Source organism: Gopherus flavomarginatus, chromosome 8 (genome assembly GCF_025201925.1).
Source record: "Gopherus flavomarginatus isolate rGopFla2 chromosome 8, rGopFla2.mat.asm, whole genome shotgun sequence".
Taxonomy (NCBI): domain Eukaryota; kingdom Metazoa; phylum Chordata; order Testudines; family Testudinidae; genus Gopherus; species Gopherus flavomarginatus.
Window position 1 is genome coordinate 23,874,039 of NC_066624.1, and position 72,089 is coordinate 23,946,127.

Genomic DNA, 72,089 nt, shown 5'->3' on the forward strand with positions numbered 1-72,089 from the left:
ATCCTACCACGCTGCTTCCAATCCTTTAGTAACCAAAATCTAAAGGTTTTATTAATAAAAGAAAAGAAGGAGAGTTAAATGATTAATGGATCATATACATACAATGACTGCAATATTCTTATATCCTGTTTGCAGAAATGATCTTACAGACTGCTGGCTTTTAAAGTGTCTGGTAACTTCCAAAAGATTGGAAGGCCCTCAGTCCATAGTTCAATATGTTCCTTTTAGTTGTAAATCCACAGCCCAGAGAATCAGAGCAGGTAAGAGGCAAAAAGGAGTCATGCCAGGGGTCTTTTATACCCTTGGCATGTGCCTGGAAATTTTCTGTTTCAAATAAAGCTCACAGCCCAGTTTGTGGAAAGTTACTGGCACAATAGGGAGTCCAGGGTCACATGAGCATATCACATGTCCTTACATGGCTTGCTGATTCACAGGAGCGGCCATTGTCCACCATATCCCTATTAAGGCATCCACAGGAAGAGTACTGGGAAGAATGAATTTCTTCTACGGCCCATCATGAGAATTAAGTGTCTTTAAAGGGCCATGAATCACATAGTTGTCTGGCTTCAATGTAGATTTCACCTGATGGTTGTTATCCAAGGAATACAGCACATATGAATGATGCCAGTACATGGTCAATATTTATTACTTCAGATACAAAAATAATATATGCATATAAACAGGATAATCATACTTATAAAATCCTAACTTTTCTATTGACACCTTGCATGGTGTACTTTGTACAAGATTTGTTGCAATTGTCTAACAGAGGCAATCTTAATGATATAAATAGTCATATTTCAGTCATACAGCATCACACCCTTTAATTTCAATAGAACTTTAAAAGCCAAATACAGTTTAAGAGAGACAAGGTGGGTGAGGTAATGTCTTTTTTTGGACCAACTTCTGTTGGTTACAGAGACAAGCTATATCCTGGGACCGACGTGGCTACAACAACACTGCATAAATACAATTTAAAGTGTTTCATTTAAGACCAGATAATTTCAAAGGATGCATGACAACTCAAACTGGTCATTCTTTGACTATTACCTTGATTAAAATGGATTTTATTCCCTTATTTGAGATTGCAAACAGCTGTAGACCCTCAATTCTAACTTGAATGGAACATAAACAAGCACTCCAAAGTTAAGAGCATGATTAAGTGCTTTGCTGAACCAGGACCTTGGTATCTGGAAAGTATCTACCTTCGCAAACTGCAAGCCAGGGCAAGACAATATTTGAAAGAGTACCCAGTTTGGGGGGAAAATAAATATCATAAACCAGTAAGGTATCAAGAAATGTAAGATGCACTGATTTTAATAGATGAGATTTTAATTTATAAATAGTGTTGTGTGTGCTTCAGAAGGTGCCAGAGCACACATGTAATTAAATAATTTCTCCTAGAGATAGATAGCCTGGGATTAAGTTATAACTTGGTTATTATGAACCCTTCAGATTTCACCCCTGAATTTACGCATAGTTATAAAGCACCAGAATGTTAAGAGCGAAATGTAGTAGGCAGGAAAAATATAAATGGATCATTACGAATGGAGTTCTCAGATGCCCTTGAATATCACAAGCAGAGAACAGATGGGTAAAAAAAAGACTAACCAAAATATCATTGAGATGATAAACCCACAAATTGCCTTCTTTTTACCTGTTAGGTACGGAATTAATTCAATTCCTATATAAAATAACATGAATAAGGCTGGAAACCGATCTTGCTGGAGACCTGCCTACTCACAGAGATACTCTCCAGAGTCAATATGAAGAATATTAGCTGGAGATAGTGCAAGAGAAGCTTAAACTAATGGTATTCCACTACAGATTTACAAAGGACTTCGATCTATAGGGACACCAGACCAGCACATTTCATCAACACTAAAGTCACTTACGGAATCTAATTTTAAAGGAAAACACTCTGCCTGCCCTGCACTCTAGTTCTGATCTGAGCTCAGTAGCCCTAATTCTTCTCAGAGAAATCTAGCAGCCCTTCAGGGCCTTTCAGCTTCATTCTTTAATGAGTTATATTAACACTTCTCCGTGTGGGAGTGTTTATTATCTGCTGCTAACCATAAAGACAATTGACTAATTTCTACCTTGGAGTTGCATCTGTTTAGCTAGCACTGTTGCCCTAAGGAATCCAGCTGGCTGGCTGGAATGGTGCAGAATTTGTCAAAGGAAAAGAAGTCTTAGGACACTTTGGAACACGCACAATCTTTTTTATCCTTTCTCTGGACTCTGTATTTTCTAAATGAGACTGCAGGTACAATGAAAAATCCATCGCCAACAATGTCAAGCATGGACTGGCCGCAATGCTTTATAGAGTGTCTTATGGAAGAATATCACCATTTTCACTTGGGGTTTCCCAGAAGGTCACTTGCTAAGGCATTACAGCTCATCTTATCCATCCTGCCAGGAGTCAAATCCATGTTTGTAGCTTGTCAACGCTTTAATGGCACCTTCCCATATTTTGGCTATTTGTGCTGTAGAGGGAAAGGGATTGTCATCTTTCAGTTCCCTTGTGACACTGAACAGCTTTGGGGATCAAGTCTGTAGTGAAATCAGGAGTATCATATGGTACTAAATAAGAAAGGAAAGGCAATACTAATGCCAGCCATAAATTTATACCATCCTAGTAGCCTTGTAAAAAATAATGAACTGGACTATCATACAGAATACTGAAACTTAACAACACATCAAGGTAAGAAAAATGCACATGGTAGGAAGGAAAATGTGAAAAGCACCACCACTTTCAAACTGCCTCTGGAAATCCTTGTCTAGACTTTATTTTATTCAGATACCAAAATCAGTTAACAAGAGCCTTCAAAACAGGAAAATGAGTTCCTAGGAGTAGGAACCATCAGCAACTAAAATAAAAAATATCCACTAAAGATCTTAAACCAAAATGTTTAGGCCAGGTTTGAGGGTTTTTTTTCTTATTGTGTTTCCAAGTTTTCTATATAACACAAGTGCTTCACACCATCACAAAACACTAAGCTAACAGCCCAATCAATCTGACCTTGAAGTGTGTTGCCTAAATCTTTGCTGCTGGCGATTTTCAATACAATGATTATAACACAGACTCCTAGCTGGGTAACTAAATTTTTCACATCACTCTGAACTTTCCTGTTTTAGGACTCAATTCAAAGCCTAGGGAAGTCAATGGAAAGATTCCCATTGAGTTCTCTGGGCTTTCAATCAGGCTTTTAAAGAATTTCCTTTCAAATAAGCAACACAGCTGCTTACATTTCATATTAGCTAGGCTTGGAGAACCGTGGCTTTTAAATTGATCGGTGGGACAGATCAGTCCTTTGTCATCAGCATCAGGAGATATCTGATCTGGCACCTTTTGGCAGAAAGGCACCAAGATATTACTTGTTTCATGTGGCTTCATTGATTTTGGTAGAGATCAAATCTTTTGTTTGAAATGAGCACTCAGTTCTTGTTCCTCTGCTTAGCATCCCTCCCTCTCCCCCCAATAAAATTCAAATTCTAAAGGAACTCCAGTACAAGTTGGTTTGTCTGTGTTAGCCGGTGTAGCTAATCTCTCATGTTCTAATCCCTACATTTTATGATGACATAGTAATAACCATAATGAGCATTTAGCCAGCACCTTGCATTGGCAAATTGCTATGCAAACATTAACAGGAACACTTGGGCCATAACTCTAGTGAGACTGCTAGGGAAGACAAGCCCCTATTGTACATTCCTTGGCACATGGCTGTGTCTTTATTAGTCTATAAAGCACTATGCAGACATCTGGCGCTGAAACAAACAAACAAAAGAATCACTAAACTATGGTGGTTTTTTTTAGTTAAATACACAAATTGGTTCCTTTGGTGTTTAGCTGAATAATACAGCCATAGGCTGAGTAGATGTGCATAAGTAATGTAATATGACAAGCAAGAACGCTAATACAACCAGTATTAAAATCACCTCTAGCCAGTGTATATTGCACGTACAATGAGCTACATTTTGGATTTTCTTATCTCAATTTTTAAAAAAGGGAACATATGGTGCCTTGCATTTGAATCCAATTCCCTTTGGTTGGAGGTACTGCTTTATCACTAGTTTGAAGACTTCAGAATAAGATGTCCAACCAGCAGTCTCTTCCTCCTGCCTTGATTCCAGCACCTCCTTCAGAATAATGTGATTCAGATGCTTCTCTATGTTCTCTCTTTCCCTGCTGGAGAAGGTCACTTCTGCATGCCCATCTCCAGGCAAACTGGAATTGAGCTATTCACTTTAGAGGGGAGGCAGGGCCTGGTTACGGTCTGATTTCTCCACAGGGTTGATTGTATGGTTGATATTGCAAACAGTATGCAGGACATGTAATCCCCAGCTCTCAAAGCACTTTACCAAGGAAGGTGAGTATCTTCAGCACAGATGGGGAAACGGAGGCATGAAGAAGCAAAGCGACCTGCCTAAATAACCCATCCCACCAGAAAAGGTCAGTGTAATTTAAGCAGCTGGATGCCATATTGATGGGCTCTATAGAAGGCAGCGAGAAAGCGGGAGAGGCAGGCAGCTTGGCAATCGGTATAGCCTCCCTCAGTCCTTGCTCAAGGCACTCAACGTGCCCCTGGGGCTGCAATCTGCTCTGCTGGGTTTGCTGCTGTGACATCCGCACTGCTAGCTGAGCCGGGCGCTGCAGATCGGCAGTGCCACCCAGGGCGGGGGACCAGCCCAACTCTTTTGTGAATGAGAGCAGTCCTCCCCCCACCCTAGTTGCCTGCAGCTGCCTCTGATTGGCCGGGCGGCGTCGCTCGTGTGGCCAGCTGAGGGCAAGCGGGCGGTCGGCACCCCGTGTGAGTGCAACAGGCTGGTCCCCTCCAACGTGCTGCTGCAGGAGAGCGCGGAGGCTGCGGGCGGGGAGGACAGAGGGAAATCCCTGGGATGCAGCGAGCCTCTTGCAAAGTAGCGGGACCCTCCTGGCCAGGCGGCTGGTTTCTGAAGCAGCTGCGGGGTGGCTGCGTGACCTCTCGCTGCAGCAGGTGGGTAAAGAAGCGAAGTTAAATATGGAGCAAAGGGAGGACGAACGTTATATTGCTGCACTTGGCTCAGTGCAGCAGCTCTGTGAATTTAGCTTCTCGGGTAGTCAGTCGGCATTTTAATCACACACTTTAAAAATGTGGAGTGCGTGTGCCACGAGCTTGCAATCTCTGAGGGGGTTGTGTTTGTGTGTGGCTCGATTGCACTGTTTACACGGGAGCGTTGGCCTGCATTTTATTCGATTGTAACATTTTGTGAGTGTGTGTGTGACTAGACTGCAAAAGCTATCCAGGGGATTGTGTGGGTGAGAGAGAATGTCACTAGATTGCAATACTTTCCTGGGTGTGAATTTTCTATGCTCTCTGAAGAGACCCGTTGAATGGAAAGCGTTTTATACAAACAGATCACTGATCGCTCAGATCGGGGTGCGATGCTGGAATATACTTCTTTGCAGATCCCTAAATAAATTCCTAAATGGAAACAGAGAGAAATCCAGGAGACAGTGCTGTGATTGTTAGAGGATTTCTGTTGCTGCCCTTCTGTTTTGAATTCGAGACACTTTTGTGACAGTACTTCAAGAAATTGCCTTTTAAAGCTGACAGTAATTCTTGGGGATTTCTGTACAAAACTAAACAAATGTGAGTGGAGGGCAGAATGAGAAATAAGTTAAAGACAAGGTACTTTGTTCTCCTAGTTAATTAGATTTTGCCTGTAATCTGTGCATAATTTGTACTTTTAATATCTGATTTTATTAAATAGTTTATTTGCTTTTATCCTGAGTTGACAAAGCAATGGAGGAACAGGTTCAGTAATGCTTATACATTCAGAATGGGATTAACTGGCAGCTTGTGACTGTGAAGATGCTTGTTAAACAGAAAAGATGTTTTTTAAACAGCTGGACATATATTCCAAAGAAATGGTGATGCCCCATAAAAGAAAGATGTAAAAGTTTGTCTGAAGTTGTCTACTTCAGTTTTCCTCCAGTTAATATATAAATCTATAGAACTATGAGCTAATGTACAACGACCTGCCTACTATGCAAGCTCCCTTCAGACACAAAAACAGAATGTTTCAGTTATGACAGGATTACAATCTAGATTTAGCTTAAACACACACAAATAGGAATTTCCATCACAGATCAGATCTGTAGTACATCTGATCCAATATCCTGTCTCCAACAGCAGCCAGTGCTGGTTACCTCAAATGGAAGAAACTCTCTAATGGCCAGTTAGGGTGGGATTTTCCAACCTACCTAAATGACTTAGACACCTGAGTGCTACTGACTCAGTAGGGCTCACGTGCCTAATCACTTGGATGCTTTTAAAAATTCCACTCTTATAGAATAACCTGTCCTCAGGGGAAGTTTCCTCGTAATCCCCATCACTTTCAGGAGGGCTGTCAAACATATGACCTGCAGACCAGATCTGGACCACATGACCTAGCCACATTCTCCAGAAACTCAGCTTTTATGTAAAAAAAAAAATATATATTTTTTTTATGGTTGCAACGAAAACCTTCCAAATGTTAAACCAGTGTAAACTGACACAGTGATGTCTGCTTGAGTCTGCACAGAGCCTGATAAGATAGCTCTGACGGGTGTGAACCAACCCACTCCCCATTCATCTAATTTGACACATCAGCTATAAAGCCCAGTGATGATACTTCAACATCAGCATTAACTATTCCATGGCCGATCATTCTAGCAGACAGAACGGAAAAAGGGGGTGAAGGGACTAATGCCATAGAAGAGCTGGGAATTGCTACAGGAATGGAAATGCAAAGGAAGAAGTAAATGAGACTCTCAAAGAGGGGAAGAAAGAGATAAAGGAGGATGGGGAAGGAAGGGAAAGGTCAGACATGGTGGTGGCCTAAAGAGGAGCAGAGTGATGCTGAATATGACAAGGAATTGACTAAATTAAAGTTACTACAGGATTTATATCCTTTCCACACTCTTTGTAAAATCCTTACTTAATGTATATCTGGGTATTCTCATTATCCATATAGATACTCACTCCATTTAGAATCCTGCTAAGCTCTTGGCTTCAAAGATATCTTGTTACACGAGTTTCATGGGCTAATTGTGACTTTTTGTGTTAAAAAAAAAATCTCCTTTTTTGTTTGACATCTGCTGCCTTTCAATTTCATTGAATGTGCCCTGGCTCTTGTGTCATGCAAAAGCATAACTACCATGGTGTAATAACCTTAGTCCCAGATTTGGACCTTAGCGTCCAAAATATGGGGGTTAGCATGAAAACCTCCAAGCTTAGTTACCAGCTTGGACCTGGTACCTGCTGCCACCACCCAAAAAATTAGAGTGTTTTGGGGCACTCTGGTCCCTCTGAAAAAACCTTCCCTGGGGACCCCAAGACCCAAATCCCTTGAGTCTCACAACAAAGGGAAATAATCCTTTTTCCCTTCCCCCCTCCAGGTGCTCCTGGAGAGATACACAGACACCAGCTCTGTGAATCCAAACAGAGTGAATCTCCCTCTCTGTTCCCAATCCTGGAAACAAAAAGTACTTTCCTATTCCCCCAGAGGGAATGCAACATCAGGCTAGCAATCCAACACACAGATCTCCCCTTGATTTCTTCCTCCCACCAATTCCCTGGTGAGTACAGACTCAATTTCCCTGAAGTAAAGAAAAACTCCAACAGGTCTTAAAAGAAAGCTTTATATAAAAAGAAAGAAAAATAAGTACAAATATTCTCTCTGTATTAAGATGATACAACACAGGGCAATTGCTTAAAAGAATATTGAATAAACAGCCTTATTCCAAAAGAATACAAATCAAAGCACTCCAGCACTTATATTCATGCAAATACCAAAGAAAAGAAAACCATAGAACTTACTATCTGATCTCTTTGTCCTTACACTTAGAAACAGAAGACTAGAAAGTAGAACTACTTCTCCAAAGCTCAGAGAAAGCAGGCAGCCAGAAAACAAAGACCCTAGACACTCAATTCCCTCCACCCAAAGTTGAAAAAATCCGGTTTCCTGATTGGTCCTCTGGTCAGGTGCTTCAGGTGAAAGAGACATTAACCCTTAGCTATCTGTTTATGACACATGGTCAAAGGCTAATCACACCCCCAGTATTATTTCGGTGTTCAGAAAATCAGATGTTTTTTCTGTTTGATTACTCCTGCTGTACTTAGCAGCTAAAAGCTCTTGGATTTCCCTGATAGCCCACCTTTCTCTCTTGTGAACAATTTAACAGATGGGAAAGTGCATTCAATGAGCTGTTTTCAGGATTAATGCTTCCTTCAGTCTCTTGGATACTTTCTTCCAAGACCCATATTTATATCCATTTGTTTTTATAGACCATCCTTAACACTGTCCTAAAAGACTTTCCAGAAACTCAGGCAAACACGAAGGAGAAAGGGGGAAGATATCAAGGGATTAGGAGGGAGAAGGGAGATGTTTCAGACATGCAGAGAAAGCCAGGCCCCCTTTTCAGCCAGCACTGCCCACTTTTGTCACTATTGTGGGCCCGTACAGAGCCCCTACACTACGTATTGAAGTTGCAGATAAGTTATACTACTGAAGCCTGTTTCCCTGGGGAGGTTCCAGTGTAGCCCTTTGGTGAATCTGGCCCACTCTGAGGTTTCCTTGTAAGTTTCATGGTTCAGCCACTGGACTAGTCATCCTTCCTATTAAAATAATAAATGGCACTGAGAACAAGACTGAGGTTGGGCAGTGCCTTTCTAAGCAGTACCAGCTTCTCTTCCCCTCATGTTAGCTGGCTTCTTTGAATTTCCCTCTTGCTTATGGGTGGGATTTTCAGACCTCACCATTATTACAAGCCCTAATGGGAATGTTACAGCTCACACTTGTTGACAAATCCATGAGTCAAACCATTGGCAGAGACTGGGGGCCAGACTCTCCAGTCCACAGAGGCCTGTTTGTGCCATGGCCTCCAAGAGGCTGGGAAAGGACAGTGGTAATTTCCCTCATATAGGGGAACTTTCTGCTAGCATTTGCGCCGTTACTGCTTTCCCTACCAGCTACTTCTCCACTCCACACAGAAGGGGGGGTTATTCCAGGAGTGGGACAGGACAGCACAGAGCTCCACTACATACAGTGGCCGAGGGGCCAAGCAGCTGTGCATCAGAGCCCCACAAGCAACCCCCCCACCCACAACACAGTCCAACCAGGTTCTGAAAACAATACAAAGGGAAAGTTCTGGATGAGACTAAGCACAGCTCCTACCAGCTTGGTCTACGTTAGACTGTCTCTTGGCTCACCTGGCAGAGCTGCTGCCAATAAAAGACAGAGTCCTGGTTTTCTTCTTGGCTGTGATAATGTGTATGATTCACCCAAGTCGTGTCCTAATGCTTTACCATGACACCCAAAAGGAGTTCAGGGCTCTTTAACTAGCCTGCAAGGATTAAGCTTTTAGGAGCTGGGACAGCTAATACTATCCCACATATTACCTTGTTGTATTCTTTCTCTCCTCCCAGTCTTGGCTTCCTGTCTTCCATCATGTTACCTCACATGCTAGAGGGTCGTCGTCTTCTCATCTGCCATGTACCCTCATGTTCTTCTTTCATATCCCTCCTTCTAATGCACTTCTTCCAGCAATCCTTTCATTCATCAGTAATCCTCACAACCCACCTTCCCTCTGCTGTTATCCTGTGTCTTATCTAGCTTAAAGCATTTGTTTTTCAGGGCAGGGAGCATCTCCTGTTATCTCCAGCCCAGTGCTGCATGGAGTTCTGTGTAGGTACCATAAGGTGACTCACCATTAATGGTGTCTCCTCCTGGTTATCCTGGGGGTGAGCTCTGGCCAGGTATTGAACCCTTCACTGGTGGTGTCTCTCCCATCATATCCTCAGTCTAGGGACGCCTCTCACTCTAGGAACCGCAACCTCCTCTTCATGACTCTAGCTGGGTCACCATACACTACCCCTGGAAGGGAAACACATAACAAAGTCTTTCCAGGATAAACTGTCCCAGGCAATCTGCTGTCCCCTGCCTGGTTGGTGCCACGTTCCCAGTGTCTGGTAGGGAAACCCAGGCCTGTCCTCTACTCCAGGTTCCAGCTCAGGGGCCCTCTGGTCAGCAGCCAAGGTCTGCACTCCTATTCCTTGCTGCTATTCCCCCGAGCCTTCATCTACCTTAATGGCTTCCTCCCTCTCTGAGTTTGCCAGCCTACCGATTCCCTCTACTCAGGGCATGACTACATCCTACTTCCCAGCAGCCTCCTTCTGTTGCCAGCTAACTGGCTTTATACAGGCCCCACCTGTGGAGTTAATTAGCCTCCCTGGCCACCTTAACCCCTTCCAGTCCTGTGTGGGGTGTACACAACATCACAGTAGGCATAGAGTCAGCCACTGTAGAGATCCTTGCTGCATTTGGGTCCACAGTTGTAGAGCACCAAGCAAATATAAGGTGCTATTACAGTGATTTCTATTACTGGTAAAACAGTTTTGGGAGGTGGGGAGGAGGGTAAGTCAGTGCCCTGTGCTTATGCTGCATTGAAAGGATAGTGTATACAACGAGCAAGAAATATCATCCTCTGGGAACAACACAGAACTTGGGTATTGGGGTATCCCCCAGCACTGGCAGACAACAGTAGAAATACAAGACTGTGGGTTTGGTCAGTTTGGTGAAAGGGTCAGAAACAGTGGGCAATAAATTACCTTCCCTCAACCTAGCTAAGGGCAACATTTATTGGAAACAACAAAATGGATGAAAAGCTTTAGAATTCTTGCTTTCCACGGGTGTTTATTGATTGTATTTGAGATTTACAGTCTCTGTGTGGGAGCATATTTCTCCTTAACATTTTTCACTGAGTTCAGTGGGTGGTGAAAGATGCCAGATTGGCAGGCCTGACGGAATCACTTGCTTATCCTCCAAGCAGATATAGCACAGTATAAACTTCCTCCATGAACTGCTCTCACACTCTGCTTCAGAGTTGAAATGGAAGGACCCCCTGGAAGGGAGAATTGCCTATAGAGACTGGCCATGTGAATTCGCTCAAATCACCACCCATTATACCGGCATGTCTAACTTCGTATATTGTGGCTGGGGCAGTGGATCATTCCGTGAGTGTACAAATTGCTCACCCTACTGCCTCTTACTAGACAACCCAAAAAAATATAGAGCTATAGTGTGTGTGTGTGTGTGTGTGTGTGTGTGTGTGTGTGTGTGTGTGTGTGTGTGTGTGTGTGTGAGAAAGAGAGAGAGAGAGAGAATATTGCCCCACCTACAAACCTTTGAGCAGCTCCAAACAGCTTCCACTTTAAAAAAAAAAAAAAAAGAAAAATCAACTTGCCAAAGAAGTGTTTCCTTTGCAGGTTACCCTGACACAACATTGGCCATGACTAGGTGACACGGTTAAAGTACATGAGTTGGTCTTTGTACCATTAGAAAGCCAGAAACTTCCCTTGCCCAATGGTTTAAGGCTTAACCCCGGAAGCTTGTGATGTGTACAGTTCTTGAAAGTGTGCTATTCAAATGTACTAAAAGCTATTTTAGGAATTTTCCAAAGATTTCCTTTCCCACTGAGGCCTGTTGAGTTGCACTTACAATAGTGAAGGCATCTGGTTTCACAGGCAGAGGGATATGCAAAATAACATTGATGCAACTTTTAAGTAGCATGTGTGACGTGTCATTCCATATTCTTTATGAAAATATGCTTATGCTAATGAATATGACATAACTGAGATGTACTTCATGCAAGATGGCTCATGTGGGATATCATTGGAAAGGCTGTGATTTACTGTATGCGATTATCATATTGGTATTCATGTATCGTTTCTGTATCTGAAGTTAAGAGTATTGACTATGAATCTGTATTTCAACTATGCTACTTTGGGTGACCCTTTCACCAAACTGACCAAACCCACAGTCTTGTATTTCTACTGTTGTCTGCCAGTGCTGGAGGATACCCCAATACCCAAGTTCTGTGTTATATTTCAACTATGCTACTTTCGGTGATGCCCACTGCTAACACTTCAGGTACAACAACGGGAAAGCCAGACAGGACAATGGACTGTAAAAGAGCTTAGTCTTTCTGTGAACCTGTGGGTCAGCCTGTGGAGAATGGCTACAAGGGCCCCACAGAGTCAAGGGCCCCACAGAGTCTTGTTACCTAATACTAAAACATTACCTGGGATTTCTTGTCACTTTCCACTGTAAGGGAAGTGTGGGGGCAAACTAGGAAACAAAGTACTCCCGCCTTATGCAAATCCTATTTAAGGGTGGAGAGTGAGGTAATCCAAGGTCATCAGTGTCATAAACAGATAGCTAAGGGTTAATGTCTCTTTCACCTGGAAAGGGGTAACAAACAACACCTGACCAGAGGACCAATCAGGAAACAAGACTTTTTCAAATCTGGGTGGATGGAAGTTTTGGGTGTGAGTCCTTTGTTCTTGGTCTATTCTCTTTCTCGGCTCTGAGAGTGACCACAGGAATCTCCTGGCTTTCTAATCTTCTGTTTCGAAGTTGTAAGTACAAGGATAGTATGACAATAGGTTTATATTGTTTTTTTTTTGTATTTACATGTGTGTAGTTGCTGGAGTGTATTCTTTTTGGATAAGGCTGTTTATTCATTTTTCTTTTAAGCAATTGACCCTGTATATTGTCACCTGGATACAGAGACCTTTTTATGTCCTTTTTCATTCTTTTTATATAAAGCTTTCTTTTTAAGACCTGTTTGAGTGTTTTTCACTGGTTAAGGCTAAGAAATGAAGGAAGGGGGGGAAATCTCTTTGTGTTAGATTTACTAAGCCTGACTTTGCATGCCCTCTGGGTGAGGGGGGAGAGACATTAGATCTCTCGGTACTTGTGTTTCAAGGACTTGAAGCAGGGAATATCCTAGGGTCCCCAGGGCGGGGAAATCTGGGAGGAGATAGGGAGGGTGGAATCCCTTTGTTTAGATTCACGGAGCTTGAATCTGTATATCTCTCCAGGAACCCAGGGAGGGAACACCTGGAGGGGAAGAGGAAGAAGGGAAGTGGGTTATTTCCCCTTGTGATGAGACTCAAGGAATCTGGGTCTTGGGGTCCCCTGGGAAGGTTTGGGGGGACCAGAGGATATCAGGCCCTAAAATTTCCTGATTGGTGGCAGCGCTATCAGATCTAAGCTGGTAATTAAGCTTGGAGGTTTTCATGCTAACACCCATATTTCGGACACTAAGGTCCAGATCTGGGAAGAAATGTTATGACAATCAGTTATCCCCTGCTACCCTACCCAAGATAACTGCTGGAAACAACTAAGATTGAATGGGAGAAAGAACTGGGCTCAGGCTGAAAGGGCGTCTGGCCTGTGAAGAAGATTATTAGAACCACATTTAGGGTGAGAATTTATATGTAACCAGCTTCTTTAGTGTATTAAGCTTAGTTTACAAGCTCTGTTTTATTTTCTTAGTAATCTGCCTTGTTCTTTCTGCTACCTCTGTAACTACTTAAAATACACCTGTTATAGTTAATACATTTATTTCTGGTTTATAATATAACTCAGTTTATGTAATTTCTAACTGGGGGTGGGGGGGAAGAAGTTGTGTACACCCTCCTCCACATTGAGAGAAGAGGCAAATTTCATATAATTTGGGGTTTGTACTCTAAGGGAGGTGGACATCTGAGTGCTGGAGCAAATCTCTTAAGCTGAGTCTTCCCAGAGCTGATCTGCAGCTGAGCGTAGCCCTGCCTGTGTGTGTGTTAGAGGCGGTTTTAAGAGCCTGGCTCAGCAAGACTGGTTAAAGGGGCCCAGGCTGGCAGAACAGGTAGACTTAGTGGTATCTCAGCACATCAGGTGACTTCCCAAGGGGTCCAACCCATCACAGCATGGAACACTTTTTGCTCTCTAATGTGTATATATGGCATATGCATAATACATGATGGTGGGATATAGTTAAGTAATTCCCGCTAACAACATCTTTGTGCCATGCCACCCTGTTAATCAGTAGCATACAAAAAATGTATTGCTTTCTGCTAATTGCAGGTCAGTTGCCAGAAATATCTGGATGTGCTCTTAGAGGGGGGCTCAGAAGGTATTGGGAGCTAAGCTTTCGAGCCTAGAGGAATGTTCAAGTCCTTCTGCATCTACATAATAGTTTATTTGTATACGATATCAACAGGCCTCTACCTAAAAAGGTAATTTACCATCAAATATGAAAGAGTGGAAGCAGAATTCACAGCTATTGTGTGGAAGAGAAAATGGCCTATAATGTTCTTCTGATATAATTCACAGGTTCTGAATACGCTCCGGACAATTATCGTGGTTAGATGAAGATAATAGCTATTTGTGCACTTAAGGACAGTCCTGGAAATGGCTGTGCATTTCATTTCAACAGAAAAGAGTAAGATGGTCAGAAATAAAGAAATGAGGATGAACACAACAGAATCTCAGAAGGGTGAAAGAACAATAAGTACAGCTGAGAACAAGGAGAGAAGCTGAAGTGGTGGTAGGACAGTGCCAAATGCTATCCAAGATTAGCATTGACCTGAGAGTTTGTTACAGGTTTACTTCATGTAGTTTTGGATTTTTTTCCACCCTGTTTTAGTGGCTAATGCAATTTTTACCACATGAAAGAGTTATGAGAGTCTGCAGTTTCTCACAACTCCTTTCCACGCTGCACATCAGAGTTAAACAAGACCCTACTGCCTTTCTGACTGCACAGAAGAATTTATTGTGCCCTGTAGCCGCTCTCTAACTTTACATTTTAAAGGCTGGCTTTACTAATGCTGACTGCATGCCCTCTAGCCTTGTAGAGAAGCAGCGTCTCCAAAGTCAAACAATCACTAACCACACTTGCTGGAGCTGCACCTTAAACTGTGTCTGCTCTTAGCTTAACCCAGTTGGAAACCACAATGACTCGCCCCCTACATCAGTCGCTTCCCTACTTTCCCCAGGTCACAGGAGTTCTGGAGACATTTGACCATAGCTCTTCCTTGGCTAACCTCATGTCAATCTACCAGGCAGCCAACAGGACAGCCTTCAACTGGACAGACAGCCGGATTGTTGAGTGGGAGAAGTTTGCTGAGCTGGCCAAGTATGAACCAGAGTTCCAGAAGCCCACAGTGAAAGCTCTTCTAATCGTGGCATACTCAGTTATCATCATCATATCCCTGTTTGGCAACATGCTGGTCTGCCACGTGGTGATCAAGACCAAGAGGATGCACTCAGCCACCAGTCTCTTCATTGTCAATCTGGCAGTGTCCGATATCATGATCACTCTGCTCAACACTCCTTTCACTTTGGTAAGTGCCACAAGCCGCGCTGCTATGCTTGCTGAAAACAGAGCTAGGCATGGGTTTGGCCATCCAGCAGAGTGCTTCATCTGGTGGCTGCACTCACTCGATGCATGCTTCTGGGGCTAAGACTTGAATTGGGCAGAGTCATGGCCCATAGACAGCAGCTCTGCCAGGTAAGCAAAAGAGGGGTCTTTCCAAATCCAAAATTAGCTCCAACAACATCACCTCCTAGTCCTTGTCATTGAACCACTAGAGTGCAGTAGAGCTTCCATGCGATATGGAGTGAGTGCTTGTATAGACTCCGTCACTGGACTTATTTTGGATGTATTCACAAGTGGGGTGTGATTTACAGGCTCAACCCTTTAAACGGCTCTAAATGAGATGTGAAGCTCCTAGAAGTTGCTATTTGGCAAAATGTCTGGAATTTCAGTCTTAACCTTTATGAATAAGGCTAAGATTTTGTCAGGGATATTTTTAGTAAAAGTCACAGACAGGTCACAAGCAATAAAGAAAAATTCATGGAAGCCGTGGCCTGTCTGTGACTTTTGCTAAAAGTATGTGTCAAAATGGGGATCTGCGGGGCAGCTATGGGGCTGCTTGGAGCTCTGGGGGCCCCCACCACAGGTTGGGTGTTGGAGCACTAGGGTTCCCCACCACCAATGGCTGAGAGCTCTGGGGGCCCCCACTACAGCTGTGGGGTACTCCCACCGCCCACAGCTCTGGGGGCCCACAGTGCCTAGGAGCCCAGAGGTTCCCCCGCCACCTGCAAGCTCAGGGGCCCTCACTGCAGCCAGGAGCCTAGGGGTTCCCCTGCCGCAGCCAGAAACTATGGCGTACCCCCAGCACCTGCAGCGGCTTGGAGCTCCAGGGGCCACCAGAGGCAGGGGGGGTACCCCTTTGACTCCTGGCCCCTGTGGGTGGCGGGGGACCCTGCAGCTCCCGACCACCTCAGGCTGAAGTCACAGAGATCGCTGGAAGTCACGCATTCCATGACTTCCACAACCTCTGTGTCTAAGTCATAGCCTTATTTATAAACAATTACCAAGGAGTTTCAATGTCTAAAGTTGACAATAGTTTTCTTGGGCTTCAGAGGAAACCTGCCCCAAGTGACAGAGGGCACCATAAGGCTATGTATGTTCATGAGCTCTCCAGATGCAGTGTCAAGAGCGCCTCTATTTGTTTGGCTCAGGTACATGAACCACTGTGCCCTGCTGATGGTTTTGCTGATTTGTTACATTCCCTGCAGGTTCGGTTTGTGAACAGCACGTGGGTTTTTGGAAAGGCCATGTGTCATATCAGCCGCTTCGTGCAGTACTGCTCTCTTCATGTCTCCACACTCACCCTGACAGCCATAGCTCTGGACAGACATCAGGTACAGAATCCCCAGACTGGTGTAAGATTCCTTTGGCACAGCTGCTCCAAACCATTGTATCCCCGTCTAACCATGGGCAAGCAAAGTGGAGTCCAGAACTGAAATAAAATGGGGTGTCACAAGAGGGGGCATTGTCAGAGTTGAGAGGGGAGTTTACATAGCATCTGCCTGTGTTATTCTGGCCTACAGCCATTGGTATCAGCCTGTCATTTTTGTGAGCACTACATTCATTACAAAATGTAGAGAGAAAAAAATAGGAACATACAAACAATGTCCCTTCCCTGTAGAAAACTTCCATTGATATCAGGCAATTAGTGATCTTCAGACCCTGAAATTCTCCACAAATAATGTCAAAAAATAAAGAGCTCAGTTCACCTTGTGTGAAAATTCAAAATACCCAAGCCAGGTGTGCTCTGTTGCCTCAGTTACAGTGTGAGGCATTTCTTAATTTGATATATTTAGAATAAACATCCTTTCAATCTTACACAATTGTCACTGCTCAGTCATGGTTTAAGGTCTGATGTAATTTCAAGACAAACCAGAGAAAATTGACTTTGGTACCAGTTGTAGAGTTCTACTTTTCAGTTTTCTCCAAATCACTCTAATTTGTTAGGCATTTCTCTAAGTATTCAGTGATTTTCTTAAAAGCATTGGAACGTGTGAAGAAAAATATCTGTTCCAGGTAACAATGAAGGGACTTTTCTTTCCCGGGGAGATGATGGTCACTGTGAAGTCTCTACTGCAGGTTATTCTGAATCCACTAAAGCAAAGGATGTCACTAACAAGAGGAGTGCTGAGCATTTCTGTTATCTGGCTGATGGCAACCTGTTTCTCCCTGCCCCACGCAATCTATCAGAAGCTTTTCCAGTACAACTACCGGTAAGTTGCTCCTCTGCCCCCATGGCACGTTACACATTCATTTAGAAGAATCACTTCCCCCACTACTGAAATGTAGTTACTTCTTCAGGTGGGAAAAGCTGCAGCTGACAAAAAGCAGGATAGTTTAGCCCAAGAAGTGACGATCACTGTGTCCAATTGACAATGCACGGGGAGTTTTATATAGACAGAATGGCCCAGATTCTCAAAGGGACTTAGGCACCTATTGTGGATGTTAATGTTTTGTTAGGTGCCTAAATACCTTTGAGGATCTGGGCCAATGTGTATACACAAAATGGAGTTTGGTGAAGACAGCTGGTCCACTGTGAAACTTGGGGCCTTTGGAACTTTAGTGAGCACAAGTGCTCAGGGCCATGGTTTTCTGTCATCGCTAAAAGACTTAAAGGTACTGTGTGGTTTCTCTCAGCACTAGATTCACTCCTGGAAGGCTATTTTAGCTAGAATGCCACTGTTTTTCCCCATTCACCTTTTTGTTCATAAACAGGACACCCCCTGCCATCCAACAAACCCTATATTCTTGTGAGGGAAGGTGAAGGAGGCAGGAATCAAACTTTCAAAATCACAGCACACATGTCTGATACTTACAGAGGCAAAGCTATACGTGTCTAAGCCGCACATAGAGCTATCTAGGGTCACCACATTACACAACAAAGACTTCCCTTGCTGATCAACAGGAGCGCAAACCTCAGCAAACTGAGCCACAGGAGCTGATTTACTCAATGAGCGAGATCATCTCACTTCTGCATCTGTGGTTTTATTTGTTTGATAAATCTAAACAAGGGGAGCCTCTCTCAACACGTTAGGCACCTCTGACAAACACTTAAACACAATACATCAAAATAGAAGCAGCAGCACCACAACACATGGTGGTGCTTTTTAAGGTGGTCTGGTGATTCTGCAGGAAAATAAAACCTTTCTTGTTAATGCCACTTTGCTTTGGTTATTTTGCTGTGAAGAGGAGGTGAAGAGTGCTGTTTGCTTGGCAAACCTGAAGGAGATCAAGTGAAACTTCACATTCAGAGAAGATTCACAGAGTTCCACAAGAAGGTGAAGATTCTGAGCTGGAGTTTGGCATAGCAAAATCCATAAATGTTTCCCTTCATGCTCCATTTGGAGAGGGGAAGGGAGGGGAGGGAAGGAGGAGTCCAAAGATAGCTATCTTGCATCCAATTTCAAGATAGTTATCTAGTCTACCATGCGGTAGCCCAGACCCAGCAGTTGTCTCTTCTTAGTTAAGCCTTAAACTACTTCTTCTCTCTTTATATGAGATCTCTTCTGACCCCAGTGCCCACAAAGCAGCATGGATCAGTGCCAGCAAAAGACATGTAAATCAAACTCAGGGTGATACCTGCAATATAGCCAACACAGATGGGTAGAAGCTATTGAGGACTTATGGCTTTAGGATCCCGACATCAAAACATTGTATCATGGGGGCAGGATGGGGTGATGGATCCAGGGATCATTGTGCTCTGGGACAGGCCAAGATCATAGGTACTGCCTTAGTCCACTATTGACAGCAAGCTTGTGGCACCAGCTAATGAGACTCTCTTCCTAACCAGTAAAGAAAGAAGGTCTCTTTGGGATAGATGCAGCCACATATGATGCATCAAAACAAACCAGGTTTATTTTTTTCCCATGTTCTCGTTCAATACTGCTAGTCAGTAAATATCAAGGAGAATCCCACTGGAGCAAGAGAGAATTGATAGTATCACAGTGAACAATATTGTCTGCTTGAGATTTCAGTCCCAAGGAGAAGAATTTGTAGGCTATAATAATCAACATTAGAAAGATTTTCATCTTGCTTACAGATCCTTCTGACTTGTCTGTTCAAAAACCACACAAGATAGCCTTGGCTTTCTTCCTTGGCTCACAGCTACTTCCCTCCTATGAATGGACAACAAAAGAGAGAGGACCCAGTGCTAGTACATCAAAACTATTATATTAAGAATGTTGTCTACAAAACCTTTAATACAAGTGCCCATTTGTTTTCCCTTGCCTCACCTCTTAATTTCTCACTCCCTTTTGGGGAGGGAGGAATTCATATTTAAGATGATATATAAAATTAATGTGTAGTATATTGTATTCTCTTTCTTACTTGAGCTTGCATTTTATTTGCTTGGGCAGTATCTTACTGATGTATACAATGTCCTCACTGGTTAGACCACGCAAACAGAATGCTGGATTACCTCAGTGGTTGCACTGCTTTGCAGCTATGTTTAATGTATAAACGTGTTGTTTATGAATGAACAAATGCTGCTCAGACTGTTACATTTGCCCCTGTCTCTGCTCATCCATTGACACATTAGACAGCTCAGCGAGGGGAAACATTGCCTTGGGTTGGGACTGGAGTTTTTGATAGTGTAAAGAACTGGTTAGGGAGTATGTGCATCATCGCCCTCTGGATGGCATTGAATGGAATCAGAACTGCACCACTGCGCCGCTGACATATACTGCTAACAAGTTCTGGAGATTCTTAAGTGGTAGTAGGCTAGGTTTTTGGAGCAGGATACAAGTTCTGTCAACAGCAAGTTCTAAGTGGCCATAGTGTGCAGCACTGTGGGAACCACTGAGTTCCTTGATGGCCATAGATTTATTAAAATACTGTGGTATGCCTGGTTTTGCTCTCACAACAGTTCTTTCACAAAGGGTCTACAACCTTTTACTATGCATTCTTGCATCCTTCTAGAAATCCCTGGATATAAGTACCTGAATGATAATACCCGGAGAACTGTGAACTATGGGGATAGTCATCCATCTTAGAGTTCTCGTGATGGCATAACCCCACCTCACACTCCTTTACAATACAATTTGAACCTCTCGATTCCTTCAAGTAATGTTCCCCACCCTTGCTTTCACTAGCAGATTCGGATATTTATCAGGGGAGAGATCACGTTGGGTGCTTGCTCTATGCGCTGACTGCCTGATAAGCCTGGCTATTTATAGTGCTAATTCTGGATGTGCATAACTGTGTATGTGCCAACTGCTGGTGAGTGGATTTGGTGGTATCTGTAAGAAAGGTAGGTCAGAGCACAGATACGGGTCATATGATCAGGATCTAACTGATCACCAAATATGGGACTGTGAAGGAATTCTTCCCTGGATCAAATTGGCAGTGACCTTGAGGGGGCAGGGAGGAAGTTGCCTTCCTCTGAAGTGTGGCATGCAGTTTGCTTCCCAGGATCATCTCTGCCTGTGGCACATAATAATTTAGGCTCCTAAGGGCTGTAATACCTCAGTCTAATTTCATTTGTTAGGTTTAGTGTTTGGCTGCTAGGTGGTATTGGTGATATGCAGGAGGTTAGACTAGATCAGCGGTTCTCAAACGGTGGGTTGGGACCCAAAGTGGGTCGCGACCCCATTTTAATGATATTAATGGATAATGCCCTGTCATATTCTGAACAAGCCTTACAGAACTGAGAAACTTTACTGAATTAAGTGAAACCTTACTGAATTAAAGTTAGCACCTCTGGAGTTCGTTGTATTACAAATGCAAATATTTATGTGCTGTTGTGAGATTGTATGGAACTTCTTTAGCGGAAGAACAAGATTAATGCAATCTCTGGAAAGTATGAGAAAGCTCAAAGATCTTTTTGGAACAATGTGTTGGAAATGGATCTCCTTAGGAAATACACTGAGGTAAGAGGAATGCAAATTCTTCTCCTCCGAAGCCAACCTTTTGAAGATATGCCCTGAGGAGGGAGAGATCCTTTGTATACTTACTAGCTGCCTGTGGAAACTCAAGTTCTAAGACTTCTGAACTGTATAAAAAGGAAACTGAATGTGTTCTGAGTGACTTGTTGTGAGCTGAAGCTCTGTTGAACTTGTAACAACAAGGACGCCCCTAGGGTGGCGTATTAAAAGATGCGCTTGCCAGAGCCCAAGAAAAAGTTAAGATGAACTCTAGTAAGATTATTAGGCCCTTTTATTTATTTTAATATGTTTTCTCTATAATGCTTTGTACTGTAAGAATAAAATAGGCTTGCTTAGAAAGAACTGTATGGTAACATGTCTGTAGCAATTACAGTATTATCCATCTCTGAAGAGAAAGCAAGCAGGTGTCCTAAGGTAACCTGTCCATGCTGGGAATGACAGAGTGAAGGCAATGGAACTGTCCAGCCTGGGAAAACCCCAGTAAGAATGGAGAGACATGCTTGTTTCCACTCAAGAGAAACAACACCTGAGGAACTGGAAGCAGAGAGTGGATGCCCTGGCAGGACCACTGAGGGGGAATCCAAGTGCAGTCATAGGCACTGACTTTGTGGGCGTTGTGGCGCTGGAGCATCCATGGGGAAAAATGGTAGGTGCTGAGCACTCACCAGCAGCCCTCCATCAGCACCTCCCCCTCCCCCCGGCACCTTCTGCCCGCTGGTGGGCTGCACCATTCAGCGCCTCCTGCTCCATCCCCATGCCTTCCGCTTACCAAAATCAGCTGCTTTGGGGTGGGGAGGAGTGAGAATGCGGCATGCTTGGGGGAGGGGGCAGAACGGGGCAGGAAGAGGTGGGTAGGAAAGGGCAGGACAAGGCAGGGGTGGGGCTTTGGAGGGAGAGATGGAGTGGGGGAAGGCATGGAGCAGAGCTGGGGGGTCGAGAACCCCCCACACATTGGAAAGTCGGCACCTGTGAGTGCAGTTGCCCTAAACCGTGAGAGTCCTTTCTGGCCTTAAATTCTCTGTCTCAAAGTCTGCTTTCTCCATTTGCATCTGCTTCCTTTTTATCAAAAGTTTCCAAGTCCTAAAAATCCAAAATCTTTCTAGTTACACACCTGCCATTTGTCAGCTCCCCTGAGGATTGCAGTCATCCTACATTCACAGAAGTCAGTTCTGGAGGGTCTTCTATTAATGGCATAATAGTCAGTGCAGGAGGTTGACAACAGGATATTAAAGATATTAATCAAACTATGGAGAATAAAGTTGTCTGACAGGGATTAAGAAGTCTTCAGTGACTGCAGCTGAGTACAGACGGAGGTAGGAAGAAGACAGGTAGGGAGAGACAAAGCAGAGGGGAGAGAGACAGAAAAAGATGGGTTTAAAACACCTCCAGGAAATAAATGTGTGTGTCACCACCTCCCTTAATAGTTCACCAATTCCAGCAACATGTACTTATTTTTGGTCTATGGAACATTAGTCCCTTCTGGTGGGGGTCACTGAGAAATTGTTTAACTTATTTTAATAGATAGTTGCCTATCATATAGGGTCAAGTTAACAGGCAACGCTTGTGAGCTTGGGGAAGTGTGGGGAGTCATTGGATGGAGCCCACAGCTTGGGATATTACAGAGACACACTCCTGCCTTCTGTTTGTCCCTTTGGGGTCTGTGTCGGGGAGATGAGTAGGAGGGTTGTGTAGTGTTCCTAAGAATGGTTTGAGGGGGCTTTGTCCTTCCTTCAGGGAACTCCCTTTTCTTTGCGGTTACTTGTTTTAAGACAGCTTTTGGTATCTTGTTTATAAAAAATGTGTCATAAGAGTTTCTCTTTGCCTTATTGAGGGGACAGGAGGACCCATCTCATGCCATGACAAACAAAACTGCCCGTTTCTCAGCAACAGCTTCCAAGAGAAGATTTCAGTTTTCGTTAATAGGCCTTGCATTATTCTAAACAAGAAACGCTTCAGAAAACAAAACCACACAAAGCATGTCATTCACTCTTGACAACAGGAATGTGGACCTCAATACAAGGGAGAGCGCACCATGGTGACAAAAAAGCCCTTTAGTATACAAGGACCTGATTTAGTCCAACACTTTTCTGAAACACTGCTCTCCTTGGTCAGGATGGGAACCTAACATCTTCCACTTTGTGCAAACACTGGAAAGATTGTACTGGAACTGCCCTTCCTTTGTATCATAATGCACCAGACCAATGGCCAATGGTGGATGCTTCAGAGGAAAGTATAAACATCCTAGTGTGCAGTACTATGCTGTGACACCAGCAAGTAATCAGTTTACACCATAGATCACCATTAGCACTTTATCGTAGTGTAAAAGTAGATAATATTCATACTGTTATAGTGCATAATAATACTAATTTACACATGTATGATACATATATATGGACCTGTATTTTAATTAAGCAGCATGGGCCATATAATTCTTGGTGTAGCCCCATTAGCTTCTCTGTATCAGTTACCTTTTCTATAAAATGGTGATAATCATGTTTACCCAGCTTTGCTAAGCACTTTGAAAGCGATGGAGAAAGAGGCCTACAGAAGGGTAAAATTTTCATAAACAGAATTACAATACAGGGATAGTTATATTCATTTAACACAGAGGGCCTCAGGCTTTTTTGCCGCACCAAGTGGCGAAGGAAATTAAAAAAAAAAGCCGTGATCGGCGGCACTTAGGCGGCAGCTCATTCTTCGGCAGCAATTCGGCAGCGGGTCCTTCGCTCTGAGAGGGACAGAGGGACCCGCCACCGAATTGCCATCGAAGATCGGACGTGCCGTCCCTTCCCATTGGTCACCCTAAGCACCTGCTTCATTCACTGGTGACGAGGGTTTGATTAATATCTGCTTGGAGATCATTGGCTGGAAAGCCTTAGAGAAGTAGCATTTTGTTACTTTTCTGCAGCTCCGCCCAAACATACCACAATCAAAATTGTACAGCACTCCCTTCCACGTGTGTGTGCATACACACAAACACACACTATTATTACACTTCTGCATACTGTATATTCAGTTTCATAATCTGTCCTGCACAGTTAGCCTTCCCCCCAATTATCATTTATTATTTACAGCCCCCGTAAATGCAAGATTCTAGACAGACAAAGTCATGTTTTCTGTCCCAAGGAGCTCAAAAGAAGACACAAGTGGCACATACACTCAAATAGGAGGATATGGAGAAGGAGAAGTGTCACAAATACAAGGCATGGGGTAATAAAGAATGCACACAAACATCTTGCAGTTACACTGTTACAGTATCTATAAGTAGTCACATCTGTAATTTATTTGTTTTTCTAGTGAGGGAAGGGGGGTTGGAAGTGGGGTGACATGAAAGACAGAAGTAGGAAGGTACTTCTTCCCCTTTGAAGGATATTAATTACTATGAGCCAGGTTCTGCCATTCCTTCCATTTGGTAGTATTTTACTATGGGAGTAGTCACACTGATTGCAATGAGGCTGCTTGCATATTAAGGTATGGTTCAGTGTACACAACGATAGCAGATGTGGGTCCTATGGAAGCAGTGGTGGTAATACTAGCTCTGTGATATCTACAAGTGCAGCAGACAGGCCATTTATATTGTGGCCTGAAAGTCCCACACTGGTTTGGGAAATGAAGGAATTTGCATGAATGTTTTTGTGGCCACATACTATAAAAAAATACTTTTTTGTTTTGAAAGGGAAGCTACTGTCCGGAGTTTGTGTCTTCCTGATTTTCCTGAGCCTGCAGAACTGGTGTGGAAATACTTAGACCTTTCCACCTTCCTCCTCCTCTACCTCTTGCCCCTTCTGATCATCACCATCACCTACACACACCTGGCCAAGAAGCTGTGGCTGCGCAATGCCATTGGGGACATCACCACGCAGCAGTACATCACCCACCACAAGAACAAGAAGAAAAGCATCAAGATGCTGGTGTTGGTTGTGGTGGTCTTTGCTGTCTGCTGGTTCCCACTCAACTGTTATGTAGTGCTCATCTCCAGCCTTGGCATCAAGACCAAAAACTCCCTCTATTTTGCTCTGCACTGGTTTGCCATGAGCAGCACTTGTTATAACCCCTTCATTTACTGCTGGCTGAATGAGAGCTTCCGCTCAGAAATCAAGTCCTTACTCAGCATGTGCCAGAAGGTCCCGCAAACACAGGACAATGTGTTGCCAGCTGTGATCATGGCCTATCGAGAGGCCTGGATCGAGCAAGCCAGGTACAAGCAGAGGACTTCCTCACAGAGCATTCGCTCCACCACAAATGTGCAGACAGTCAACACAGATTTGTGAATTGGAGAGTCAAGGTGAGTTCAAAAGGTTTGGTGGCAAAGGGCTTTATTTATGATGCGTCATTCACGTCAACAAGTTGGGAGGGGAGTTTTAGTGGAGGAGTTAAGTATGCCAGGAAATGAGAGATCATGGATATTGTTGATCCAGAGGCATAACGTGAAAAGGGAGATGTGATGGGGTACGCCAGGCCTTCACTGTCCCCTGCTGTGGGTATCACTGGCCTGGCACCCCCCTGTCTAGATAAGCCACTCAAGCTCAGAGTCTTACAAGACTTGATCCTCCAGCAGCTCAAAGGGTCAGGCAATGGCCAATCAGGAGCCACCAGATAAGTTACAAAGGCTTCCCTGGCTTTGTCTAGGGGAGAGTATGTGGTGAAATGAGGACAAGAGAGGAGCTTCTTTGTCTGACTCAAGTCTAAACATGCCCAGTTTTTTCAGTCTTTCCTCTTGTATCATTTTTGTTGCTCTCCTCTGAACTCTCTTCATTATGTTCACATCTTTCTTAAAGTGTGGCTCCCAGAGTTGGACACAGTACTCTAGCTGAGGCCTTCACCAGGACTGAGTGGAGTGGGACAATTACTTCCTGTGTCTTAAATACAATACTCCTGGTTACACAACCCAGAATGCTATTGGAGGGAGGGATAGCTCAGTGGTTTAAGCATTGGCCTGCAAAACCTAGGGTTGTGAGTTCAATCCTTGAGGGGACCACTTAGGGATTTGGGGCAAAATCAGTACTTGATTCTGCTAGTGAAGTCAGGGGGCTGGACTGAATGACCTTTCAGTTCTAGGAGATTGGTATATCTCTAATTATAACCTAAGCCTTTTTCACAACTATATCACATTGACTCCTATTCCATTTGGATCCATTATAACCCCCAGGTCTTTTGCAGCAGTATCACTGCTTAGCCAGTTATTTTCCATTCCTGTTTGAAGCAGAATGGTGTTCAGCTCACTGCCACTGACAGATGCCTCCTCAAGCCAGGGGCAATGGATTCTCCCTAAAAGTGGGGGGACTGCAAGGCCCTGCCTCCTCCTCTTTCCCTGATGTCCCACCCCCGGTCAAGCAGTAAGCCAGAACCGGGCTGGGGAGCCCAGGCCTCTCCACCTGCCTGGGGTAGAGGGGCCCACAAGCAGCCCCTGGCCCATGTTCCCACTCACTTGGCCTCCCACCCAGGGCAGGTGGAGGGTCTGCGGCTCCTCTCAGCTGCACGCATGGCTCTTACCCGACTCTGGCTTCCAGCCTGGCCTAGGGGTGAGGACTTGGGGTCTGAACAGCCATAGTTGGGCCATGATAAGAGCCATGCAGGCAGCTGTGGGAAGTGGTAGACCCTCCATCTGCCATGGGTGGGGAGGCCAGGGGGCAGGGCCACAGGCCAGGGGCTGCTCTCGGACCCCACCCACCCTGGGCATGCGGAGGGGCCGGGCTCCCTGGCCTAGCTCTGGCTTCCAGCTTGGCCAGGGAGGGCAGGGCCTCAAAGGGAAGAGGCAGGGCAGGGGACTGTGGCAAAAAGTGGAAGGGCCATGGCCCCTTCCCTCTCACCCCCCCGATTCCAGAACCCCTACCTCAAGCTTATCCATTAACCAATTGATACTAATACTAAACAATGATGGTGACAGAGCAGAGCCTAGCCAAATTCCTGTGGAAATAGGAAGCTATGTCATGTATCTGCTATTGACATGAATACATTTATTATTCATACAATGCCACAGATATCCATGCTACAATCCTGACAAATAAAATAACATTATATGCTGTTTTTTATGTCTAATGATCCCTAAGCACCTTGAAAGCTAACAGAAATGTGCATATTATATGGATAACTTCACCCACTATTGAGGTCCAGCCACCTTTGCAATGGAACATGGCAGCCATTTAACAGCTAATAACACCACTGCCCACAGGTTACACCAGAAAGTGAGGAAGGATCCATTTGAAACTGCAGGGAAATTTAGGTAACCAGGATATATTTATCTGAGGTAGAATTTCACCAGGACATCAATGCAACAGTGAATTGAAGACAGGACTAGGTATAGATTCATAGACTCTAGGACTGGAAGGGACCTCGAGAGGTCATCGAGTCCAGTCCCCTGCCCTCATGGCAGGACCAAATACTGTCTAGACCAGCCTTGATAGGCATTTATCTAACCTACTCTTAAATATCTCCAGAGATGGAGATTCCACAACCTCGCTAGGCAATTTATTCCAGTGTTCAACTGCCCTGACAGTTAGGAACTTTTTCCTAATGTCCAACCTAAATCTCCCTTGCTGCAGTTTAAGCCCATTGCTTCTTGTTCTATCATTAGAGGCTAAGGTGAACAAGTTTTCTCCCTCCTCCTGATGACACCCTTTTAGATACCTGAAAACTGCTATCATGTCCCCTCTCAGTCTTCTCTTTTCCAAACTAAATAAACCCAATTCTTTCAGCCTTCCTTCATTGGTCATGTTCTCAAGACCTTTAATCATTCTTGTTGCTCTTCTCTGGACCCTCTCCAATTTCTCCACATCTTTCTTGAAATGTGGTGCCCAGAACTGGACACAATACTCCAGTTGAGGCCTAACCAGCGCAGAGTAGAGTGGAAGAATGACTTCTCGTGTCTTGTTTACAACACACCTGTTAATGCATCCCAGAATCACGTTTACTTTTTTTGCAACAGTATCATACTGTTGACTCATATTTAGCTTGTGGTCCACTATGACCCCTAGATCTCTTTCTGCCATACTCCTTCGTAGACAGTCTCTTCCCATTTTGTATGTGTGAAACTGATTGTTCCTTCCTAAGTGGAGCACTTTGCATTTGTCTTTATTGAACTTCATCCGGTTTACCTCAGACCATTTCTCCAATTTGTCCAGATCATTTTGAATTTTGACCCTGTCCTCCAAAGCAGTTGCAATCCCTCCCAGTTTGGTATCGTCTGCAAACTTAATAAGCATACTTTCTATGCCAATATCTAAGTCGTTGATGAAGATATTGAACAGAGCTGGTCCCAGAACAGACCCCTGCGGAACCCCACTTGTTATACCTTTCCAGCAGGATTGGGAGCCATTAATAACTACTCTCTGAGTATGGTTATCCAGCCAGTTATGCACGCACCTTATAGTAGCCCCATCTAAATTGTATTTGCCTAGTTTATCGATAAGGATATCATGCGAGACCGTATCAAATGCCTTACTAAAATCTAGGTATACCACATCCACCGCTTCTCCCTTATCCACAACACTCGTTATCCTGTCAAAGAAAGCTATCAGATTGGTTTGACATGACTTGTTCTTTACAAATCCATGCTGGCTATTCCCTATCACCTTACCACCTTCCAAGTGTTTGCAGATGATTTCTTTAATTACTTGCTCCATTATCTTCCGTGGCACAGAAGTTGAATTAACTGGTCTGTAGTTTCCTGGGTTGTTTTTATTTCTCTTTTTATAGATGGGCACTATATTTGCCCTTTTCCAGTCTTCTGGAATCTCTCCCGTCTCCTATGACTTTCCAAAGATAGTAGCTAGAGGCTCAGATACCTCCTCTATTAACTCCTTGAGTATTCTAGGATGCATTTCATCAGGCCCTGGTGACTTGCAGGCATCTAACTTTTCTAAGTGATTTTTAACTTGCTCTTTTTTATTTTATCTTCTAAACCTACTCCCTTCCCATAAGCATTCACTATGTTAAACATTCCTTCAGACTTCTCAGTGAAGACAGAAACAAAGAAGTCATTAAGCATCTCTGCCATTTCCAAGTTTCCTGTTACTGTTTCTCTCTCCTCACTGAGCAGTGGGCCTACCATGTCCTTGGTCTTCCTCTTGCTTCTAATGTACTGATAAAAAGTCTTCTTGTTTCCCTTTATTCCCATAGCTAGTTTGAGCTCATTTTGTGCCTTTGCCTTTCTCATCTTGCCCCTGCATTCCTGTGTTATTTGCCTATATTCATCCTTTGTAATCTAACCTAGTTTCCACTTTTTATATGACTCCTTTTTCTTTTGTAGGTCATGCAAGATCTCGTGGTTAAGCCCAGGTGGTCTTTTGCCACACTTTCTATCTTTCCTACCCATTGGAATAGCTTGCTTTTGGGCCCTTAATAGTGTCCCTTTGAAAAACTGCCAACTCTCCTCAGTTGTTTTCCCCCTCAGTCTTGATTCCCATGGGACCTTACCTATCAGCTCTCTGAGCTTACCAAAATCCGCCTTCCTGAAATCCATGGTCTCTATTTTGCTGTACTCCCTTCCACACTTCCTTAGATTTGCAAACTCTATGATTTCATGATCACTTTCACCCAAGCTTCCTTCTACTTTCAAATTCTCAACGAGTTCCTCCCTATTTGTTAAAATCAAGTCTAGAACAGCTTCCCCCCAGTAGCTTTTTCAACCTTCTGAAATAAAAAGTTGTCTGCAATGCAGTCCAGGAACTTATTGGATAGTCTGTGCCCCGCGGTGTTATTTTCCCAACATATATCCAGATAGTTGAAGTTCCCCATCACCACCAAATCTTGGGCTTTGGATGATTTTGTTAGTTGTTTAAAAAAAGCCTCATCCACCTCTTCCACCTGGTTAAGTGGCCTGTAGTAGACTCCTAGCACGACATCACCCTTGTTCTTTACCCCTTTTATCCTAACCCAGAGACTCTCAACACTTCCGTCTCCTATGTCCATCTCCACCTCAGTCCAAGTGTGTACATTTTTAATACATAAGGCAACACCTCCTCCCTTTTTCCCCTGTCTATCCTTCCTGAGCAAACTATACTCATCCACACCAACATTCCAATCGTATGTATTATCCCACCAAGTTTCAGTGATGCCAACAATGTCATAGTTGTATTTATTTATTAGCACTTCCAGTTCTTCCTGCTTATTACCCATACTTCTCACATTTGTATATAGGCATCTAAGATACTGGTTTGATCTTGCCTCCCAGTTTTGCCCTGGCCCTCATTTCTCTCTGCCATTGTAGCCCACGCTCCCTCTTGTTTCCGACCCATCTCCCAGGTCTTCATGTTCCCCACTTACCTGTGGGCTTTGCTCACCTGTCCCTGTCGAACCTAGTTTAAAGCCCTCCTCACTAGGTTAGCCAGTCTGTGTGCAAATAGGGTCTTTCCCCTCCTCGAAAGGTGAACGCCATCTCTGCCCAGCAGTCCTTCCTCAAATAGCATCCCGTAGTCGAGGAAGCCAGAGCCCTCCTGGCGACACCATCTTCGCAGCCAAGCATTCACCTCCATGATGCATCTGTCTCTGCCTGGGCCCCTACCTTCAACAGGAAGAATCGAAGAGAATACCACCTGCGCTCCAAACTCCTTCACCCGTACTCCCAGAGCCCTGTAGTCACTCTTGATCTGCTCAGCGTCACACCTCGCAGTATCATTTGTGCCCACATGGATGAGTAGCATGGCGTAGTAGTCAGAAGGCTGGATAATCCTTGACAATTCCTCTGTAACATTTCGGATACGGGCCCCCGGCAGGTAGCATACCTTCCGAGATGAAATGTCAGGGCGACAGATGGGTGCCTCTGTCCCCCTCAGCAGAGACTCTCCGACCATCACTACCCTACGTTTCCTATTTTCAGCGGTGGCAGCAGATCTCCCAGCCTTAGGGGTACGAGGCTTCTCCTCCTTTACTGTAGGGGATGATTCCTTCTCTCCTGTATCAAGAAGAGCATAACGGTTACCTATTACCACGGCGGGAGGGTTCGCAGCAGGAGTGGAGCACTGCCCGCTGCCAGAAGTAACCAGCTGCCAGTGTCCACCCTGAGCCATCTCCTCCTCCACCAGTGGTGTGTCAGCAGTCCTGTGAACTGGGACAGCTGCCTCAGCTGTCTCCACATGGACACGGTACAGGAATTGCTCGTGGATACGGATGCTCCTCAACCTAGCCACCTCCTCCTGTAGCTCTCCCACCTGCTGCCTGAGAGATTCCACCAGTAGGCACCTTTCACATTGGATGCTCCCCACAGCCTGGATATCAGTAAGTGGAAATTGCAAGTTACAGTCTTTGCAAAACCACGCCAGAATCTGGGTAGAAGCATCCATGCTCTGGTGCTCTGTCTGGCTACAGGCACAGGTGGAGGAGACAGAAATGGTGCTGGCATATGTGTTGCGGGTCTTCCTAACCATCGTAAGCCTCCCTCTGTCAAACTCCCTCTCAAACTCCCCTGTCTGCAGCTTCCTGTCCGCTCTGCTCTGCTTTAAAGAGAAAAGTTTTGGATGTAGTTTGGTTTATAGATTTTCAAGGGACTAACGGGTCACATATAGGACTGACAAGGGACCCCTGCTCCCTTCCAAACTCCCTTGCGAAACTCCCTGTTAGCAGCCCCTGGTCGCAAAGGTATCAGGGACCCCTGAGCAGCTCTGACACTGACTTGCTGCGTGACTTTAGGCATTATCTCCAATAGGTATAACTGAAGAGGACAGTTTACGCCTGCAATTAGAATTGACTTTAAAAATTTGTTGATGAAGCAGGAACCAGAATGGAATCCAAGCCATGTAGGAATTTGGGCAGATGCTGGCATTTTCACTCCAACTCTTGCGGAAAGTGCATAGGTATTTTCGTAACTGCAAATAGTTAAATGGAATCCAGCAACAAGCTCTGGTGTCAACCTTTTAAGCAAGATGTTGAAATAATAGAAAGAAGAAAGTGCAGAGAGGAGCCATGAAAATAATTTGAGAGCAGGAAAAATGCTTTTCTGTGTGATTCAAAGAGTTCAATCTCTTTAGTTTGACAAAAAGAAGAACAAGAGATAAGCTGATCAGTGTATGAGTACCTTCAGGGGGAGAAACATAGCAGGTACTAAAAGGCTCTTTAATTTAGTGGAGAAAGACATAACAAGGCCAATGGCTAGAAGTTAAAGCCACCCCTACTCAAATTAGAAATAAGGAACAAATATTTAATAGAGACGGTGATTAACTATTAGAACAGAGATTCTCAAACTGGGGGTCGGGGGTTGCGAGTTGTCAACCACCACCCCAAACCACACTTTGCCTCTAGCATTTATAATGGTGTTAATTATATTAAAAAGTGTTTTTAATTTGTAATGGGGGGGGTCACACTCAGATGCTTACTATATGAAAGGGATCACCAGTACAAAACTTTGGGAACCACTGCATTAGAACAAACAACCCAGGAAAGTGAAGATTCTCCGTCTCTTGAAACCTTCACATCAAGACTGGATGCCTTTCTGGAAGTTATGCTTCAGTCAAACTCAAGTTACTGGTCTCAATAATGGATGAATTTCTATGGCCTGTGTTATTCAGGAGGTCAGACTAGATGATCTAGTGGCCCCTTCTGGCCTTCACATCTATGAATCCAGTTCGCTGTCCCAGTGCAACGTTGGCTCTGCATATCTAACAAGAGTAAAAGCAGACAGAACTGATTTTGGCAGCAACATTAGCAGATATAACACAGAACACACACACACAGTGAGCACATCCATGGACTGTGGGTCATTATTACATAGCAACTTTTCAAAGTGGAACTTCACTTTAATATCAGGTCCTAGTTTGATTTGTTATAGTTTGGGATTTTTTATGACAACATTGAGTGAATGGATTTACATTGGCACTAAGCTAAAGGCCATGGATGTTTTCTCAGGACTGTAGCATTTATTAACTTAACAGTTATATTACTCTATAGTGTTACTGCCTGTTACATCATAGTCTCAGTTAAACAACCGAGTTTACAGGAGCACAGCAACAGTGAGGATTTCATTTTTTCCTTGGAAAGATTAATCTGACTATGCTGAAGCAACTCCATTAGCTAGAGGGAGCTGCAGAGAGAGGAAAGGAGAGAGAGAGTCAGGGTGACAGAGTCAGGAAAGAAGAAAAAGATTTAAGAGCATTCAAAAAGAAGGAAAACAGTTTTGCCTGCCTGACACCTAGAGGCAGCGTGGTACAGTGGACAGGTCACTGCACCCTATTCAGGAGACTTGGTTTCTATTTCCAGTTCTGCTAGTTGGCCTCAGGCAAGGGACTTACCCTCTTTATGACTCTATCTGTCTTGTCTATTTAGACTGCAAGCTCTTTGAGCAGAGACTGTCCCTTGCTATTCATTTATTCAGTGCCTTTATCAATGGGGCCCAGATCTTGACTGGGACCTCTAGGCACTACCATAGTGTATCTAAGTACCAATAATAAATACAGACATTTTTCTCAGTGTAGGCAGGTATTAAAGATAATTTTTTTTAATTTGGTCCTGCATACAAATACTTACTGCCCAATGCAGATAAACCTCACCCGAGGCATTTAAGCTCTGTTCCTGAGTCCCTAGGCTCAGAGGAATACATTGTTCTCAGAGAGAGATGTTTTTCTTATGTGAACGTCAGCGAAAAAAGAATTATTCCAAGAAATACTAAGACATTTCAAAACTACATTAAGGACTCATTTAGCAGACAACAGAGCAGGAAAACAGGCTGCAGTAAACTAAGTGTCTCACAGCAGGAAACTTAGGCTGGCAAATACCAATTCACTTCTGTTCACTACTGGGAATAGGTTTTTGAAGTTTTTTTTCAAGGAGGGGGGCAGAGACGTGCATTAAACTGAAGACTTTCTCTGGCAAACATCCGATTTTACCTAGTATCAATAAGACAATAATGGGGGAATTATATTGTACCAGGACAAAAGGTCCAGATCAATCTGAACCACAGCATCCTCCATGGACCTAGCCTTAGCCAATAATGTTTTGTAACCACAGAGGAGGTGGTGTGGTCCAGTGGATAGACAGGGTACATCCCTGGAAGTAAGATGACCTGAGTTTTAATCCAAGCTCTTCCATTGCCCTGTTTCTTGACTTTGGAACTGGAATGTGATCGAGAGTAACCCTTGCAATAAACCAGAGAGATGACAACCTCTAATAAACAATTTTTAGTAGTATCAGAGTTGAGCTCACGGCTTGAAAATGTATGGTAGGTCACATGTAGGGTGACCAGATGTCTCGATTTTATAGGGACAGTCCCGATTTTTGAGTCTTTTTCTTATATAGGGTCCTATTACCCCCCACCCCATCCCGATTTTTCACACTTGCTGTCTGGTCACCCTAGTCACATGCATCCAACGGGTATATCAGAAATATTTTTAAAGGCAATTCATTTTGGAAGGAGAAGCCTCTCCCTTTAGATTGAGGAAGGGTAGGGGACAGAATGAAATATACTGGTAGAAAAGAAGGACAATGCTAACCAGAGACAGATACATAGAATATCTGGAGAGGGCTCAGTTTTCCTGACATCAGTTCATTCTCCAAACTTGGGGACTTTTCTCCTTTTGATTCTTATCTATTTAATTTCTAACCATAGAACAAAAAAGTTATCTTTCTAGCTCTGAAATCGCACCCTGCAAAACCTATTGTATGAATCCGCTAGCTTGGAGCCTTCAGAGGTCGTAAATCGTTTGACCAATTTGACAATGTAATCAGCAAAGGAAATTGCTCTAGCAACAGAGAAGATATGGTAATGGGTGGTTTAAAACCGCAGATGGAGAAAGTAGATGAGGATTCTTCAGGTAATGGAGTGGATGAGTAGAGCCAGAACTAGAAAACTGATCCCCGCCCCGCTTTAAGCATTTGACCTAAAGCTTTTCTAAGGCCCCCAAACTGGGCAAATGCCTTCTACTGTCCAGGGAATCCTTTTCCAGTAGCTGACCCCATATCATAGTCCTCTGGTTGGGAATATAATTTATCACAGGCCTTGAGGCTGCTTAATTCAGCTGATAGTGACAGGGCTCAACATCTATCTCTTGTGCAATGTTCTTTAAATGGCAGTTCATCTTTGTTCTCTCTCTTAGTAAGTCCGCCTGCTGTAGACTCTTAATAAACAGCCTCCAAGATTGTATCAGTGAAGTGCCCAGGTTTCAAGTGCAATCTGCTAAATTATAAATCCTGAATGAGAGTTTCATTAGGAAGGGTTATTAAAAAAGGAGAGTATGGCAGATAGAGGGTGAAGCAGAAAATGTTTTTATATTAGCAAAGACAGTTTTGTTTGTTTTAAACTCCCAGAAGAAAAGTTCACGGGATGTTCCAACTGCCCAGTGTTGTACAAAATCTATCACACCACAAAGTAATCACCTCACTGATGACAATGCAAAGTCATACTGAAAACAAAATGAAAGACTATTTTCCCAACAGGCAAAGGGAGGGGCTTTTCTTTCAGACTTCCAGTGACTTGAGATGGGGGTGCTGTGGCATTATCACTATGCTCAGAGATTCCAAGACTGGACTGGTTAAATACCCTCTTTGTTAAAAGGTTACAATTTATTTCCAGTCTGAGTTTGTCTAGCTCCAACTTCCAGCTAATGGATCATGTTATATCTCTCTCTGCTAGATTGATGAGCTCATTATTAAATATCTGTTCCCCTTATAGGTACTCATAGACTAATCAAGACATCCATTAGCCTTCTTTTTGTTAAGCTAAATTGATTGAGTCTCTGAGTCTATCGCTATAAGGAAAGTTTTCTAATCCCTCAATCATTCTTGTGGCTCTTCTTTGAACTCGCTTTAATTTGTCAACTTCCTTCTTTACGTGTGGACACCAGAACAGGACACTGTATTCCAACAGCCATCACACTAGTGCCAAATACAGGATTCCCCAGTTTATGCATCCATGGATTGCATTAGTCCTTTTAGCCACAGTGTCACCCTGGGAACCCATGGTCAGCTGATTATCCGCCATGATGCCCAAATCTATATCACAGTCACGACTTCTCAGGATAGAGTCCTGGATAGTTATTTAAGGTGGGGAAGATGGAGAGACACAAATCCAAGAACTTTCTCTGATCACCCAAGTACAAGTGGCCCCTTCTTGGCCAAGGGACAGAGCTTCTTTCTAGGTGATACAGTGAGTAGGGCATAGATGTAGAGGGAAGCAGGCAGCTCTGTAACATAGTAAAAAGGCTTTTAAAGTGGAGTTTTGGGGTGGCGGGGAGAGGTGTTCAAGGAGGTTTGTGTGATCCTGACCTTTTAACGTTCTGTAGATATAGTTCTGAGTTCTGTACCTTTGACACTTCTCAATGATAAATCATCTAGGCAAATGGGTGATTTGGTGAAGTAGTCATTGGCAAGCAAACCCCAGAACTTCCCCTCCTATACTCCAGTTTCACAAGAAGGCAAGCCTGTCACATTGAAGGTTTGGTGAACTGTCTATTCCAGGGAAAATTTTGGAGCACAGGCTGATGAGTCAATATGTGAGGATTCAGGAGAGATGTGTCTAATGACCAATTAACAACATGGATTTATTAATACTAGCTCAAGCCAAATGAATCTAATGGCCTTCACCATAATTACTGATGAAATAGATAATGGGGAATGTGCTGCAGAGGATATTTGAATTTCAGAAACATGTTATACGGTCGCACTACATAGCGAACAAAGATGCAGGACAAATGCCAGCTAGATAAAGATAGCCCAACCTGAATTAGAAATTAGCCGATGAAGAAGAAACAATATAATCATTATTTGTAGCCCTTCGAATGTGAAACAGTACCAAAGGCCTGATTCAAAGCCCACTGCTGTCAATGGAAAGATTTTCATTGATTTCAATGGACTTTGATTCAAGTCCCAAGTGTAGCAAATATCACAGGGGTCACTATAGGAAACTACACTGAATTTTTCATTAATGACCTAGAAGAAGGTGTAAATGTAACCATACTTAGATTTGCTCCCACCAAGATCAGAGGAGGGGAAGCAAACAGACAAGCAGCTCAGAAGCAAACTGCAAAGAGATTGTTTACAAAGAGCCAAAATCACCGTTTCAAATAAATAGGTCCCCGCCAGGGCCGTTCCTAGCCTTTTGGGTGCCCTTTGCAGCTCCCACCACCCAGGGTCTGGAAGGCAGGAACTGTGGGGGGCCCACTTTTGAGGGCCCCATATGCCCAGAGTGGCCCGGGGGATTAGCCGGGGGCAGCCCATTCCACTTCCCTCGCTTCAGCCCCAGCCGTGTCGCTTGGGGGAGGGCGCTTGGGGGAAGGGAATCCCTACTCACTGGCAGTGGCAGGAAGCGGAGTAGCCCATCCCAAGCCCGCTCTACTCCACCAGCTCCCAGCGGTGGTGCTCCGCTTCCTGCCGCTGGTGAGAGCCAGGGGCAGTCCTTTCCCCAGCCTGAGCGACATGGCTGGGGCCGGGGCAAGGGAAGCGGAGTGGGCTGGGGCCGCATCTCTCCACTTCCCACAAGCTGGTGAATGTAGGGGGCTATCCTTTCCCTGCACTCACCGGCGGCGGGAAGTGGAGCGCCACGGCTGGGAGCTGGTGGAGTAGAGCGGGCTGAGGCCGGGTTGCTCCTCTTCCCACCACTGCTGGTGAGTGCGGGGTCACTGGGGGAAGAGATGGAATGGGAGTGGGCCAGGGGCAGAGCAGGGGGGAAGGGGAGAAGACGGGGCGGATGGAGTTGTCCGGGGCCCCACAACCCCCTAGGGACAGCCCTGCCCCTTGCAGGGGGGGCCAGCCGAGGGATCGGGCTGGTCACCAGGGCTGGTGCTGCCACGTATGCAGCAAACAGCTGCCTAGGGCACCATGAAATTTGGGGCAATTTGGTGCCCCAAATTTCATGGTGCCCTACGCAGCTGCATATGCCTAAGGACGGTCCTGGTGCCTGCTGCAGCAGAGAGTGAAGTAAAAGCTTTTCTCTCAGGTCAGAACAACTTGCTCTACAGCTCATTGGCTGAATGGTAACATGTCTGCTTCTCACACACAGGGCTGGCCTTACCATGAGGCGAACTGAGGCAGATGCCTCAGATGCTAGACTGTGGGAAGGCGCCAGTAGGACCCAGAGTGTAGAAAATTGTGTCTGCTGACTGTGCATGTGTATTCTCTGTGCTTTAGATGCACAGAGATGGTGGAGTGCTGTACTGGAGGAAGGAGGGTACAAGAGACACAACAGGCAGGCAGGAGAAAAGGTGAGAGGGAATAACAGAAAGCAGCAGGCGCTGCCGGGAGAGAGAGGAGGAGGAGCCTCTTATGTACCTCTCTAGCACCGCCAGGAGCCTGGACTGATTAACACCAGCTTCTCAGGGAGCTTCCTGTTTCCTGCTGCTTCCCTGAACCCACCTGAGGAGAACAGGCAGTCAACTGAAGTGGTAGGACTAGTTAGGCCCTTAAGATGCTGATATCTTCCCTCACTCAGGCCCTGCTACCAGCCTGGTTATTTGTTCCTGTGATGGGGCAGCACTGCCCTGCACCAGCCCCAGCAGCGTTGGGCCAGTAGTACTGATGGCGGAAGTCCTGCTCTGTCCAAGTGCTCTGGGAGTATAAAAGGAGAGAGTCCAGCTCATTCTGGGTTGGCAGCCGCAGGGGAAGGACCTGACCGGGAAGCTCCTGCGGAGGACCAGTGACCAGCCGTGGAGGTGCCGGGGACTGAAGCCTCTCCAGGCTGGCTCAAAGCCCTCCTACAGGGGGAACCCGGGGAGGTGACTGACCCAGAGGCCCACAGGGAACCTAGGGACTCATGGAAGACCTCAACCCTCAAGCCAGTAGGAAGCAACCCAGGGGGGTGACGGACTGGTACCTTGCCCCTGGCAAGACTCAGCGTGTTTCAGTGGGAACCCCCCGCTGAGCCAGGGGCAAGGTCCCATGCTGTGGTTATGGCTGGAGGTCGGGACCTCATGGAGTGGGAGAACCTCTGGCCACTAGGCCATATTGCCCTGCAACCTGGGGCGATTCTGTGGACTCTGGCCAGTTCTCATTCATTGAACTTGGTGGTCAGTGATGCAGCATCAGCTTCTAGTGAGGCTGCTGAATTTTTTAAATGTAATTCTGAGCATCTATGTATTTTTCTCTGCATCAACTTATCAATGGCAAATTTTGAAGCAACATCTGGGAACTTGCTCTCTGACACTGAAACCACTGAGTGCCACACAATGGGAAACTCAAGTGGAGGAGATAAAGCCTATCAAACACCAAATTGGAAAGATAGATGATGCCATAGTTGCCACTATAGAGGATAATGCTATGACAGGAACTGTTCATGGGAGAACAATGGCAGAGGAAAATGGAATCACCAGAAACATACATAACTTCAAATTCCTGTGTGGCTTAGTGTTGTGGCATGACATACTGTTTGAAATAAATGTTGTAAACAAAGGACTCCAAGGTGTTGACCTTGATATATCTGGAGCAATGGAACCACTGGACAAAGCGAAGTCATACCTACAGTCTTACCGATCGGATGAGGGATTTCAAAACATTCTGAAGAATGCACAGAAGTTGCAGAGGAACTTCACACTGAAGCTATTTTCCCACCCATTCAAGAATACAAAAGTTGCAAGAACATTTCATGCAGCTCAGGGAACACAGCAATATATTTGGGATGTTGCATGATATTCCAAAACTCCTCACTATACCTGAAGAAGACCTACACCAGCAATGCAGGGCACTAGAGACAGTGTTGACATATGATGACATGCGCAATATTGATGCGAGTGATTTAGGTGATGAACTGAAAGCCCTTTCAAGATACATTTTAGTAGGATCAACTCCAAAGGCTATTCTGGAATATATGTGCACAAATAAGATGACCACCCTCTTTTCAAATGCTTTTGTTGCTCTGTGCATACTTCTAACACTTCCTGTAACAGTTGCCAATGGAGAACGCAGCTTCTCCAAGCTGAAGTTAATAAAAACACATCTATGCTCCACAAGGACCCAGGAGAGGCTGGTCAGCCTTGCAACCATCTCAATAGAGCATGAGCTGTCCCAGACTGTGGACCTTCAGCAGGAAGAAATTCAAATCTTTGCAACCAAGAAGGCACGGAAAGCACCACTTTGATTATTCAAACAGATAAAAATGCCAGTGTTTACTATGCAGACAAGAAAAGTTACATTTGCTGTTCAGGCATTTGAAAGTTAAGTGTTACTTAAAATTTTTGAACAAGGCATTTTAAGTTGTTAGTTCTCCTTTATTGGAGTAGGTAGCAGAGCAGTACCATGAGAGGAATAGAACAGGAAGAAGGCAGAACTGAGACATTTCAAAGTTTTGGCCCAAGCGAGGGGGCATGGGGACATCATTTGAGCTCCCTGCCTCAGGTGCCAAAATGTTGTGGGCCAGCTCTGCCCTCACATCATATATTTAACGACACAGGCGTAATTTCAGCAGGTAAGCTACGTTTCTGAACTTCCTACACTTCAGATGAAACCCCAGTTGGAAACCTCTAAAGGACACAAAGGCAGATTTATTAAACCAAATGTAATTTATTTCAGACACTCTTTAAAGAAGTTAAACTCTAAGGGATGGTCTGCTAGCTTTGAAGGCTCATATATAGCAGAAAGTCAGATGAGCTGAACCCATACAAAGCCTGTTCCCTCATTCACTGCTATGGCATATAGTCCCAGCTTTCTGAATAAAGTGTCATTATTTTCTTTCTGAATTTGTCCCACTGAAATCCTTCCATCCTTTTCATTCTTCTCTCACATTGCCTGCCTGAATCTGCTGCACATCATTCCAGGCCTTGGCATTCTCCTTTTTCTTTTGACAGCAGATATTTTTGCCAGTGGTTTGCTTATTAATCCAGTATTTTACCTTTCATTACCCGGTCCAGGGCTGTGACAGAGGATAAAGCATATTCCTGTCTTCTTGATTGTTGCCTTAGCACCTAATCTCCTACTAGTGTGTGAAGGACTTAGATAGAGTCTGTTGGGGGAGGGGAGGGAGTTCTCTTGGACCCACTTCTGACAGCTTGCCCAGCTACAGGACAGAACATTCGGTCCAGGTGGTTTATGAAGTGGTGTTTTGTTACACACTCAGTAGACGCTGTATTCTTTAGCATCTATTCCCTGAAAAGGGCTCATGGCCTTCAGGCTCACTGAGATACTAAAATAAACTAAAAAAGGCTTTGAGAAAAATAAAATCTATCTGATGACACAGGGATGGATGGACTGACTGCAGTATCTGGGTGCAGTCCTGCTCTCACTGAAAGCCGTGGGGAAGAGAGAGAGAGAGAATTCAACACTACACTCTCAGCTGACTAGTACCAGCTACTGGGAGGTCCCTCTGCCATGGTCCAAGACTCTACTTTCCCACCTAGATAACGGATGGCTGGACAGCCCCAGTCCCCAGCCCGGTAGCAGAACACTGTTTGTTCTCATGAGCTTGGCAGTGCCACCCTGATCTGACCTGGCAGTGCTCATGCTCAGCACTTAGCTATCAAAGTTGTAATAAGCGGAGCTTTTTTTTTTCCTTCTTCACACAACACACAGTCAGTCTGTGGAAGTCTTTGCTAGAGGATGTTGTGAAGGCCAAGATTGTAACAGGATTCAAAAAAGAGCTAGATAAATTCATGGAGGATAGGTCCATGAATGGCTATTAGCTAGGATGGGCAGGGATGGTGACCCTATTCTCTGTTTGCCAGAAGCTGGGAATGGGTGAGAGGGAATGGATCACTTGATGAGTACCTGTTCTGTTGATTCCCTCTGGGGCAGCTGGCATTGGCCACTGTCGGAAGACAGGATACTGGGCTAGATGGACCTTTGGTCTGACCCAGTATGGCCACTCTTATGAAACTTGTAAGAGGGTTTAGTTCATTTTCAGTAATAACTCCTACCCAAACTCCCAGTTCTGATTGAAGCAGACATCAGCACACATTCATTAGGGCACTTCAGAAAGTTTGGTTATCAATCTAGTCTCAGTGGACATCTTTCCCCATAACAAAACCACCACAGATTGTCATGATTAGCAGCCTGTGCTTAGTTGTTTCAGAGATATTTTATGACTGAGATGCATTGGCAAAGCTGTGTAGGGGATCTGAAGACTGGAATAGAACTTAACTGCAGTGAAATTCACAGACAGTGCTAATGGTGTGTGACCAGGACTGGAATAACAAGGGGTCCAGAACTGGCATCTAAACCATGCTGACTGTCACAATAGAAATGCCATGGGCTAAATTTGATTAAGTAGAACTGAGGCTTACTGGGAGGTCTGAGTGAGGGAAATTTACATATCATCTGTCTGTCTAAAGCTTGGATAGCGTCTATTTCTGGCTCAAGTCATTGCTGTTAGCCCCTTTTTAAATTGACACCACAATTTTTCCACAAATTAAAACAAAAAGACAAATCTACCTCACCACCCCTTGCACTTTCTTATGTAGAAAAGATGCGTTTAATACATTTAAACAATATTTGACCTAAATATTTGCAGTTTGCCCTCCCACTAGCCAAGCCTGACCTCTACTTCCCATTTTACCTGAACCAAACTACTTGCACAACATGGTGTCATCATAGAACAAAGAACTGACCCTCAAGTGCAGCTTTCCAATATTATATGTGCACACAAATAAGTTCCTCTTGTTGAACCTGCTAGGAAATGTGGGTCTGGCTTTGTGATAGGGAAATCTGTCTATTTAAGAGACTGTTGGTTTCTTTTAAAGACTGCTTGATCTCTAGGACAGGCTTCATTGAGTCTCTATAGCAGATAGGAACATCAGTATTGTCATGCAACATTGTATCAGTGGTCTATCTAATCTGGTTTCCTGTGGCCAGTATGAGATGCTTCAGGGGAAGGTGCATAAAACCCTATAATTGCCAATTATGGAATAACCTGCCCATAAAGGAAGTTTTGTCTTAAGTTTTCTAAGTTAGTGATTGGTTTATGCCCTGAAATGTGAAGGTTTATATCCCTTCTAAATTTTATATCCCATCTAGTGTATCTCTGGAGGCTCTTGTTATATGTATAAAATGTATAGTCCTATAAACCTCTGGGCTTCAGTGATAGCTGTGCGCACAATATGACTGCTATTCCAGTTCACAGCAATGGCTCACAGCTTCATTGAGAAGCGATGGCTGGGAGAAGAGTATATCTACCCTCCAAGTCTTTGGCCTCTACCTCCAAGAGAATTTCAATAACTAATCAAGAGCCTAAACACTTGTCAACTCACCTGCCTGTATTGTTCTGGAATCTATGTATATAGTCTTCTTGTTATGAAAAGGAGGAAGAAGCGGGAGGGAACCACAAATATTTGTCACTAACAATTGCAGCTTTTATTTTCTGCTCACTCAGGATGAATGAATTTTGCAACTCTGGCGGGAAGTGCCATGTCAAGCAACACTCAATGGAAGCACAGGAGAGATCAAACAGCAGAATTACATTTTTGATCATGGGGTTTGGAGAGGAGGGAAGAGAATCTAAAAAGATACACCCATTAGGAGGAGAAATAAATGGAATAAAAAGAGCAAGGGATTCCCTTCAAAAGTTCTCCTCACTTTGTCCCCTGATTTTTTGGACCTTTTCACAAATCACAATGAAATTATTTAGAACTTTATACAAATGTTTGACAGGAAGCAGATGTTTCTCCCTTTTATTATGACTTTCAGCCTTCACATTTCCAGTAAGGGTCTTGTGCTTGTCTGAGTTATTGATCTGTCTAGATGTAACTTTTTATTTTTTTCAAAAGCCAGCGGTGCAGATTAAAGCATCAGGATCCCATCTTTTCTGTGGATTTACTGCATCTCCTTGCTGTCATGACTGTGCGATGTTTCCTAGTTACCTCTCAGTCACTGGGGCATAATGGCATGGAGCTTCTGGCACAGGAAGAACCCAGTTGATGTTCAAAGTTCCTGGAAATGTTTCCTCATCATTAGTCTGGGATTTTTAGTTAATAAATAAATAAACTGTGTTCCTCATTGGTCAAATTGTGCAAAGAAAATGGGCCTTACAGCAAATAGAAAGTTTGTGTGTATTATGTGAAATGAATAAAAAGATGTCACATCCCTAAGTCTGTCTATGAATGTTAAAAGTTACAGAGGGAAGAGGGAAAAAAAACAACTGTGGGATCACCCAGTTCAGCTCCAAGGCGCAAGTCTGGATTGCCCCATCCAGGACATTTTCTAGCAAAATTATGGCTCATTATGGGTGATTTCAAATGAATAAATTTATATCCAGTGTATGACATTAAAAATCCAACGTTTTCCCCAGTTTTGTGTTCTGAAAATGGGGCTGAAATTAATATGGATGTTTATTTTCACTGGCATTTTCCAATACATTTTAATGATGTCTGTCATGAGAAGTTTTTAAAGGGTCCTATTGGAATAGATACCTAATTGATTTTCAGTGGAAGTGGGTTGGCTCTCTGCTTTGAAAAGCCCAGCCTTAGAATCTAAAGTAAAATTACCCTTTCCAATTAGAACAGTGGGAGGGTAGGTGACATGTTGGATTGAAAGTACTCTACAATCTCCTTTTATGTGTGAGAGACATTCCGGGGCACAATCCAGACTAGTGGGGGGGGACTGTGTCGCCCACGTCCTGTAACCTGGGGTGCCCTTCATAATGCTCTGCTGTTGTAGCCTCCAACCTGGGCTGCTCACAAACAACCTCCAGCATGTAAATCACTCCCAGCTATGTCTATGTGTACTACAGCCAGCCAGCCACACCTTGGCTCTCACCAGCTTTGTTTATGCTGCTGGGCAACCTCAATACACCCCCAGTCCTGGATCTTCTCCCAGAAATGTTTGTCCTGTACTACCCAGCCCTCTCCTGGACAGTACAAATATAATAAGCCTGTTATTCCTTTAAGGGAATAACATGCCAGTTTATTATTTTAAATAGTTATCCAGACACTTCAATTTAAACACGTTGAATTAGATTAAAACAATGAAACAAGTTTATTAACTACAAAGACAGATTTTAAGTGAGTGCAAGTAATGAGTCATAAAAGTCAGAAATGGTTACAAGATAAAACCCTTCCTGGTACTTGTAATTTTTAAGTTATTAGATTCAAAGCTTCCTAGCCTTCAAAGCAAAGTTTTGTCACCACATGCTTTCGGCTGTCTTACTGACCAAACTCTTTAGGTCAGGACCCTTGCCCCAGAGTCCAACAGCTGCTTCCTTTGTCTTTTCAGGTGCAGAGAATGTGATGGGCAGGGAGAGAGAGAGGGGTTTCTTGGGGTGTTTACCACTTCTTTTTATAAGAACAGTCATACTGGGTCAGACCAAAGGTCAAATCTAGTCCAGTATCCTGACTTCCAACAGTGGCCAGGTAATGGTCCATCAGCCTTTGTCTCTGAGAAATGTGTTTGGCCACTGCCCACATTTATCTGGAAAAAGATATGTTTAGTCATGATCTCAGCTCATGTTTATAACTTCACAAGTAACACACCGATGTGCATTTTGCCATGCTATTACTGATCATCAAATTATGAGGTTTTTAAATGATTCCTCACAAGGCATACTTTATACAGATGTTAATACAATAGCCTATAGGGTATGAAGCCAGGGGTATATTTTGTCACAGTGTGAAAGCATTTGTTTCTAGGTAATGAGAGTTACCTTTGGTTCCTGTTAAGATGAGCAAACGGTCTCTATCAACTGCCTTGTTAAATGACAAACTGAGTGACTAAAGTAGCAGGAGGAGGAAAGATCTTCAATCTAATCCAGATTCAGATGTCCATCAGAACACCAGGGGTTGGATAAAATGTGATGGAAAATCCCAAACGTTTACTTGTATTTACTAGGAGGTGAGTGAATCAGTCTGATCAAGTGTGGCAGAGAAACAAATACCATAGTTTGGGATTTTAAATAACAGTTCCACAGCTTTGAGGGAGCTCCAGTTCAAGCAACTCCACAGATCACTGTAGAATAGGGGCAGGCTCTTGAACTTAAGTTCTTTTTGGAGTTTGTTACATCTACACATCTGTTGACCAGGCACTTGGACATACTTAGCGCAGTGCCCACCCAAAGGCAGGCGCTACTATTTGTACTTTAACCCAGCAGAGAATCTATATGGGACCCTCTTGGTCTAAAAAGAGCCGCTCTCCCATTGGCTGAGATGGTAGGAGCTATGCTGTAATCTCACCTGGAAGTCACTGTCTTTATATTTTACAGACCTCAATGGTAATACAATTGGGGAAGTGGTGAACTGTCAGATTCTAATTGTTTCTAACTGAAAAATGTAAATGTGCTCTTCCTTATTGAAATCTAGAAGCACAATGCACCAGATTCAGAATGGGTATATTATTTAGATCATGAGCTTTTGGGGGCTAGGCACTTTTTCTTCTACATGTCTGTAAAGTGTGTACATGGAGTTGTTGCTATAATAGCCAACAAATCATAAATATAAGTAAGTGCAAAACCACTGATGTCAACAGAGTTGAACACACTTTCACCTGCTCTGAATTTGGCCCACCCCACGTAGTTTTGCTCACCACATTTAGGGCCTGATTCTCCATTGTCTTGCACTAGTATTTGCTCATTTACACCACAGCAAAATGAATGTGAAGTGGATATAAAATGCTACCATTCTGTTTTCACAAGGCTTAACCCCTACCCCTTTTATATTGGCTTAAATGACGTCACAAGTCACAGGGCCACAATGAATTAGGGTCTTATATGATAACTAACAACTCTATAGGAGAAATGCTACTGAACTGATCCCTGTCACTATCATCTGGCTCCTTGAATTTCTAAGGATTCATGAGGTAAATTATCCAATAATAGCCTGAAGGTGATGATCAGAATTGAGAAGCCGCTATGAATTATGCCATTGCATAGATTGCTTGTTAAAATATCTTTTTCTGCTTTTACCTACCCAGTCAGCTTAATTTATGCAAATTAAACAGCTTTTCTATCGCTTTTGTTCATCCTGACTAGTACATTTTCCAATCCTAAAACTCCATATATTAACTAATCATGTAGCACTTTGTGTTTGGTGCTGTCATATTACATATGCATAATTTCCCCCTCAATACAAAAGTCACTAATGGATCGTCACTCTGCAAATGCATCCAACTGTTTTGGGGGTAGGAGGAGTGGGAGGGAGAGACATACTGAATGCTAGACTGCTAAGTGACATTGCTTGTGAGTATATGGCACATTTCCATAAGGAAACTGATCATTCATTTTTTGAATTCACACTGAAAGATTGGCTCCGGGAAGCAGGACTAAAATGGTAAAATAGCAAATGTTTCATCCAGTTTAAAGCATGCACAGCCCATCATCATGCTGATTGTTGGCTAGCACCATGATTTAAATTACATGGCTTGTTAGCAGAGCTATGCCTGTAGCATATCACCTTGGGTTGAGGCCTTGTCACTTTGTAAAGCACTAGAGCTGGCTGAAATTTTTTTAAACTTTTTCTGGTTGCAAACATTTTCACAAAAAAAGCTCCCTCCTCATCCCCCACCCCCATTTCTGACGAGTTCCACTAAGCGGGGCTGGACTGTGATAGTATATGGACAAGAGATCTCCAAAAAAAATCCAAATGCAGCAGGACATGCTGTTCTAACAGGTGGCACTCTTCTCTCCAAGGCAATAGTGAAAGAGTGTTCCAGCACATTATTAATGGGTGCTATGCTACTGCAGGTGCTGATTATAGATTCATAGATGTGAAGGCCAGAAAGGAACATTAGATCATACAGTGTGACCTCCTGCATAACACAGGCCATAGAAATTCATCCATTATTGAGATCAATAACTTGAGTTTGACTGAAGCAGAGCTCCTGAAAGGCATCCAGTCTTGATGTGAAGACCTCAAGAGATGGAGAATCTCCACATCCCTTGGTAGTTTGTTCCAATGATTAATCACCCTCTCTGTTAAATATTTGTGCCTTATTTTTAATTTGGGTACAGCTATCTTTAATTTCCACACACTGGCCTTATTTTGCCTCTCTTTAGAGAGCCTTAATATCTACTATGTTTCTTCCCCTGAAGGTACAAATACACTGATCAGCTCATCTCTTCTTCTTTTTGTTAAGCAAAAGAGATTGAACTCCTGGAATCGTACAGAAAAGCATTTTTTCTGGCCCTCAGATCATTTTTGTAGCTCTTCTTGCACTCTTTTTCTCTAATATTTCACATCTTTTTTAAAAAGTTGACATCAGAACTGGTTGCCGTATTTCAGTTAACTATTTGCAGTTATTAAACTACCTAAGCACTTTCCACAAGAATTGGAGTAAAAATTCCAGCATGTGCCCAAATTCTTACATGGGCTATTTTATTCCACCTTACTGAAATGTTCCCTGTAGTTTCAGTCAGATACAGTATTTTTCCTCTCTTCTAAACTTGTGTGGCTGCATGCTGGCAAACATGTGTTTCACCTCAGTGGTGGATGGTTACACTAAAATGGTGGGCGAAGTAATTTCCATGCGCTTATCCATGTTTTTTTTTATAACACTATATATCAGTTTGGTTGAGATTTTTCTGGTTGAAAGCTATTTGACAAATATAAGACAGCATTGACTCGGCAATTCATGTTTCTGCTCTGCAAAGAATCAATATTTTTTCCCATGCCCAAGTCCACAGTTATTTTCATGAAGGAAGGTCTGACCAGCTTTCTTCTCAAAGAAAGAGATAAAGTTTAACAGCTACCAAGTCTAGACAAGTTTGTGATGAATTTCTGGTCTCTGAATAATTCTGTAGGACCCAGAGTCTATGTCATATACAGTAAACAGCTGGCACAATTGCTAGATAAACTACATGTATATGTAGAAGCTAGGAGTAGAACAAATTGGTAGTCGATAGAAAAAGAACTTTCTAAACTGTGCAATGAAGTTTAGTAGTGCAAATTTTGAAGCAAGTGTTATCTTCCAAAACTGAGGCTAGGCATCCAATTTTGAGAATGTGGACATAGGGGATCCAGTGGATATAGTGTAGTTAGATTTTCAGAAAGCCTTTGACAAGGTCCCTCACCAAAGGCTCTTAAGCATAGTAAGCTCTCATAGGATAAGAGGGAAGGTCCTTTCATGGATCAGTAACCGGTTAAAAGATAGGAAACAAAGAGTAGGAATAAATTGTCAATTTTCAGAATGGAGAGAGGTAAATAGCTGCGTACTAGTCAACATATTCAGAAATGATGTGGAGAAAGGGGTAAACAGTGAAGTGGCAAAAATTGCAGATGATGCAAAACAGGGATTGGCAACCTTTGGCAAACAGCCCATCAGGGAAATCCACTGGCGGGATGGGACGATTTGCTTAGCTGCAGCGTCCACAGGTTCAGCCAATCGCAGCTCCCACTAGCCATGGTTTGCCATTCCAGGCCAATGTGGGCTGAGGGAAGCAGCAGTCAGCACATCCCTCAGCCCGTGTCGCCTCCTGCAACCCCCATTGGCCTGGAACGGCAAACCACAACCAGTGGGAGCTGCAAATTGGCCAAACGTGTGGACACTGCAGGTAAACAAACCATCCCGGCCCACCAGCAGATTTCCCTGATGGGCCACATGCCAAAGGTTGCCGATCCCTGCTACAAAACTACTCAAGATAGTTAAGTCCAAAGCAGACTGCAAAGAGCTACAAAGGGATCTCACAAAACTGGGAGACTAGGCAAGAAAATGGCAGATGAAATTCTATGCTGATAAATGCAAAGATCCCAACTATACATATAAAAAGATGGGGTCTAAATTAGCTGTTACCACTCAAGAGAGAGATTTTGGCGTCATTGTGGATAGTTCTCTGAAAACATCTACTCAATGTGCAGCAGCAGTCAAAAAAGCTAACAGAAGGTTGGGAATCATTAAGAAAAGGATAGATAATAAGACAGAAAATGTCATATTGCTTCTATGCAAATCAATAGTACACTCACATCTTGAATATTGTGTGCAGATGTGGTTACCCCATCTCAAAAAAAATGTATTGGAATTGGAAAAGGTTGAGAAAAGGGCAACAAAAATTATTAGGGAGATGGAATGGCTTTCGTCTGAGGAGAGATTAATATGATTAGGACTTTTCAGTTTGGAAAAGAGATGACTAAGGGGGGATGTGATAGAGGTCTATAAAATCATGACTGGTGGGGAGAAAGTAAAAAGGAAGTGTTCTTTACTCCTCATAAAACACAAGAACTAGGGGTCATCAAATGAAATTAATAGGCAGCAGATTTAAAACAAACAAAAGGAAGTGTTTATTCAAACATTGCACAGTCAACCTGTGGAACTCCTTGCCAGAGGATGTTGTGAAGGCCAAACCTATAACAGGGCTCAAAAAAGAACTAGATAAATTCATGGAGGACAAGTTCATCAATGGCTATCAGCCAGGATGGGCAGCGATGGTGTCCCTAGTCTCTGTTTACCAGATGTTAGGAATGGGCAACAGGGGGTGGATCACTTGACAATTACCTGTTTTGTTCATTCTCTCTCAGGCACCTGGCATTGGCCACTGTCGGACGATAGGATACTGGGCTAGATGGACCTTTGATCTGACACAGTATGACCGTTCTTATGAGAAGACTTTTGCTTCATTAAGTTGTCCAAGGATGCATTCAGTCGACAGGACTACATGTCACTCTCTACAAACAGACATTTCCACTGAGCTGGGTAAGGTCTACGCAGATCCTTACCTCCTTGTTATACGGCCCCTAGTGGCCATCATGAGTAGTAGCTCTAAACATTCACAACTATAACCACAGAACACTGTTCCGTCAGAAGGAAAACCTAGATCCTCTACAACAGTGGTTCTCAACCAGGGGTCTGGGTAGGGGCATGGGTGGGGAGAGGTGCTGCAAGCAGGTTTCAGGGGGTCTGCCAAAATAAACCAGAGAGTAGGGATGGTGTTAGACTTCCTATAGCCAAAGCCCGAGCCATGCTGCCTGGGGCTGAAGCCAAAGCCTGAGTCCCACTGCCCAGGGCTGAAGCCAAAGTTTGAGCAACTTAGCTGCAGGGGGCCCCTGCTTATTACCCCCTAATGCTGGCTCTGGCTTTTAAGCTACTGGATGTACAGAAAAACAATTGTTGTGGCACAGGTGGACTATGGCATTTTTATAGCATGTTGGAGTGGGCCACAGAAAGAAATAGGTTGAGAACCCCTGCTCTACAACAAGGATGTCTTCCTTAAAGTGGTTGATAGTGGTAATAAAATTCTCTATTCTCTCTGTGGGCCAGGCCACTGAAGGAAATTTGATCTCTCTCATGCACACACAACCAAGAATCTTACAAATAACACACACACACATTGACATAAAGTTGTACTACAGTGCCTCATCCTTGCCCTGAGCTATCACCAGCAGTCAGATTTTAACAAACTGAGGGCATGGCTCTCTCCAATGGGGTACTTTTTAAAATTAAAGAAAAAAAAAAGGAAGATCATTGGCTTTGATTCACTTCTCAGGTTATAGAACTTCCTCAATAATGATTAAGGCCCTGAGCCTGCAAAGCACTTAAGCATGAGTGTATCTTTAAATATGGGTAATCACAGCAAATTTCAATTGGGATAACTCGTGTACATAAAAGGTAAGTACTTTGCAGCATCCACCCTGAGTTTATAAGCTCCCTGGGCAGTGATTATGTCTCTCAGCAGTCTTGGGACACACCTAGCCCTCTTTTGGATGTCAGTAATGATAAACTCTCAAGAAAGCAGAGTGGAGGAATACCACTAGTTACAGTATTACCCGTAGTGAATGATGGGCTTACTGTACATTTAAGTGCCTCAGAAGGCATAGTAGAGAGAATGAACTTATTCTGGAAGTCTGCACTTTCTTATGAACACTGATTCGGGATTATGACCTTTTGCATTCAAGTTAATAAGCTAAAGTGCTTCCTAGGACTCACTTCTTCCTAAATGTTCACAAGAAGTGATCCAGTTCCAACCTATTCCTTTTCCCAAGTTTCCCTTAACAGTGCATCCCCTCTTCTCCATATCTGTCTTTTGGTTTGTAAGGTCTTTCGGGGGCAGACTATCTTCATTTTGTAAACCGTATTGCACCAAACCATTGTTAGCGCTTCAGTAAAGAACAACAGTAAATAATGCTAGTCTCTCTGAGCAAAGGCAGCACTAGTTACTGCTCAGAACAAATGTTATTTACATCCAAAATGTCTCCAAAGCAGGCTACAGCTATGCCCTTCAATCAATTTATTTATTCATTTTAAGGTGCCTAGAGCTGAGGCTGGCTATGTGAGGAGCTTTGGGGTTAACAACCCCAAATGACTGGAATAAAGTATCTGTCTCACTGAAACAGGCACCTGCATCATCTGGTTTGAAAAGAAAAGAAAAAAGAAAAGAAAAAGAAATGCATGTCTTTTATTACGGAGAACTCTTGTCAGTGTAAAATAAATGGAAATTGTAATTGTTTCAGTTCTGTTGTCTGCTCTCTTAGATGAAGTATCTCCATTTATATTGCTTGTGCTGTACTGGAAGATGCTGGAGTAACAAGCAAAATTGCTTCCTTCTTGGGGCGCTAATGAAAACAAGATGCAGATCTCAGAAGGCTATTTCAAGTAAAAAAAAATAAAGTAAATTAATTCATATTTTCCTAAAAAGAATATTATGATTGTCTGGTGGTGGGTGGGGAGTAATAAGCATCCAGATCAGGAGAATTCTCACAGAACAGATCCTTTTTTCATGCAAATGCTCTTAGCTACAGAAGAATAAGGGAGAAGAAATACAGAAAAAACAAACAAACAAACAAAAATATGGACCGTCTAAGAGGTGGGTAGGAATGACTCTCCCTATGTCTATGAGCCACTAAAGACAGTGTGAATGAAAGGACTCTGAACTTCTTTACCCCTTTCAATATTTATATCACAGCTAAAACCTAGATACCTCAGTGAGATCTGAGCCCCATTATGCTGGGCAATACACAAAGACTCAAATCAGAAACAATCCCTCCATCGAGAAGCTCACAATCTAGGCATGACGGATAAAGGAAGGATTATTCAGTCCATTTTACAGATGGGGCACAAAAGATCACTGAAGTCAAGTTCCCGTATGTGTCAAAATATCACTGCACAGTTAAACTGCTCTATCAGTTAAAGTAACTGATTACAATGATGCCTCATTTTTTCCCTACATATTAATTGCTCATGCATTGTATTTAATGGAAAACACTGGAATTCTCTGGAGACCTATGCTGTGCCCTACAGTTTGCAGCATATAATGCAAAAAATATTATTCTCATACTCCAGGGGCACAGCACAATGATTAACACAGTTAATAATGACCATGAATATTTAGCAATGCACTTTGACTCCTTAGTTTTCAACTGAAGCAGGCTTGAAACAAACATTCAAATTATTTGGCTCAAGGCATTAGAATTCCCCAGACGTCAACATGTTCCTCATCCATCAATCCCTGTCACAAGCAGTTTATGTTGTTTAGAAACTAATTGATGCCCTTGTAAAATATTTTGTGTGTGAAGACAGAGGATTATACGTTTAAGATTAGCACTTTATGTGGCTGCAGCTGAAATGATAAGGTTCTGTGACTATTACCTATCCCCAGCACTGATGTAGGGAATAAACAGAGAGGTACAAGGCTCAGTGTCAGACACCTCTTCTGTTATCTTTGAGATTTAAAATTGTATTCTGTGGGCCTGATTCTGATCTCACTTACATGGTGCAATTCTTCAGTTCACAGATGTGGAAACTGAGGCACAGAGAAACCATGTAACTTGCCCAAGGCCACCCATTAAGTCAGTGGCAAGGCCAGGATTAGAATTCAGGATCTTGTAATGCCAGTTCAAATGCAGTCTCCCAACATCCCCAAATGTGTGTGGTAGGGGGGAGAACGCTGGAATCTGAACATATACTGAATTTAACATCTGGCCTCTATCTAAAGACCAGGACAAATCAAAATCCCAGATCTGAACACTCATACACTTAGGGGATCATAGAATCATAGGACTGGAAGGGACCTTGAGAGGTCATCTAGTCCAGTCCCCTGCACTCATGGCAGTAGTATATAGACCATCCCTGGCAGGTGTTTGTCTAACCTGCTCTTAATCTCCAATGATGGAGATTCCACAACCTCCCTAGGCAATTTATTCTAGTGCTTAACCACTAGGGTGATCAGATGTCCCGATTTCATAGGAACAGTCCTGATTTTGGGGTCTTTTTTTTATACAGACTCCTATTATCCTCTGCCCCTGTCCAGATTTTTCACACTCGCTGTCTGGTCACCCTATTAACCACACTGACTGTTAGGAAGTTTTTCCTAATGTCCAACCTAAACCTCCCTTGTTGCAATTTAAGGCCACTGCTTTTCATCCTATCCTCAGAGGTTAAGAACAACTTTTATCCTCCTCTTTGTAACAACCTTTTATGTACTTGAAAAACTGGTATCACATCCCCTCTCGGTCTTCTCTTTTCCAGACTAAACAAACCCTGTTTTTTCAATCTTCCCTCAGAGGTCATGTTTTCTAGACCTTTAATCATTTTTGCTGCTCTTCTCTGGATTTTTTCCAATTTGTCCACATCTTTCCTGAAATGTGGCACCCAGAACTGAACACAATGCTCCAGTTGAGGCCTAATCAGCACAGAGTAGAGCAGAAGAATTACTTCTCTTGTCTTGCTTACAACACTACTGCTAATACATCCCAGAATGATGTTCTCCTTTTTTTTTTTTTTTTTTTTTTTTTTTTGCAACAGCGTTACACCGTTGGCTCATATTCTGCTTGTGGTCCACTATGATCCCAGAGCCCTTTCTGCAGTGCTCCGTCCTAAGCAGTCATTTTCCATTTTATGTGTGCAACTGATTGTTCCTTCCTAAGTGGAGTACTTTGCATTTGTCCTTTATTGAACGTCATCCTATTTACTTCAGATCATTTCTCCAGTTTGTCCACATCATTTTGAATTATAATCCTATGCCCCAAAGCACTTGCAACCCCTCCCAGTTTGGTATCTGTATTATGAGGAACATAAATCCAGACTCACATTTTGCAGGTCTGGCCTATTGCTAGCTTCAGTGGGTTTATATTCTGCTGTATTTAGGGTCACATCTATTCAAATTAAACCCTCTTCAGGATTTACTGCACACCGTGGAGCAGAACTCTTGTGTGCATAAGGTGGTTGGGGATCTGCTCATGAAACAGTTCAAGTTTTGTGGCATTTCTCTAACAGAGCAGAGAAACACCAAGAAGTATCAAAGGCTATACCCTCTCTCAATCAGGGCAAGCAGAGACATATGACCTGAGAGCACAGGGTACATTGACAAGTATGGCATGGGCTTGGTTGTGTATAAACTAGAAGTGCTGACTTGAATAATAAGAGATGCAGTTTAGAAACAGTCTGCTGATCAGGCAGCTGTCTGCTCTTTGCTTAATTTCACAGACGGATAGTCCAAGGTATCTGACAGTCAAGGGACTTGAGTGACACCACATAGGGACTCAGTAGCTAAGATACTATCCATGGCCAGAGCGTGCATACACACATATACACCCCTGAAGGGATGTTCATGCTGATGTAAAATAAATACACTTTCATCAGACCACATGACTTGGGAACATGCTTGCTCCGTCAGCTGAGTGAAGCAGAGGCTGGTAACTTCAGAAAAAAGGAAGCATCCACTCTTTCCCACCCCCAAGAGGAAAGCAACAACATCAAGATGAGCTGACTAAAGCACCTTGCCTTATGGAAATGTATTTGTGACTACTGCCCCTCTGCGAATACCTGAAAACACAAGGCAGGTCACATGAGGCTGCCCCAACAAGCAACATCATGAATAAATCAATGTCTCACTTTTAGAAGAACAGAGACTGTCACTGTCTGTCTCTTTCCCTCCCCCCCTTCAGGTGTCCTAGCTAGCTTTTGCAGTTCCATGAAAGCTACTGAGCCCTCTGTTTTTATGCCTAAATAAAGCCACCTACACACACACACACACACCCCTTTCCCCCATAGCTTCTCACTCTTCATAAAGCATTACTTCTCTCACACACACCTTTCCCCCATAGCTTCTCATAAAGCATTACTTCCAAAAGCCTCACCTCACCCCTCGGTGCTTGTCTTTTAAAAAGGCAGAGCACCACAGGTGTGGTCAGGCAGCCAGACCTAGCGAGCAGCACATACTACCATTTAATGAAGGAAAGGAAAGGGGTCCCCTGAGTGGATGGAAGCAAAGGAGTGATTGTTATTGATGGAACACAGATGAAGTGGCTGGCAGGCTCTGAAGATGGGAATCTCACGTATATGGCAAATAGCTGCACTGAGAAAGGAGAACAGGCATTTTAAAGGTGTTCCCCACCACCACCACCTGCCGAGACACAGAGCAGTAGATAAAATACTTTGATTTGTAGGAGTTAAGAAAGAGAAAATTGAAAATGACTTCAGTGATTCTGAGGCTGAGACCTGTGTGGAGCCCATAAAAGCTAAATGAAAGCCATTCTGCCTTTATCCATAATTTACACCAGCTGACTACCCCTTCAGGACCTTTTTAAAGTCTGTATTTTAACATGATTATATTGTTGCCTCAAACAAGCTTCTCTGATCTACAGCAGTGAGGAAATCCCCCTTTGTCATGAAGATACCATGGCAGATAATGTTTATTTCAGTATATATTTTCTATAGATGTCATAGCAACCTCTTCTACAGATCAGTAGTGGTTATAAAACCCCTGCACTCTAACTCTCTGCCCCAGCCCTGAGCCCCCCCTCACACTCCGAACCCTTCATACCCACCTCTGCCACACATCACCTCCATATTGGTGCACATAACAAAATTCATTCTGCACATGCGTGGGAAAAATTAGAGGGAACACTGCCAGCCACTAGGGAAGTGGCTTAAGTCCTGAGCAAAGGTGTAGTCCAGGGAAGGGGCTGAAGACCCAGTGAGAGGGTCAGTATTTGTGCAACTTTTGATACCACTCCAGAAAGGGACTGAATTGTGAAGAGTAACTCACCTGGAAAGCTAGGATCAGCGAAGCCGCTATAGGCAAACAGTCTCCATGCAGGAAGCCTGGGGAGCCCTGCTTCATACCAAAGCAAGGACAATGAGAGAGAACCCAGAATGGGCTGAGAGGCAGTTCAAACCAGGGTATTGTGGTAGGGACCCTGTTGGACTGAGTGAGAATAGAGCCCAGAGATAGAGCAGATAAAGAGACGTTACAGAGGGCACTGAGGGCATGTCTACACTATGAAATTAGGTTGAATTTATAGAAGTCCATTTTTCAGAAATCGTTTTTATACAGTCGATTGTGTGTGTCCCTACAAAAAATGCTCTAAGTGCATTAAGTCGGCAGACTGCGTCCACAGTACCGAGGCTAGCATCGACTTCCAGAGCATTGCACTGTGGGTAGCTCTGAGTAGCTATCCCACAGTTCCTGCAGTCTCTTCCTCCCATTGGAATTCTGGTTTGAGATCCCAATGCCTGATGGGGCAAAAACAGTGTCGCAGATGATTCTGTGTACATGTCGTCACCCCCCGCCCACCATGAAAGCAAGGGCAGACAATCATTTCGCGCCTTTTTTCCTGGGTTACCTGAGCAGATGCCATACCACAGCAAGCATGGAGTCCGCACAGCTGTCTGTCACCATAAGTATCCTGGGTGCTGGCAGACGTGGGACTGCATTGCTACACAGCAACAACTCATTGCCTTTTGGCAGCAGATGGTGTGTTATGACTGGTAGACATCGTCTTCATACTCCTGGGTGCTCTTTTAACTGACCTTGGTGAGGTCAGTCAGGGCTCCTGGGCAGACATAGAAGTGACCTAGCCAGGTCATTCCCATCTTCTTTCGAGCAGCCAGGAGATGATGATGGCTAGCAGTTCTTCCTCACCATCTTCTGGTAAGCAGCCAGGCGATGATGATTGCTAGCAATCATAATGCAGCATCTTCTGCTGAGCACCCAGGAGGTGATGATGGCTAGCAGTCAAACTGCACCATCTGCTGCTAGCCTAAAGATGTAAAAGATAGATGGAGCGGATCAAAACAAGAAATAGACCTGATTTGGTTTGTATTCATTTGCTTCCTCTCTCCGTGAAATCAACAGCCTGCTAAACCCAGGGTTTTGAGTTCAGTCCTTGAGGGGGCCATTCTGTGTGACAGTTGTTTGTGTTTCTCCTTGATGCAAAGCCACCCCCTTTGTGGACTTTAATTCCCTGTAAGCCATGTCGTCAGTCGCTCCTCCGTCCATCAGAGCAGACAATTGTTTCGCGCCTTTTTTCAATTCAGATGTCATAGCACTGAGATCATGGAGCCCGCTCAGATCACTGTGGCAATTATGAGCACTGTAAACACCACGCGCATAATCCTGGAGCAGATGCAGAACCAGAACGTGCCAAAGCAAAACCAGGCGAGGAGGCAACAGCAGCACAGTGACGAGACTGATGAGGACAAAGACATGGACATAGACTTCTCACAAAGTAAGGGCCCCAGCAGTGTTCACATCTTGATGTTAATGGGGCAGGTTCATGCCGTGGAACACCAATTCTGGGCCCGGGAAACAAACACAGACTGGTGGGACTGCATAGTGTTCCAGGTCTGGGACGATCCCCTGTGGCTGCGAAAGTTCTGCATGCGTAAGGGCACTTTCATGGAACTTTGTGACTTGCTTTCCCCTGCCCTGAAACGCCAGAATACCAAGATGAGAACAGCCCTCACAGTTGAGAAGCGAGTGGCAATAGCCCTGTGGAAGCTTGCAACGCCAGTCAGGCATCAATTTGGAGTGGGCAAATCTACTGTGATCCAAGTAGCCAATGCAATCAAAGAGCTGCTGATATCAAGGGTAATGACTCTGGGAAATGTGCAGGTCATAGTGGATGGCTTTGCTGCAATGGGATTCCCTAACTGTGGTGGGGCGATAGAACGAACTCATATCCCTATCTGGAACTGGAGCACCAAGCCAGCGAGTACATAAACCAAAAGGGGTACTTTTCAATGGTGCTGCAAGCATTGGTGGATCACAAGGGATGTTTCACCAACATCAGATGGTGAGATGGCCAGGAAAGGTATATGATGCTCATGTCTTCAGGAACTCTGATCTGGTTCAAAAGCTGCAGGAAGGGACTTTCTTCCCAGATCAGAAAACAACTGTTGGGGACATTGAAATGCCTATAGCTATCCTTGGGGGCCCAGCCTACCCCTTAATGCCATGGCTCATGAAGCCATACAGAGGCAGCCTGAACAGTAGTCAGGAGCTGTTCAACTATAGGCTGAGCAAATGCAGAATGGTGGTAGAATGTGCGTTTGGATGTTTAAAAGTGCACTGGTGCAGTTTACTGACTAAGATAGACCTCAGTGAAACCAATATTCCCATTGTTATTACTGCTTGCTGTGCACTCCACAATATCTATGGAAGTAAGGGGGAGATGTTTATGGCAAGGTGGAAGGTAGAGGCAAATTGCCTGGCCGCTGATTACGTGCAGCCAGATACGAGGGCAGTTAGAAGAGTGCAGGAGGGTGCGGTGTGCATCAGAGAAGCTTTGAAAACCAGTTTCATGACTGGCCAGGCTACAGTGTGAAAGTTCTGTTTGTTTCTTCTTGATGAACCCTCCCTGCTTGGTTCACTCTACTTCCCTGTAAGTTAGCCACCCTCCCCTCCCCACTTTGATCACTGCTTGCAGAGACAATAAAGTCATTGTTGCTTCACATTCATGCATTCTTTATTAATTCATCACACAAACAGGGGGATAACTGCCAAGGTAGCACAGGAGGGGTGGGGGAAGAGGGAAGGACAAGGTGACACTGCACTTTAAAACTTCAAAACTTATTGAAGGCCAGCCTTCTGTTGCTTGGGCAATCCTCTGAGGTGGAGTGGCTGGGTGGCCAGAGGCCCCCGCACTGCGTTCTTAGGTGTCTGGGTGAGGAGGTGACATAACCTTAGTCCCAGATTTGGACCTTAGCGTCCAAAATATGGGGGTTAGCATGAAAACCTCCAAGCTTAATTACCAGCTTGGACCTGGTACTTGCTGCCACCACCCAAAAAATTAGAGTGTTTTGGGGCACTCTGGTCCCCCTGAAAAACCTTCCCTGGGGACCCCAAGACCCAAATCCCTTGAGTCTCACAACAAAGGGAAATAATCCTTTTTCCCTTCCCCCCTCCAGGTGCTCCTGGAGAGATACACAGACACAAGCTCTGTGAACCCAAACAGAATGAATCTCCCTCTCTGTTCCCAATCCTGGAAACAAAAAGTACTTTCCTATTCCCCCAGAGGGAATGCAAAAATCAGGCTAGCAATCCAACACACAGATCTCCCCGATTCCTTCCTCCCACCAATTCCCTGGTGAGTACAGACTCAATTTCCCTGAAGTAAAGAAAAACTCCAACAGGTCTTAAAAGAAAGCTTTATATAAAAAGAAAGAAAAATAAGTACAAATGTTCTCTCTGTATTAAGATGATACAACACAGGGTCAATTGCTTAAAAGAATATTGAATAAACAGCCTTATTCCAAAAGAATACAAATCAAAGCACTCCAGCACTTATATTCATGCAAATACCAAAGAAAAGAAACCATAGAACTTACTATCTGATCTCTTTGTCCTTACACTTAGAAACAGAAGACTAGAAAGTAGAACTACTTCTCCAAAGCTCAGAGAAAGCAGGCAGACGGAAAACAAAGACAAAGACACTCAATTCCCTCCACCCAAAGTTGAAAAAATCCGGTTTCCTGATTGGTCCTCTGGTCAGGTGCTTCAGGTGAAAGAGACATTAACCCTTAGCTATCTGTTTATGACACGCCCCCCAAATTGCAGACAGTGGGGAAGCTCACTGGCGGCGATTTCCTTTTAGAACTTGAAAATAAACAGATTAATACAACACATACACCTTTACATATACTCCTAAGTATATAACTAACAGACTTTTACATTTTAAGAACACTTTTTAACTACTGAATTCTGGGAAACTCTCACGGGAGAGTGCATCAGCAACTTTATTAGAAGCTCCTGTGATGTGTTGAATTTCAAAATCAAAATCTTGGAGAGCTAAACTCCAACGAAGAAGTTTCTTGTTGTTCCCCTTGGCAGTATGAAGCCACTTTAGTGCAGCATGGTCAGTTTGTAGTTGGAACCGCCATCCCCAAACATATGGGCGTAGCTTTTCCAGGGCGTACACAATGGCATAGCATTCCTTTTCACTGACTGACCAGTGACTTTCCCTCTCAGACAGTTTCTTGCTGAGAAACACGACAGGATGGAAGTTGTGATCTGTTGCTTCCTGCATGAGCACTGCTCCTATACCACGCTCAGATGCATCGGTGGTTACTAGGAATGGCTTGTCAAAATCCGGGGCCCTGAGCACAGGGTCAGACATGAGCGTTGCCTTAAGTTGGGTAAAGGCCTTTTGACACTCATCAGTCCACTTAACTGCATTTGGCTGGGTCTTTTTGGTCAGGTCGGTCAGTGGGGCAGCGATTTGGCTGTAGTGGGGTACAAATCGCCTGTAGTATCCGGCCAAGCCTAAGAAGGATTGGACCTGCTTCTTTGACTTTGGGACAGGCCACTTTTGGATAGCATCCACCTTGGCCTGTAGGGGGTTTATGGTTCCTCGACCCACCTGGTGCCCCAGGTAAGTCACTCTGTTTTGGCCTATTTGACACTTTTTGGCCTTAACAGTTAGTCCGGCCTGCCTGATGCGCTCAAAGACCTTTTCCAGGTGTAGTAGGTGTTCGGGCCAGGAGTTTGAAAAAATGGCCACATCATCGAGGTAGGCAACTGCAAATTCTCCCAGTCCAGCTAGTAGACCATCTACCAGCCTCTGGAAGGTGGCGGGTGCATTTCGAAGGCCGAAAGGAAGGACATTGAATTCATACACCCCCGCATGGGTGACGAATGCTGACCTCTCCTTGGCAGGTTCATCTAGCGGTACTTGCCAGTACCCCTTGGTTAAGTCTATTGTAGAGATGAACTGGGCACGTCCCAACTTTTCCAATAGCTCATCGGTACGTGGCATTGGATAGTTGTCCGGACGAGTTACAGCATTTAGCTTACGGTAGTCCACGCAAAAGCGTATTTCCCCATCTGGTTTGGGTACCAGAACCACTGGAGATGCCCATGCACTGGTAGATGAGCGGATTATACCCATCTGTAGCATGTTTTGGATCTCCCGTTCTATAGCAGCTTGGGCATGAGGAGACACTCGGTAGGGTGGGGTTCTGATTGGGTGAGCATTACCTGTATCAATGGAGTGGTATGCCCGTTCAGTCCGTCCTGGGGTGGCTGAGAACAATGGGGCGAAGCTAGTGCACAGCTCCTTGATTTGTTGCCGCTGCAGACGTTCCAGGGTGGTTGAGAGGTTCACCTCTTTCACGCCACCGTCTTTTTTCCCGTCGTAGTAGACACCGTCAGGCCACTCAGCATCCTCTCCCTGGACTGTAAACTGACAAACCTGTAAGTCTCTGGAATAGAAAGGCTTGAGAGAATTAACATGGTACACTTTAGGCTTTAGTGAGGAATTGGGAAATGCTATGAGGTAGTTTACAGCTCCCAGGCGCTCTTGGACCGTGAATGGCCCTTCCCATGATGCTTCCATCTTATGGGCCTGTTGCGCCTTCAAGACCATAACCTGGTCTCCTACCTTGAAGGACCGATCTCTGGCATGTCTGTCATACCAGGCCTTTTGCTCTTCTTGAGCATCCTTTAGGTTCTCTCTAGCAAGGGCTAAAGAGTGTCGGAGGGTGCTTTGTAGGTTGCTTACAAAGTCCAGAATGTTAGTTCCTGGAGAAGGCGTAAACCCCTCCCATTGCTGCTTCACCAACTGTAATGGCCCCTTAACCTCGTGACCATACACAAGTTCAAATGGTGAAAACCCTAAACTGGGATGTGGTACAGCCCTGTAGGCAAACAGCAACTGCTGCAACACTAGGTCCCAATTATTGGAGAATTCGTTGATGAATTTTCGTATCATGGCCCCCAAAGTTCCATTGAACCTTTCCACCAGGCCATTGGTTTGATGGTGGTATGGGGTGGCAACCAAGTGATTCACCCCATGAGTTTCCCACAGTTTTTCCATGGTCCCTGCCAGGAAATTAGACCCTGAATCTGTAAGGATGTCGCAGGGCCAACCTACTCTGGCAAAGATGTCTGTTAGGGCCAGGCACACAGTGTTAGCCCTGGTGTTGCCTAGAGCGACTGCTTCTGGCCATCGGGTAGCAAAGTCCACTAAAGTCAGTACGTACTGCTTTCCTTTGGGTGTCTTTTTTGGGAAAGGACCCAGAATATCCACAGCTACTCGCTGAAATGGGACCTCAATTATGGGGAGTGGCTGGAGAGGGGCCTTGACCTGGTCTTGAGGCTTTCCCACTCTTTGGCATACCTCACAAGACCGGACATACTTGGCAACGTCCTTGCCCATCCCCTCCCAGTGGAAGGACTTCCCCAACCGGTCCTTGGTTCTGTTCACCCCAGCATGGCCACTGGGATGATCATGGGCTAAGCTTAAGAGCTTCCCCCGGTACTTAGTTGGAACCACCAACTGTTTTTGCGGCTGCCATTCTTCCCGGTGTCCACCAGAAAGAATTTCCTTGTATAAAAGTCCTTGGTCTATAACAAACCGGGATCGATTAGAAGAGCTGAGAGGCGGTGGGGTGCTCCGTGCCGCCGCCCAAGCTTTCTGAAGGCTGTCATCTGCTTCCTGCTCAGTCTGGAACTGTTCCCTTGAGGCTGGGGTCACCAGTTCTTCCTCAGACTGTGGACTTGGGCTTGGTCCCTCTGGAAGCGATGTAGGTGATGGGGTTGTTTCCGTTGCTGGTGAACCGCTTTCCGCTGGTGCACCTGAGGGTATTTCAGGCTCTGGCTGAGCCTTTTGGGTATGGCTGTCTGTTGCTTCTGCCAGTTTTGGCTCGCTGGCGCCCTCTGGCGTTGAGTTTGAAGATGGGGTTGCAATGGCTGGTGCTGGTTGCTGTTCCAGTTCCGGGCCTGGGACTGGAGGTGCTGTGGCTGTTTCAGTGGTTGGCATGGAATCCGGGTCCACTACCTCTGTCTGGGTCTCTGGTAACACAGACGGGGCCTCTGTGGATGGCTCAGGAACAGGAATGGGTCTGGAAGCTTGCCTGGTTTGGCTACGTGTAACCATTCCCACTCTCTTGGCCCGCCTCACCTGGTTGGCCAAGTCTTCCCCCAGTAGCATGGGGATAGGATAATTGTCATAGACTGCAAAAGTCCACATTCCTGACCAGCCTTTGTACTGGACAGGCAGTTGAGCTGTAGGCAAATCTACAGCTTGTGACATGAAGGGGTAAATTGTAACTTTGGCCTTTGGGTTGATGAATTTGGGGTCAACGAAGGATTGGTGGATAGCTGACACTTGTGCCCCCGTGTCTCTCCACGCAGTAACCTTCTTTTCGCCCACTCTCAAATTTTCCCTTCGCTCCAAGGGTATTTGAGAGGCATCCGGGCCTGGGGATCTTTGGTGTGATGGTGGTGTAATGAATTGCACTCGCATGGTGTTCTTGGGACACTTGGCCTTGATATGTCCCAGTTCATTACACTTAAAGGATCTTCCATCTGATGGGTCACTGGGCCGAGGTGAGTTACTGGAGACTGGTGAGGTTGAAGGGTAGGGTATCTGTGGCTTTACTTGGGTGGTATGTGGGGTCTTTGGCTGTCCTCGGTTGTAGGGTTTATGGTCTGTGTGCCCCCTGGGGTAATCGTTCCCCTTGACAGTAGCTTTCTTGCTTTCTGCCAGTTCCATCCATTTGGCTCCAATCTCCCCCGCCTCAGCGATATCTTTGGGATTTCCATCTTGTATGTACCGTGTGATGTCTTCAGGAACACCATCCAAGAACTGCTCCATTTGTATGAGGAGGTTCAGTTCTTCCAAGGTTTGAATGTTGTTTCCTGTTATCCAGGCCTCATAGTTTTTTGCAATGTAGTAGGCGTGTTTGGGAAATGACACCTCGGGTTTCCACTTTTGGGTTCTGAAGCGCCGACGGGCATGATCTGGGGTTATCCCCATCCTGTATCTGGCCTTGGTTTGAAAAAGTTTATAGTCATTCATTTGGTGCTTAGGCATTTCAGCTGCCACCTCTGCTAAAGGTCCACTGAGCTGTGACCTCAATTCTACCATGTACTGGTCTTCGGGAATGCTGTACCCAAGACAGGCTCTTTCAAAATTTTCCAAGAAGGCCTCGGTGTCATCACCTGCCTTGTAGGTGGGAAATTTCCTGTGCTGTGGAGCAATAATGGGCGCCGGGTTGTTAGGGTTGGCTGGCACATGCAGCCCAGCTTTTGCCAACTCCAGTTCATGTTTTCTCTGTTTTTCCTTCTCTTCATTCTCTTTTTGTTGTTTTTCCATTTCTTTTTGTTGTTTTTCCATTTCTTTTTGGTGCTTTTCCATTTCTCGGCGGTGGGCCAACTCTTCTTCTGCTTGTTTCCTTCGGTAGGCCACCTCTTCTTCTTCTAGTTTTCTTTTGTGTGCTGCCTCCTTGGCTGCCTCTTTGGCTGCCTGTTCTCTTTGGTAGGCTGCCTGTTCTCTTTGGTAGGCTGCCTCTTTGATCTGTTCTTCTCTTTCTTTCATCTCCATCTCTTTTTGTTTTATTTCCAGTTGTCGCCTGTGTTCAGCTTCTTTGATTTGTTCTTCGGCGCCAATTTTTGCCTTAGAAGTCATGGTTCCTGTTTTCTTGTGTTGGGGTGCCCTCCGGTGTTTATCTTCTGAACTGCAGGCTCTGTTCCCTCCTGGAGTCTGCCTAGCAACAGTGCTTTTTTCTTTTTCTCTCTCTAGCTAATGTTCAATGAAGGGAAACCAGAAAAACCACTTTATTTGCATGCATATAAGTGCCGGTACTTGCCTCCTAATGGGAGGGCTATTGCATGACAAAAGACCCTTAACATGCAAGCCACAAACTGCGAGAGAGAGCAGAAAAAAAAATTCTCTCTGGTTCCCTTTTAAAACCAACCATTTCTCTCTGCTAAAAAGCCCTTAGCAGAGAAGAGAAAAATAAAATATTTCCACTGGCTTCTGGATTCTGTCTATATCCCACCAGCTGCACACCATGACATAACCTTAGTCCCAGATTTGGACCTTAGCGTCCAAAATATGGGGGTTAGCATGAAAACCTCCAAGATTAGTTACCAGCTTGGACCTGGTACTTGCTGCCACCACCCAAAAAATTAGAGTGTTTTGGGGCACTCTGGTCCCCCTGAAAAACCTTCCCTGGGGACCCCAAGACCCAAATCCCTTGAGTCTCACAACAAAGGGAAATAATCCTTTTTCCCTTCCCCCCTCCAGGTGCTCCTGGAGAGATACACAGACACAAGCTCTGTGAACCCAAACAGAGTGAATCTCCCTCTCTGTTCCCAATCCTGGAAACAAAAAGTACTTTCCTATTCCCCCAGAGGGAATGCAAAAATCAGGCTAGCAATCCAACACACAGATCTCCCCGATTCCTTCCTCCCACCAATTCCCTGGTGAGTACAGACTCAATTTCCCTGAAGTAAAGAAAAACTCCAACAGGTCTTAAAAGAAAGCTTTATATAAAAAGAAAGAAAAATAAGTACAAATGTTCTCTCTGTATTAAGATGATACAACACAGGGTCAATTGCTTAAAAGAATATTGAATAAACAGCCTTATTCCAAAAGAATACAAATCAAAGCACTCCAGCACTTATATTCATGCAAATACCAAAGAAAAGAAACCATAGAACTTACTATCTGATCTCTTTGTCCTTACACTTAGAAACAGAAGACTAGAAAGTAGAACTACTTCTCCAAAGCTCAGAGAAAGCAGGCAGACGGAAAACAAAGACAAAGACACTCAATTCCCTCCACCCAAAGTTGAAAAAATCCGGTTTCCTGATTGGTCCTCTGGTCAGGTGCTTCAGGTGAAAGAGACATTAACCCTTAGCTATCTGTTTATGACAGGAGGCTATGGAACTTGGGGAGGAGGGCTGTTGGAGGGCTGTTGGGGCTGCAGTGGCAGTTTGTGTTCCTGCTGCCTTTCCTGCAGCTCAACCATACCCTGGAGCATATGAGTTTGATCTTCCAGCAGCCTGAGCATTGACTCCTACCTTCTGTCAGCAAGCTGACGCCACCTATCATCTTCAGCCTGCCGCTTACTCTCTTCAGCCTGTCACCTCTCCTTGCGTTCATATTGTGCTTTCCTGCACTCTGACATTGTCTGCCTCCACACATTCTGCTGGGCTCTGTCAGTGTGGGAGGACAGCAGGAGCTCAGAGAACATTTAATCTCAAGTGTGTTTTTTTCACCTTCTAATCTTCGCTAGCTTCTGCGAAGGAGAAACATTTGTAGCTAGTGGAGGAAAAGGGAGAGTGGTAGTTAAAAAGACACATTTTAGAGAAGAAAGAGTATACTCTTTCACATTAAACTTTGCTGTTCACATTACACAGTGCATGTTCTTTCGTTACAAGGTCGCATTTTGCCTCTTATATTGAGGGCCTGCTGGTTTGGTGTGAGAGATCACTCACGCTTCAACCCTCCCCTCACCACGTGGCTAACCACGGGGAATACTTCTATTCAGCCACAGTCAAACAGAGGAGCAGGAACCGGGACCTCTGAATGTCCCCTTAATAAAAGCACCCTATTTCAACCAGGTGACCATGAATGATATCACTCTCCTGAGGATAACACAGCGAGATAAAGAATGGATGTTGTTTGAATGCCAGCAAACACCGGGACCATATGCTGCCATGCTTTGTTGTGCAATGATTCCCGATTACGTGCTACGGGCCTGGCGTGGTAAAGTATCCTACCATGGCGGATGAAATAAGGCCGCCCCCCACCAGAAACCTTTTGCAAAGGCTTTGGGAGTACATCCAGGAGAGATTTATGAAGATGTCCCTGGATGATTTTCGCTCCATCCCCATATACGTTAACACTTTTCCAGTAGCTATACTGGCTGCGAATGCCAGGGCAAATTAATCATTAAACATGCTTGCCTTTAAACCATGTGTAATATTTACAAAGGTACACTCACCAGAGGTCCTTTCTCTACCTTCAGGGTCTGGGAGCATGCCTTGGGTGGGTTCAGGGGTTACTGATTCCAGGTCCAGGGTGAGAAACATATCTTGGCTGTTGGGGAAACCGGTTTCTCCGCTTCCTTGCTGTGAGCTATCATCTTCCTCATGCCCAAAACTTGCTTCCACGTTGCGTGATTCTCCATTGATGGAGTCAAAGCACAGGGTTGGGGTAGTGGTGACTGCACCCTCTAGCATGGCATGCAGCTCATCACAGAAGCGGCATGTTCGGGGCTCTGATCCGGAGCAGCCGTTTGCCTCTCTGTTTTTTTGTTAGGCTTGTTCCTTAATTTTCACGCGGCACTGCTTTACGTCCCTGTTATGGCCTCTGTCCTTCATGCCCTTTGAGACTTTTTCTAACGTTTTGGCATTTTGTTTACTGGAACGGAGTTCAGCTAGCACGGATTTGTCTCCCCATATGGCGAGCAGATCCCGTACCTCCCGTTCGGTCCATGTTGGAGCTCTTTTGCGATCCAGGGACTCCATCATGGTCACCTCTGCTGATGAGATCTGCACTCACCTGCACCTTGTCATGCTGGCCAACAGGAAATGAGATTCAAAAGTTCATGGACCTTTTCCTGTCTACCTGGCCAGTGCATCTGAGTTGAGAGTGCTATCCAGAGCGGTCACAACAGAGCACTCTGGGATAGCTCCCGAAGGCCAATACCGTCAAATTGCATCCACACTACCCCAAATTCAAGTCGGCAAGGCCGATTTCAGTGCTAATCCCTTTAAGTTGAAAAAAAGGGCTTTGTCGTGTGGATGGGTCCAGGCTTAAATTGAGGTAACGCTGCCAAATTCGACCTAAAATAGTAGTGTAAACCAGGCCTGAGATATGTGCTCCAACAGGGTCTATCCCAGAAGGGGTCTGTTGTGTATTGTTGTATATCTACAGGCTGTCTGTGACTTGGCTGAAGGGTTGAGTCACAGAAGGTTCACCTGAGAAGTTATTTGCCAGAAGGGGTCACCGCAAGCAACGCAGAGAGAGTATAGGTGCAGACAAATCTGGTTGACACGAGGCATTCACGAGAGGCCCTGTCACACTCCACACTAAGTTAGGTTGTTTTAAAAAGCAGAGTGAAACCAAACCTTTGCTTGAAAGCTCCAGTTGGTGTTCAGTCAATGAACTAACTTTGCTTTCATCTGTCACAAGTTCTATTGTCTTCTAGGCTATCAGGTCTCTCAAATTTGCTACTTAAGACACTAACAAGCTACAAGTACAATCTTCCAGAAGCTACTCCTCCCCCTGTCAGAAGACAAGGGATGAGAAGGAGGGGGAATCCCCTCCCCAGCAAGTGGCAGTTACCTCCTGATGAAGGAACTCCTGTGTGCTGTATTCACTGCTCAGTGTATTAAGCTGCACAGGCCTATAGCATAAGGGTAACCTTGGTACTGAGGTTAAAGCTGCTCCTGTTAACTTTAATTGGGGTTGTGGCTATTCAGCGCTTCTGACAAATCCATCCCTAAATGTCTCAAGCTGGGTACTCAAAACCAGTGGCCACTTCATGAAATGTTGACCTTAGCCTCTTTGCGCTAGCATTTCCGTATAGTGATGAATTCCTCCCCATGTTACAGGGACTTTTAAAGCTATTTTAAAGCATATAAACTTCCTCAGCTTAAAGGTGTCATATACCTGGAAAGTATTAGTGTTTTATGAGTTTGTACTCATGTACTCAGCATATGAACCTGAAAGAAAGTGTTTTCTTCCTATAGCCACTTTCCCTTTTAGGGGACAGGATTTATGATGGAGGGGGGGAGGGAAATCAGTCCGTCTGGGTTCTCTGACCTGCTGCTTGACTTTGGGCAAGTCACTTCCTCTCTGTGCCTGAGGTTCTCCACTTGCATAATGAGGGCAATGACACTAAACAACCTTTGCAAAGCACTCTGAGCTCTGTGGATAAAAAGTGTGATAGGAAAGCAGCTACGATCTTTGATTTGGAGAATACGAATGCTCTAGCACAAACAGCCTGGGCTGTTTAGTTCTAAAAGCACTTGCATTCACTTCCAAATCAGCAATTATCCAGAAAATGCATTACATGAAGGACGCAAACCTTAAACAATAGTGTGGTGTAGGAGACCATGGCAACTTCAGCGCTTTGCTTGGTCTCACTGCCGGTAGATAGTTTATATTACAGCCAGGAGTGAATGGAATGGCCTCAAGCTCAGACAAACTGCATTTCCTTCTGTTTGTTTTTGTTCCCACCAAGACAGACAAATTAAACCTCAGGAGGGTTTTTTGTTTTTTTTTTAAATAATAGTCTCCAAGTTAGAGATCTCCCAGTTTATTTACTCCTCTGCCTTTAAGCAGCTCAGGTGGCCTCCGAGTCATAGCCTTGTTGCCAAGGCCAGACATGTGGGTCTGACTGGCCACAGCACTCCTATTAGGGCTGGTCTCTGTTTGTTAAAGCTTGTTAGTAACCTCCCACATTTGGGTGGACAAGACCAATCTGATCTGCCTATTTTTCTCAGAAGCCAAACTCATAAAATATGTCTTTAGATTTGGAAGTGGGTGTAGGGGATAGAAGAAGAATGTTCATGGCCATGAAAGACTAAAGGGAATTGGCTAAAACCTGGGAGAAGTGGGCATATCCCAGGTAAACTCTGCCACCGTACATGGATCTGGACAGGCTGACACACGTTCTGATGTTCCATTTTGATGGGCTGTCCCTCTATATCCCTGCCTAGCATTTTGCTCCTGATTTGAAGCACTTCTTGCTAGACCAGTCTTGGGCCCACAAACAGTTCTGCCAACACTCTGGGATCTTGACCTCCAGCACATACCCTGGGTGAATCCCAATCCATGATTCGTTCCTGAGCAAAGGATGCCAATCAGATCGGTTTGGCAGATGTGGAGAACCACTAATGCAAAATTAGATTGGGTGGATGAGTGAGGTTCTGTGGCCTGTGATATGCAGGAGTTCAGACTATATGATCATGACAGTCCCTTCTAGCCTTAAAGTCTGAGTCTATGATTGAGAGTCACATGCCCTCTTTATGCCTCAGCTTCAAATACTGAAACCAAGTACTTCAGAGGTAAAGAGCAGATATCCTGCTGGATGGCTGTACCACTTCTGTCTGTGTGCTGCAACCGGAAACCAGAATGTAAGGCCACTGCTTGGCAAAAACAATATTGTGATTTGAATTTGGCAGATCTCAGTGCAGTTCCCACTGGACAGGTACTCACATCACAGGGAAAAAACAAACACAAACAAACAAAAAAACCACCACCACAGTTTGGTCTAACTGCCTTCCCTTGTGAGCAGTCTTACTAGCAAGGCCAAGTATTGGAATGGAACATGGAAACCATATTCTTATCATTCCAGGGTTGATTGTTCCAGCTCAGGCTTCAGTTAATAGTGGACCAATTCCCTTACTTTTAAGCTGTTTTCCCCTCTGTCTCCTGAAGAGTTTATCTTTAATTCCTCTATTCATTCCACTCCATGTGGTGCTTTCAGCCTCCCAGAATATTTTAAGACTAGATATTTGAGCTGGTGTTGGGCAGGATTTTAATCCTCAATGGACAATGCCTTGAATAGCAGCCACTTAAGCAGCTATGGAAATATTTACCAGAAATGTCCTTATGTCTGGAATTCTTGATCAGCAAAAGTACAGGGATCAGGTTATTATTATCTTGCTAATAGCTGGCAAAGACAGAAAGAGTACAAGAGAAGCACAGGGAAGAAGAATAGTATAAGAGCAAATCAGTGCAACATTCTCAACAAAAGATTCAAATGTGGCTTGTGGACAAAACCAGAGGATTGCAGTAGAAGCTCTGAGAAGAGGCACAAAGTGGAGGAGAGAACAGAGGGATCCATAGCAAAATGCCAGTTACAACCGGATCCAGATGGAGACTCAATAGGAACTCATTTCTCATGTGAACAGCCAGAATTCTCTGACTGGATTTGAATCCAGAAGTGAAAGGCTCTGTTGCACATTATCAGCTTCTGTTCACCATTTCTCTTTGGTGGATATAAAGTGGTGAAGGCAAAACCTCACCTCTGGCGAGAGGAAACTGAGAAAGTTGAGGGCTTTATTGACCACTCTGCCACAGCCTAGCACCTATTACTGGAAAGACAGCAAGGCCTTCTAGGAGCTCTTCCTCTGAGTGGAGAGACAGACTCTTGTAAAGATTTCATCTCTCAAATTGTCCTCTTTCCATGCATTAGAGGAAACAGAGCACCACAGAATGAGGTGGGTTGGGGAAAAATAGGAACAGTGCCACTAAGCT

The 72,089-nt window shown here is 44.4% G+C and overlaps 1 protein-coding gene across 3 annotated transcripts; it reads left to right on the forward strand.

Moving 5' to 3' along the window:
• The first annotated feature begins 4,839 nt into the window (after positions 1 to 4,839).
• LOC127056606 (G-protein coupled receptor 83-like) lies at positions 4,840 to 43,410 on the forward strand. Of its 3 annotated transcripts, none has more exons than XM_050964675.1 (7): positions 4,840 to 4,997; positions 13,136 to 13,293; positions 14,188 to 15,197; positions 16,438 to 16,563; positions 17,246 to 17,442; positions 24,788 to 25,396; positions 43,325 to 43,410. In XM_050964675.1, the coding sequence occupies exons 3-6, from the start codon at positions 14,808 to 14,810 to the stop codon at positions 25,380 to 25,382; spliced, it is 1,308 nt and encodes a 435-aa protein (XP_050820632.1). In that variant the 5' UTR covers positions 4,840 to 4,997; positions 13,136 to 13,293; positions 14,188 to 14,807; the 3' UTR covers positions 25,383 to 25,396; positions 43,325 to 43,410. The 3 variants fall into 3 exon arrangements, with proteins under 3 accessions (XP_050820632.1, XP_050820634.1, XP_050820633.1); XM_050964677.1 differs by having other exon boundaries at positions 17,309 to 17,442; XM_050964676.1 differs by lacking the exon at positions 13,136 to 13,293.
• Positions 43,411 to 72,089: the final 28,679 nt, after the last annotated feature.

Coding starts and splice junctions, on each gene's coding strand:
- LOC127056606 (XM_050964675.1), top strand. CDS start 14,808: ATGACTCGCCCCCTACATCAGTCGCTTCCCTACTTTCCCCAGGTCACA. Junction 16,564..17,245: donor TAGCTCTGGACAGACATCAG/GTACAGAATCCC, acceptor TATCTGTTCCAG/GTAACAATGAAGGGACTTTT. Junction 17,443..24,787: donor CTTTTCCAGTACAACTACCG/GTAAGTTGCTCC, acceptor TTGTTTTGAAAG/GGAAGCTACTGTCCGGAGTT.